Consider the following 61,140-nt stretch of genomic DNA (forward strand, 5'->3'; position numbering starts at 1 on the left):
ATCATAAGTGGGAGAGGAGGTGTTCAGCTGCAAGAAGGTGTGAATGTCCACCCATAATACCTGAAAAATGGGTAAAAAAAAAGGTGCAAATGCCCAACCATACATCATCAAAAGCAGGAGTGCATGTGTTCGGCTACAAGAAGGTGTGAACGTCCAACCAAAGTTTGTAAAAAGCAGTTAAGAAAAGGTTCGATTATCCAACCATACATAATCAAAAGCGGGAGCAGAGCTGTTCGACTGCAAGTAGGTGTGAATGTCAGATCATAATTTGCAAAAAGCTGATGAGAAAGGGTGAGAATGCCCGACTATACACCATTAAATGCGGTAGCGGAGTTGTTCGGCTGTGAGTAGGTGTGAATCTCCAACCATAATTGCTGAAAAATGTGTTAGAAAAGGTAAAAATGCCGGTCCATACATAATCAAAATCGGGAGAGGTGGTGTTCAGCTGCAAGAAGGTCTAAATGTCCATCAATAATTGCTAGAAAACATGAAAGAAAATTTTCGAAAATCAAACCACACATGATCATAAGTGGGAGAGGAGGTGTTCAGCTGCAAGAAGGTGTGAATGTCCACCCATAATACCTGAAAAATGGGTAAAAAAAAAGGTGCGAATGCCCAACCATACATCATCAAAAGCAGGAGTGCATGTGTTCGGCTACAAGAAGGTGTGAACGTCCAACCAAAGTTTGTAAAAAGCAGTTAAGAAAAGGTTCGAATATCCAACCATACATAATCAAAAGCGGGAGCAGAGCTGTTCGACTGCAAGTAGGTGTGAATGTCAGATCATAATTTGCAAAAAGCTGATGAGAAAGGGTGAGAATGCCCGACTATACACCATCAAATGCGGGAGCGGAGTTGTTCGGCTGTGAGTAGGTGTGAATCTCCGACCATAATTGCTGAAAAATGTGTTAGAAAAGGTAAGAATGCCGGTCCATACATCATCAAAAGCGAGAGAGGTTGTGTTCGGCTGCAAGTAGGTGTGAATGTCCAGCCATAATTACTCACAAACGGGTAAGAAAAGGTAGTATTGCCAGACCATATATGATCAAAACAGGGAGCGGAGGTGGTTCAGCTGCAAGAAGGTTTGAATGCCCGACTAAAGTTCAAATATATTAACAAAAGCGGGAGGAGAGGTCTTCGGATGAGAGTGGTTGAAAATTTCCAACCATAATGTATAAAATGCGGTGAAAAAAAGGTGTGATAGAACACTAAAAGGTGGAGCGGAAGTGTTCGGCTGCAAGAAGGTGTGAATGTCCGACTATATTTGGTGAAAAGCAGGTGAAGCAAGGTCTGAATGCCCAACCTTACATCATCAAAAGCGAGATCAGAGGTGTTTGGCTGCAAGAAGGCCATAGTTTGCCAAAAGCGGGTAAGGTGCGAATGTCCGACTAAATATCAACAAAATTTGGGGCGGAGGTCTTCGGATGCAAGTGGGTGTGAATGTCCGACTATATTTGGTGAAAAGCAGGTGAAGCAAGGTCTGAATGCCCAACCTTACATCATCAAAAGCGAGATCAGAGGTGTTTGGCTGCAAGAAGGCCATAGTTTGCCAAAAGCGGGTAAGGTGCGAATGTCCGACTAAATATCAACAAAATTTGGGGCGGAGGTCTTCGGATGCAAGTGGGTGTGAATGTCCGACTATATTTGGTGAAAAGCAGGTGAAGCAAGGTCTGAATGCCCAACCTTACATCATCAAAAGCGAGATCAGAGGTGTTTGGCTGCAAGAAGGCCATAGTTTGCCAAAAGCGGGTAAGGTGCGAATGACCGACTAAATATCAACAAAAGTGGGGGCGGAGGTCTTCGGATGCAGGTGGGTGTGAATATCCCACCATACAAGTATGGTGGAGAGGAAGCTGTGAATGGCCGACCATAGTAAAAGGCGGGTGAGAGAAGGTGCGAATGTCAAACCATACATAATCAAAACAGGGAGCGGAGGTGTTCTGGTGTAAGAAGGTGTGAATGTCCAACCATAGTTGGTAAAAAGCGGGTAAGAAAAGGTTAAAATACCCGACTGTACACAATCAATAGCGGGAGCGGAGTTGTTCGGCTACTAAAAGGTGTGAAAGTCCGACCATGGTTTGTAAAAAGCGGGTAAGAAAAGGTGCGAATGCCCGACAATGTATGATCAAAAGAGGGAGTGGAGGTTTTCGGCTGCAAGAAGGTCTGAATGTCCAACCATAATTTGTAAAAACCGGGGAAGAAAAGGCTCGAAAGCCCGACTATACACCATCAAAAGTGGGAGCGGAGGTGTTCAGCTGCAGGACGGTGGTCTGAATGTCCATCAATAATTGCTAGAAAACATGAAAGAAAATGTTCGAATATCAAACTGCACATGATCATAAGCGGGAGAGGAGGTGTTCAGCTGCAAGAAGGTGTGAATGTCTACCCATAATTACTGAAAAATGGGTAAGAAAAGGTGCGAATGCCTAACCATACATCATCAAAAGAGGGAGCGGAGGTGTTCGGCTACAAGAAGGTGTGAACGTCCAACCAAAGTTTGTAAAAAGCAGTTAAGAAAAGGTTCGAATATCCAACCATACATAATCAAAAGCGGGAGCAGAGCTGTTCGACTGCAAGTAGGTGTGAATGTCAGATCATAATTTGCAAAAAGCTGATGAGAAAGGGTGAGAATGCCCGACTATACACCATCAAATGCGGGAGCGGAGTTGTTCGGCTGTGAGTAGGTGTGAATCTCCGACCATAATTGCTGAAAAATGTGTTAGAAAAGGTAAGAATGCCGGTCCATACATCATCAAAAGCGAGAGAGGTTGTGTTCGGCTGCAAGTAGGTGTGAATGTCCAGCCATAATTACTCACAAACGGGTAAGAAAAGGTAGTATTGCCAGACCATATATGATCAAAACAGGGAGCGGAGGTGGTTCAGCTGCAAGAAGGTTTGAATGTCCGACTAAAGTTCAAATATATTAACAAAAGCGGGAGGAGAGGTCTTCGGATGAGAGTGGTTGAAAATTTCCAACCATAATGTATAAAATGCGGTGAAAAAAAGGTGTGATAGAACACTAAAAGGTGGAGCGGAAGTGTTCGGCTGCAAGAAGGTGTGAATGTCCGACTATATTTGGTGAAAAGCAGGTGAAGCAAGGTCTGAATGCCCAACCTTACATCATCAAAAGCGAGATCAGAGGTGTTTGGCTGCAAGAAGGCCATAGTTTGCCAAAAGCGGGTAAGGTGCGAATGTCCGACTAAATATCAACAAAATTTTGGGCGGAGGTCTTCGGATGCAAGTGGGTGTGAATGTCCGACTATATTTGGTGAAAAGCAGGTGAAGCAAGGTCTGAAAGCCCAACCTTACATCATCAAAAGCGAGATCAGAGGTGTTTGGCTGCAAGAAGGCCATAGTTTGCCAAAAGCGGGTAAGGTGCGAATGACCGACTAAATATCAACAAAAGTGGGGGCGGAGGTCTTCGGATGCAGGTGGGTGTGAATATCCCACCATACAAGTATGGTGGAGAGGAAGCTGTGAATGGCCGACCATAGTAAAAGGCGGGTGAGAGAAGGTGCGAATGTCAAACCATACATAATCAAAACAGGGAGCGGAGGTGTTCTGCTGTAAGAAGGTGTGAATGTCCAACCATAGTTGGTAAAAAGCGGGTAAGAAAAGGTTAAAATACCCGACTGTACACAATCAATAGCGGGAGCGGAGTTGTTCGGCTACTAAAAGGTGTGAAAGTCCGACCATGGTTTGTAAAAAGCTGGTAAGAAAAGGTGCAAATGCCCGACAATGTATGATCAAAAGAGGGAGTGGAGGTTTTCGGCTGCAAGAAGGTCTGAATGTCCAACCATAATTTGTAAAAACCGGGGAAGAAAAGGCTCGAAAGCCCGACTATACACCATCAAAAGTGGGAGCGGAGGTGTTCAGCTGCAAGACGGTCTGAATGTCCATCAATAATTGCTAGAAAACATGAAAGAAAATTTTCGAATATCAAACTGCACATGATCATAAGCGGGAGAGGAGGTGTTCAGCTGCAAGAAGGTGTGAATGTCTACCCATAATTACTGAAAAATGGGTAAGAAAAGGTGCGAATGCCTAACCATACATCATCAAAAGAGGGAGCGGAGGTGTTCCGCTGTAAGACGGTGTGAATGTCCGACCATAGATGGTAAAAAGCGGGTAAGAAAAGGTTAAATTACCCGACTGTACACAATCAAAAGAGGGAGCGGAGTTGTTCAGCTAAGAGAAGGTGTGAAAGTCTGACCTTGGTTTGTAAAAAGCGGGTAAGAAAAGGTTCGTATGCCCGAATATACACCATCAAAAGCGGAAGCGGAGTTGTTCGGCTGTGAGTAGGTGTGAATCTCCAACCATAATTGCTGAAAAATGTGTTAGAAAAGGTAAAAATGCCGGTCCATACATAATCAAAATCGGGAGAGGTGGTGTTCAGCTGCAAGAAGGTGTGAATGTCCACCCATACATCATCAAAAGCAGGAGTGCATGTGTTCGGCTACAAGAAGGTGTGAACGTCCAACCAAAGTTTGTAAAAAGCAGTTAAGAAAAGGTTCGAATATCCAACCATACATAATCAAAAGCGGGAGCAGAGCTGTTCGACTGCAAGTAGGTGTGAATGTCAGATCATAATTTGCAAAAAGCTGATGAGAAAGGGTGAGAATGCCCGACTATACACCATCAAATGCGGGAGCGGAGTTGTTCGGCTGTGAGTAGGTGTGAATCTCCGACCATAATTGCTGAAAAATGTGTTAGAAAAGGTAAGAATGCCGGTCCATACATCATCAAAAGCGAGAGAGGTTGTGTTCGGCTGCAAGTAGGTGTGAATGTCCAGCCATAATTACTCACAAACGGGTAAGAAAAGGTAGTATTGCCAGACCATATATGATCAAAACAGGGAGCGGAGGTGGTTCAGCTGGAAGAAGGTTTGAATGCCCGACTAAAGTTCAAATATATTAACAAAAGCGGGAGGAGAGGTCTTCGGATGAGAGTGGTTGAAAATTTCCAACCATAATGTATAAAATGCGGTGAAAAAAAGGTGTGATAGAACACTAAAAGGTGGAGCGGAAGTGTTCGGCTGCAAGAAGGTGTGAATGTCCGACTATATTTGGTGAAAAGCAGGTGAAGCAAGGTCTGAATGCCCAACCTTACATCATCAAAAGCGAGATCAGAGGTGTTTGGCTGCAAGAAGGCCATAGTTTGCCAAAAGCGGGTAAGGTGCGAATGTCCGACTAAATATCAACAAAATTTGGGGCGGAGGTCTTCGGATGCAAGTGGGTGTGAATGTCCGACTATATTTGGTGAAAAGCAGGTGAAGCAAGGTCTGAATGCCCAACCTTACATCATCAAAAGCGAGATCAGAGGTGTTTGGCTGCAAGAAGGCCATAGTTTGCCAAAAGCGGGTAAGGTGCGAATGACCGACTAAATATCAACAAAAGTGGGGGCGGAGGTCTTCGGATGCAGGTGGGTGTGAATATCCCACCATACAAGTATGGTGGAGAGGAAGCTGTGAATGGCCGACCATAGTAAAAGGCGGGTGAGAGAAGGTGCGAATGTCAAACCATACATAATCAAAACAGGGAGCGGAGGTGTTCTGGTGTAAGAAGGTGTGAATGTCCAACCATAGTTGGTAAAAAGCGGGTAAGAAAAGGTTAAAATACCCGACTGTACACAATCAATAGCGGGAGCGGAGTTGTTCGGCTACTAAAAGGTGTGAAAGTCCGACCATGGTTTGTAAAAAGCGGGTAAGAAAAGGTGCGAATGCCCGACAATGTATGATCAAAAGAGGGAGCGGAGGTTTTCGGCTGCAAGAAGGTCTGAATGTCCAACCATAATTTGTAAAAACCGGGGAAGAAAAGGCTCGAAAGCCCGACTATACACCATCAAAAGTGGGAGCGGAGGTGTTCAGCTGCAGGACGGTGGTCTGAATGTCCATCAATAATTGCTAGAAAACATGAAAGAAAATGTTCGAATATCAAACTGCACATGATCATAAGCGGGAGAGGAGGTGTTCAGCTGCAAGAAGGTGTGAATGTCTACCCATAATTACTGAAAAATGGGTAAGAAAAGGTGCGAATGCCTAACCATACATCATCAAAAGAGGGAGCGGAGGTGTTCCGCTGTAAGACGGTGTGAATGTCCGACCATAGATGGTAAAAAGCGGGTAAGAAAAGGTTAAATTACCCGACTGTACACAATCAAAAGAGGGAGCGGAGTTGTTCAGCTAAGAGAAGGTGTGAAAGTCCGACCTTGGTTTGTAAAAAGCGGGTAAGAAAAGGTTCGTATGCCCAAATATACACCATCAAAAGCGGAAGCGGAGGTGTTCGGCTGCAAGATATTGTGAACGTCCGACCAAAGTTTGTAAAAAGCAGTTAAGAAAAGGTTCGAATATCTAACCAAACATAATCAAAAGCGGGAGCAGAGCTGTTCGACTGGAAGTAGGTGTGAATGTCAGATCATAATTTGCAAAAAGCTGATGAGAAAGGGTGAGAATGCCCGACTATACACCATCAAATGCGGGAGCGGAGTTGTTCGGCTGTGAGTAGGTGTGAATCTCCAACCATAATTGCTGAAAAATGTGTTAGAAAAGGTAAAAATGCCGGTCCATACATCATCGAAATCGGGAGAGGTGGTGTTCAGCTGCAAGAAGGTCTAAATGTCCATCAATAATTGCTAGAAAACATGAAAGAAAATTTTCGAAAATCAAACCACACATGATCATAAGTGGGAGAGGAGGTGTTCAGCTGCAAGAAGGTGTGAATGTCCACCCATAATACCTGAAAAATGGGTAAAAAAAAGGTGCGAATGCCCAACCATACATCATCAAAAGCAGGAGTGCATGTGTTCGGCTACAAGAAGGTGTGAACGTCCAACCAAAGTTTGTAAAAAGCAGTTAAGAAAAGGTTCGAATATCCAACCAAACATAATCAAAAGCAGGAGCAGAGCTGTTCGACTGCAAGTAGGTGTGAATGTCAGATCATAATTTGCAAAAAGCTGATGAGAAAGGGTGAGAATGCCCGACTATACACCTTCAAATGCGGGAGCGGAGTTGTTCGGCTGTGAGTAGGTGTGAATCTCCGACCATAATTGCTGAAAAATGTGTTAGAAAAGGTAAGAATGCCGGTCCATACATCATCAAAAGCGAGAGAGGTTGTGTTCGGCTGCAAGTAGGTGTGACTGTTCGACTAAAGTTTGTAAAAAGTGGGTAAGACAAGGTGCGAATGCCTGACAATGTATGATCAAAAGCGGGAGCGGAGGTGTTCAGCTGCAAGAAGGTCTACATGTCCATCAATAATTGCTAGAAAACATGAAAGAAACTTTTCGAAAATCAAACCGCACATGATCATAAGTGGGACAGGAGGTGTTCAGCTGCAAGGTGTGAATGTCCACCCATAATTCCTAAAAAATGGGCAAAAAAAAGGTGTGAATGCCCAACCATACATCATCAAAAGCAGGAGTGGAAGTGTTCGGCAACAAGAAGGTGTGAACGTCCAACCAAAATATGTAAAACGAAGTTAAGAAAAGGTTCGAATATCCAACCAAACATAATCAAAAGCGGGAGCAGAGCTGTTCGACTGGAAGTAGGTGTGAATGTCAGATCATAATTTGCAAAAAGCTGATGAGAAAGGGTGAGAATGCCCGACTATACACCTTCAAATGCGGGAGCGGAGTTGTTCGGCTGTGAGTAGGTGTGAATCTCCGACCATAATTGCTGAGAAATGTGTTAGAAAAGGTAAGAATGCCGGTCCATACATCATCAAAAGCGAGAGAGGTTGTGTTCTGCTGCAAGTAGGTGTGACTGTTCGACTAAAGTTTGTAAAAAGTGGGTAAGACAAGGTGCGAATGCCTGACAATGTATGATCAAAAGCAGGAGCGGAGGTGTTCAGCTGCAAGAAGGTCTACATGTCCATCAATAATTGCTAGAAAACATGAAAGAAACTTTTCGAAAATCAAACCGCACATGATCATAAGTGGGATAGGAGGTGTTCAGCTGCAAGGTGTGAATGTCCACCCATAATTCCTAAAAAATGGGCAAAAAAAAGGTGTGAATGCCCAACCATACATCATCAAAAGCAGGAGTGGAAGTGTTCGGCTACAAGAAGGTGTGAACGTCCAACCAAAATATGTAAAAAGAAGTTAAGAAAAGGTTCGAATATCCAACCAAACATAATCAAAAAATGTGTTAGAAAAGGTAAAAATGCCGGTCCATACATCATCAAAAGCGAGAGGGGTTGTGTTCGGCGGCAAGTAGGTGTGAATGTCCGACTATATTTGGTGAAAAGCAGGTGAAGCAAGGTCTGAATGCCAAACCTTACATCATCAAATGCGAGATCAGAGGTGTTTGGCTGCAAGAAGGCCATAGTTTGCCAAAAGCGGGTAAGGTGCGAATGTCCGACTAAATATCAAAAAAATTTGGGGCAGAGGTCTTCGGATGCAAGTGGGTGTGAATATCCAACCATACAAGTATGGTGGAGAGGAAGCTGTGAATAGCCGACCATAGTTTGGAAAAAGCGGGTAAGAAAAGGTTTGAATACCCGAACATACACCATCAAAAGAGGGAGCGGAGGTGTTCCGCTGTACGAAGGTGTGAATGTCCGACCATAGTTGGTAAAAAGCGGGTAAGAAAAGGTTAAAATACCCGACTGTACACAATCAATAGCGGGAGCGGATGTGTTCGGCTACAAGAAGGTGTGAAAGTCCGACCATGGTTTGTAAAAAGCGGGTGAGAAAAGGTGCGAATGTCCGACAATGTATGATCAAAAGAGAGAGCGGAGGTTTTCGGATACAAGAAGGTTTGAATGTCCCACCATAGTTTGTAAAAAGCGGGTAAGAAAAGGTTCGAATGCCCGACTATACACCATCAAAAGCGGGAGCAGAGGTGTTCCGCTGTAAGACGGTGTGAATGTCCGACCATAGTTGGTAAAAAGCGGGTAAGAAAAGGTTAAAATACCCCACTGTACACAATCAATAGCAGGAGCGGAGTTGTTCGGCTACAAGAAGGTGTGAAAGTCCGACCATGGTTTGTAAAAACCGGGAAGAAAAGGCTCGAAAGCCCGACTATACACCATCAAAAAGAAGGTTTGAATGTCCATCAATAATTGCTTTAAAACAAGAAAGTAAATTTTCGAATATCAAACCGTACATGATCATAAGCGGGAGAGGAGGTGTTCCGCTGTAAGACGGTGTGAATGTCCGACCATAGTTGGTAAAAAGCGGGTAAGAAAAGGTTAAAATACCCGACTGTACACAATCAATAGCGGGAGCGGAGTTGTTCGGCTACTAAAAGGTGTTAAAGTCCGACCCTGGTTTGTAAAAAGCGGGTAAGAAAAGGTTCGAATGCCCAAACATACACCATCAAAAGAGGGAGCGGAGGTGTTCCGCTGTAAGACGGTGTGAATGTCCGATCATAGTTGGTAAAAAGCAGGTAAGAAAAGGTTAAAATACCCGACTGTACACAATCAAAAGAGGGAGCGGAGTTGTTCAGCTAAGAGAAGGTGTGAAAGTCCGACCATGGTTTTTAAAAAGCGGGTAAGAAAAGGTTCGTATGCCCTAATATACACTATCAAAACCGGAAGTGTAGGTGTTCGGCTGCAAGAAGGTGTGAACGTCCGACCAAAGTTTGTAAAAAAGCAGTTAAGAAAATGTTCGAATATCTAACCAAACATAATCAAAAGCGGGAGCAGAGCTGTTCGACTGCAAGAAGGTCTGAATGTCCACCCATAATTACTGAAAAATGGGTAAGAAAAGGTGCGAAAGCCCAACCGCACATGATCATAAGTGGATGAGAAGGTGTTCGACTGCAAGTAGGTGTGAATGTAATCAATGTCTAGATAGATTTCAACAAAAAACAACGTTGTACTTTGCAGTAAAAGAAAGTGCAAATCAAAAGTTTTAGGAATCCGAGAATAAGCTTATTTTCATGAGTTCTGCACGATTTCGGATTTTATGTATAAAATGAATTTCTTCACGCAAACTAAGTTAACACTGCTTTGTCCTTCATATGTACCCATTTCTACATATATTTCAAGCATAAACTTCCTCATATTACCCTGAATGAGAAAGAGCCACACTTGTGATTAAGCCATACCTCCCTTTTGAGGAGTTCTGCATGATTTGGGATTTTATCTATAAAATTAATTCCTTCACTCAAACTATGTTAAAACGGCTTTTACCTTCATATATATCAATGTCTCGATAGATTTAAACAAAAAAACAACGTTGTACTTTGCAATAAAAGAAAGAGCAAATCAAAAGTTTTAGGAATCCGACAATAAGCTTATTTTCATGAGTTCTGCACGATTTCGGATTTTATGTATAAAATGAATTCATTCACTCAAACCAAGTTAAAACTGCTTTTTCCTTCATATTTATCAATGTCTAGATCGACTTCAACAAAGAACAACATTGTATTTTGCAGTAGAAGAAAGAGCAAAACTGAAGGATCAGGAATCCGAGAATAAGCTTCTTTTCATACGTTCTGCATGATTTGGGATTTTATGTATAAAATGAATTCCTTCACTCAAACTAAGTTAACACTGCTTTGTCCTTCATATGTACCCATTTCTACATATATTTCAAGCATAAACTTCCTCATACTACCCCGAATGAGAAAGAACCACACTTGTGATTAAGCCATACGCCCCTTTTGAGGAGTTCTGCATGATTTGGGATTTTATCTATAAAATCAATTCCTTCACTCAAACTATGTTAAAACGGCTTTTACCTTCATATATATCAATGTCTCGATAGATTTAAACAAAAAAAAAACAACGTTGTACTTTGCAATAAAAGAAAGAGCAAATCAAAAGTTTTAGGAATCCGACAATAAGCTTATTTTCATGAGTTCTGCACGATTTCGGATTTTATGTATAAAATGAATTCATTCACTCAAACCAAGTTAAAACTGCTTTTTCCTTCATATTTATCAATGTCTAGATCGACTTCAACAAAGAACAACATTGTATTTTGCAGTAGAAGAAAGAGCAAAACTGAAGGATCAGGAATCCGAGAATAAGCTTCTTTTCATACGTTCTGCATGATTTGGGATTTTATGTATAAAATGAATTCCTTCACTCAAACTAAGTTAACACTGCTTTGTCCTTCATATGTACCCATTTCTACATATATTTCAAGCATAAACTTCCTCATACTACCCCGAATGAGAAAGAACCACAATTGTGATTAAGCCATACCTCCCTTTTGAGGAGTTCTGCATGATTTGGGATTTTATCTATAAAATCAAATCCTTCACTCAAACTATGTTAAAACGGCTTTTACCTTCATATTTATCAATGTCTCGATATATTTAAACAAAAAAAACAACGTTGTACTTTGCAGTAAAAGAAAGAGCCAATCAAAAGTTTTAGGAATCCGAGAATAAGCTTATTTTCATGAGTTCTGCACGATTTCGGATTTTATGTATAAAATGAATTCATTCACTCAAACCAAGTTAAAACTGCTTTTTCCTTCATATTTATCAATGTCTAGATCGACTTCAACAAAGAACAACATTGTATTTTGCAGTAGAAGAAAGAGCAACACTGAAGGATCAGGAATCCGAGAATAAGCTTATTTTCTTATGGGCAAGTGGGAACTGCTTTGTCCTTCATATTTATCAATGTGTAGATGGATTTCAACTTCTTCTACTGCAAAGTCCAATGTTTTTCTTTGTTGAAGTCGATCTAGACATTGATGAATATGGAAGGACAAAGCAGTTTTAACTTGGTTTGAGCAAAGCAATTCATTTTATAGCAATAAATATGATCGGGCATTTGAACCTTTTTTTACCCGCTTTTTACAAACCATTGTCGGACTTTCACACCTTCTTGCAGCCGAACACCACCTCTCCCGCTTTTGATGATGTATGGTCCAGTATTCTTACCTTTTCTAACACATTTTTCAGCAATTATGGTAGGACATTCACACCTACTCACAGCCGGACACCTCCGCTCCCGCTTTTGATCATACAATGTCGGGACATCGCTCCTTGTCTTACCAGCTTTTTACAAACTTTAGTCGAACATTCACACCTTCTTGCAGCTGAACACCTCCGCTCCCGCTTTTGATGATGTATAGTCGGGCTTTCGAGCCTTTTCTTACCCGGTTTTTACAAATTATGGTTGGACATTCAGACCTTGCAGCCGAACACCTCCGCTCTCTCTTTTGATCATACATTGTTGGGCATTCGCACCTTGTCTTACCCGCTTTTTACAAACTATAGTCAGACATTAACACCTTGCAGCTGAACCTCCGCTCCCTGTTTTGATCATGTATGGTCTGGCAATACTACCTTTTCTTCCCCCGTTTGTGAGTAATTGTGGCTGGACATTCACACCTACTTGCAGTCGAACAGCTCTGCTCCCGCTTTTGATTATGTTTGGTTGGATATTCGAGCCTTTTCTTAACTGCTTTTTACAAACCATGGTTGGACTTTCACACCTTCTTGTAGCCGAACAACTCCGCTCCCGCTATTGATTGTGTACAGTCGGGTATTTTAACCTTTTCTTACCCGCTTTTTACCAACTATGGTCGGACATTCACACCGTCTTACAGCGGAACACCTCCGCTCCCGCTTTTTATGGTGTATAGTCGGGCATTCGAACCTTTTCTTACCCGCTTTTTACAAACTATGGTAGGACATTCAAACCTTCGTGTATCCGAAAACCTCCGCTCTCTCTTTTGATCATACATTGTCGGACATTCGCACCTTTTCTTACCCGCTTTTTACAAACCATGGTCGGACTGTCACACCTTCTTGTAGCCGAACACATCCGCTCCCGCTATTGATTGTGTACAGTCGGGTATTTTAACCTTTTCTTACGTGCTTTTTACCAAGTATGGTCGGACATTCACACCTTCGTACAGCGGAACACCTCCGCTCCCTCTTTTGATGGTGTATGTTCGGGCATTCAAACCTTTTCTTACACGCTTTTTCCAAACTATGGTCGGCTATTCACAGCATCCTCTCCACCATACTTGTATGGTGGGATATTCACAACCACTTGCATCCGAAAACCTCCGCCCCAAATTTTGTTGATATTTAGTCGGACATTCGCACCTTACCCGCTTTTGGCAAACTTTGGCCTTCTTGCAGCCTAACAACTCTGATCTTGCTTTTGATGATGTAAGGTTGGGCATTCAGACCTTGCTTCACCTGCTTTTCACCAAATATAGTCGGACATTCACACCTTCTTGCAGCCGAACACTTCCGCTCCACCTTTTAGTGTTCTATCACACCTTTTTTTCACCGCATTTTATACATTATGGTTGGAAATTTTCAACCACTCTCATCCGAAGACCTCTCCTCCCGCTTTTGTTAATATATTTGAACTTTAGTCGGGCATTCAAACCTTCTTACAGCTGAACCACCTCCGCTCCCTGTTTTGATCATATATGGTCTGGCAATACTACCTTTTCTTACCCGTTTGTGAGTAATTATGGCTGGACATTCACACCTACTCACAGCCGAACAACTCCGCTCCCGCATTTGATGATGTATAGTCGGGCATTCTCACCCTTTCTCATCAGCTTTTTGCAAATTATGATCTGACATTCACACCTACTTGCAGTCGAACAGCTCTAGTCCCGCTTTTGATTATGTTTGGTTGGATATTCGAACCTTTTCTTAACTTCTTTTTACATATTTTGGTTGGACGTTCACACCTTCTTGTAGCCAAACACTTCCACTCCTGCTTTTGATGATGTATGGTTGGGCATTCACACCTTTTTTTTGCCCATTTTTCAGGAATTATGGGTGGACATTCACACCTTGCAGCTGAACACCTCCTATCCCACTTATGATCATGTGCGGTTTGATTTTCGAAAAGTTTCTTTCATGTTTTCTAGCAATTATTGATGGACATGTAGACCTTCTTGCAGCTGAACACCTCCGCTCCCGCTTTTGATCATACATTGTCAGGCATTCGCACCTTGTCTTACCCACTTTTTACAAATTATGGTCGAACATTCACACCTACTTGCAGCCGAACACCTCCGCTCCCGCTTTTGATGGTGTATAGTCGGGCTTTCGAGCCTTTTCTTCCCCGGTTTTTCCAAATTATGGTTGTACATTCAGACCTTGCAGCCGAAAACCTCCGCTCCCTCATTTGATCATACATTGTCAGGCATTCGCACCTTGTCTTACCCGCTTTTTATAAACTTTAGTCAGACATTCACACCTTGCAGCTGAACCACCTCCGCTCCCTGTTTTGATAATGTATGGTCTGGCAATACTACCTTTTCTTACCGGTTTGTGAGTAATTATGGCTGGACATTCACACCTACTTGCAGCCGAACACCACTTTTCCCGCTTTTGATGATGTATGGTCCGGCATTCTAGTCTTTTCTAACACATTTTTCAGCAATTATGGTTTGACATTCACACCTACTCACAGCCGAACACTTCCGCTCCCGCTTTTGATTATGTTTGGTTGGATATTCGAAACTTTTCTTCACTGCTTTTTACAAACTTTGGTCGGACATTCACACCTTCTTGCAGCCGAACACCTCCGCTTCCGCTTTTGATGGTATATATTCGGGCATTCGAACCTTTTCTTACCCGCTTTTTACAAACCATGGTCGGACTTTCACACCTTCTTGCAGCCGAACACCTCCGCTTCCGCTTTTGATTGTGTACAGTCGGGTATTTTAACCTTTTCTTACCCGCTTTATACCAACTATTGTTGGACATTCACACCGTCTTACAGCGGAACACCTCCGCTCCCTCTTTTGATGGTGTATGTTCGGGCATTCGAACCTTTTCTTACCCGCATTTTACGAACTATGGTCGGACATTCAAACCTTCTTTTAGCCGAACACATCCACTCCTGCTTTTGATGATGTATGGTTGAGCATTCGCACCTTTTCTTACCCATTTTTTACAAACTATGGTCGGACATTCACACCTTCTTGCAGCTGAACACCTCCTCTCCCGCTTATGATGATGTGTGGTTTGATATTCGAAAATTTTCTTTCATTTTTTCTAGCAATTATTGATGGACATTCAGACCTTCTTGCAGCTGAACACCTCCGCTCCCGCTTTTGATGATGTATAGTCGGGCTTTCGAGCCTTTTCTTCCCCGGTTTTTACAAAATTATTGTTGGACATTCAGACCTTCTTGCAGCCGAAAACCTCCGCTCCCTCTTTTGATCATACATTGTCGGGCATTCGCACCTTCTCTTACCCGCTTTTTACAAACCAGGGTCGGACTTTCACACCTTTTAGTAGCCGAACAACTCCGCTCCCGCTATTGATTGTGTACAGTCGGGTATTTTCACCTTTTCTTACCCGCTTTTTACCAACTATGGTCAGACATTCACACCTTCTTACAGTGGAACACCTCCGCTCCCTCTTTTGATGGTGTATGTTCGGGCATTCGAACCTTTTCTTACCCGTTTTTTACAAACTATGGTCGGACATTAAAACCTTCTTGTAGCCGAACACATCCACTCCTGCTTTTGATGATGTATGGTTGGGCATCCGTACCTTTTCTTACCCATTTTGCAGTAATTATGGGTGGACATTCACACCTTTTTGCATTTTAACACCTCCTCTCCCGCTTATGATCATGTGCGGTTTGATATTCGAAAATTCTCTTCCATGTTTTCTAGCAATTATTGATGGACATTCAGACCTTCTTGCAGCTGAACACCTCCGCTCCAGCTGTTGATGGTGTATAGTCGGGCTTTCGAGCCTTTTCTTCCCCGATTTTTACAAATTATGGATGGACATTCAGACCTTCTTTCAGCCGAAAACCTCCGCTCCCTTTTTTGATCATACATTGTCGGGCATTCGCACCTTTTCTTACCCGCTTTTTACAATTCATGGTCGGACTTTCACACCTTTTAGTAGCGGAACAACTCTGCTCCCGCTATTGATTGTGTTCAATAGGGTATTTTAACCTTTTCTTACCTGCTTTTTGCCAATTATGGTTGGACATTCACACCTTCTTACAGCGGAACACCTCCGCTCCCTCCTTTGATGGTGTATGTTCGGGCATTCGAACCTTTTCTGACCCGCTTTTTACAAACTATGGTCAGACATTCAAACCTTCTTGTAGCCGAACACATCCACTCCTGCTTTTGATGATGGGTATTCAAACCTACTTGTTGCCCGCTTTTCATTAATTATGGGTGTACATACACACCTTGTCGCAGCCAAACACCTCCGCTCCCTGTTAGGATCATGTATGGTTATGCATTCGTACCTTTTCTTACCCATTTTGCAGTAATTATGGGTGGACTTTCACACCTTCTTGCATTTGAACACCTCCTCTCCCGCTTATGATCATGTGCGGTTTGATATTCGAAAATTCTCTTCCATGTTTTCTAGCAATTATTGATGGACATTCAGACCTTCTTGCAGCTGAACACCTCCGCTCCAGCTGTTGATGGTGTATAGTCGGGCTTTTGAGCCTTTTCTTCCCAGATTTTTACAAAATATGGATGGACATTCAGACCTTGTTTCAGCCGAAAACCTCCTCTCCCTCTTTTGATCATACATTGTCGGGCATTCACACCTTTTCTTACCCGCTTTTTACAAACCATGGTCGGACTTTCACACCTTTTAGTAGCGGAACAACTCTGCTCCCGCTATTGATTGTGTACAATCGGGTATTTTAACCTTTTCTTACCTGCTTTTTGCCAACTATGGTCGGACATTCACACCTTCTTACAGCGGAACACCTCCGCTCCCTCCTTTGATGGTGTATGTTCGGGCATTCGAATCTTTTCTTACCCGCTTTTTACAAACTATGGTCAGACATTCACACCTTCTTGCAGCCGAACACTTCCGCTCTACCTTTTAGTGTTCTATGGGGTATTCACACCTTTTTTTTCACCACATTTTATAGATTATGGTTGTAAATTCTCACCCACTCGTATCCGAAGACCTCTCCTCCTGCTTTGGTTAATATATAGTCGGGCATTCGAACCTTTTCTTACCCGCTTTTTACAAATTATGGTCGAACATTCACACCTACTTGCAGCCGAACACCTCCGCTCCCGCTTTTGATGGTGTATAGTCGGGCTTTCGAGCCTTTTCTTCCCCGGTTTTTACAAATTATGGTTGGACATTCAGACCTTGCAGCCGAAAACCTCCGCTCCCTCTTTTGATCATACATTGTCAGGCATTCGCACCTACTTGCAGCCGAATACTTCCGCTCCACCTTTTAGTGATGTATGGTTGGCATTTGCACCTTTTCTTACCCTTTCTTACCCTACTGATTGCTTAAGATGAAGTTGTTTTTTCTCAAACTACAACATTTTTTTAATTGTTGAAACTTGATTTGAAGTGGATAAATAAGGAGGACAAACAGTTTTAAGTCAGGCTGATAGAAGGAATTAATTTTATAGCAAAATCTGTATTTCGTCATATGTCGAGAGATGCTTATTGCTGAAGAAGTTCTTTCTCATTCTACAAAGTTTGTTGTTTATTGTTGAAACTTCATCAGAAGTGAAGAAATAAATGAATGCCTATCAACAAATGTGGGATCTAAACTCTAGTGCTTCCTCTAAAATAATTTCCTTTCTCAATTCAGAAATGTGTGTGTGTAAGTCACAACACCCGTGACACCAAAACGGCTTTCTTTTCTCTCTTTTCTCTACACTCTGCACTGTGAGCACACACACCAAATCAGAAAGGCTTTTTTCTCTCTTTTCTACATTATGGACTGTGGGGACACAAAACCGCTCTCTCTTTTTTTTTTGATTGTGTGCCAGGGCGTTGTCTCACGTATTAGATTATGCTTACGATACGAATGGGTTTATCAGTCACATCAGAATCCATACATACTGATCCTCCCGTAATAAAATGGTCGGATCTTATCAAACACACTTTGTTTCTTGTGACAATCAAGTCAGCGAAACAGCGTATACACGTCAAGACACTGAATCAAGTTTGCCACAAGAACTCATAAGTTTGGCAGTATTGCTCTGCCGTCAGCAATCATACACCCATTTTATTTTCGTGAGACATGTGCAGGCACCTGTTCATCTACTGTTCTATCACTATGAATTAGTTTATCTATTATCAATAAGGATACTTCTACAACTACTATCAAAGTATGTCCAGACTTCTTATGTTGTCAGTTGCTATATATGAATAAGTGGGTAGCTACTGACAAGCATTAAGCATGTCACACAGCCCAAACATATAACATTTCAGGACACACCACACAGTTAACAACCACAGTGAAGTGTCAAAGCCCAAACATGTAACATTCAACAGGACACTTACACAACACATTCAAATCAAACAGTCAGACAACATACAAGAACATATACCCCAGCCGGCATTGCTCCCTGCCTATTTTCCTACAGCTCACTATGTGTGCGCACACCTTTATTCACAAACTCTTCAACTTATACTCTTTTACCAAAGCTGCTACAGCTCGATTGGCCGAATACCCTTAGATCCTATTTCGGTGAATTTGACATCTGCCTTACATGTAACAGATTAGCGGTTTAGCAGTTTTAATTTAGTTTGAGTGAAGGAATTCATTTTATAGCAAAATCCGAAATCGTGAAGAACTCATGAAAGTAAGCTTATTCTCGGATTCCTGAAACTTTAGATTTGCTCTTTCTTTTTCTGCAAAGTACAACATTGTTTTTTTTTTGTTTAAATCTTTCTAGACATGGTAAATATGAAGGACAAAGCAGTTTTAACATAGTTTGAGTGAAGGAATTCATTTTATAGATAAAATCCCAAGAGTCTGCTGAGAAAAGAGAGTGAATGCGAAGTAGACTTTAACACGGCTCTGGGAGCGAGCCGAGTGTGGGCTAACCGGGAGAATTGCTTGAAAGAAACGCGACACCGAATGAGAGGTCAGAACAAAGCCTCAATACGGTGTTCCCGTGGTGTTTTTGTTGCTGCCTTGTCGATTGCACAGGGTCAAGCGTTTCAACCAAGCAACGCTCACCATGGGGAAGGTGGCTATGGCAACTAGCCTGATGCCCTGCTCCCGCAGTGACGGATAATCGTACTCTGGTTTCTCTTCATAACATACAAGTCTTTCGCCTTTTACTAAAGACTTTCGTGGAGAGCAGCACTAATGAGTTGTTTCTATTTTTGGCAGGCTTTACCTTTGCGGGTGAAGCCCTTTCTGTCTGTGCAAAAGAAATCTTGTTACTGTGCAGAGTGACTTCTCTGAGTAGAGTCGCCTTACTTGTTGCGATTGTGCCGATGTTCGAAGCTGGAGTGCAAAGTTGTTGCTTGAATGGTGCTTGCTGGAGCATGCGGGAGTGCAAAGTTATACCATTTAAAAGGGCTGAAGAGTGCTCAGTGCAGCGGGTGGGCGGAGGTGCAACGTGACACTCTGGCCACCTATGGCCATAAAAAGAACACTGCTACAAGTGCGCATTGTGCCAGCAAGGGCCCTCGGACCTGAAACAGTGGACAGTTATCGCTTCTCGGCCTTTTGGCTAAGATCAAGTGTAGTATCTGTTCTTATCAGTTTAATATGTCCTCTATACGAGGACTACATATTAAATGGATTTTTAAGAATAGGAGTTGAAAAAGAAGCTTGCTCCGTTCACTCCAAGCATTGACCCAGTACTGCAGTGCCGCTGGGAACGGTGCGCTCTTCTCTGCTCTTGTGAAAAAGCAAACAGCGGTGCAGGATGCAAGTTTCAGGGAGCCCAAGATGAAACTTTCTTTTAATCTGCTGAGAAAAGAGAGTGAATGCGAAGTAGACTTTAACACAGCTCTGGGAGCGAGCCGAGTGCGGGCTAACCGGGAGAATTGCTTGAAAGAAACGCCATACCAAATGAGCGGTCAGAACAAAGCCTCAATACGGTGTTCCCGTTGTGTTTTTGTTGCTGCCGCTGTTTTTTTTTTCACAAGAGCGCACCTGTTGAGGGGGGGCCTGGGGGGGCCTGGGTGATGGTGGGTCTCAGGCCCGGGCTGCTGCGACTGGTGTGACCGGGTGGTTTGTTTGTTGGTTTTTTGTTGTTGTTTGTTTGTTTTTTGTAGAGGTCCTCCGGAGTGGGGTTGGGTTGAGTGGGGTGGGGCGGGATGGGTACCTTCTGGGGGTACAGTAGCTCCCAGAATATGGTCGCTGCAGGCCCCTGGCCTGGTGGACATCAGGCCCTCCTGTCCTGTGTTGGCTCCCTGGTAGCGGGGATGCCTATTGCAGCCAGTCCCTGGCTGCCCCCAGTGTATATCCCCATACCCCTCTCCCTTCTGGCTCCTGTACACAGCACACACTCACACATGAAGGGTTTTGGGGGCGTGTGTGTTCGGTGGGGTGTAGTGGACTCTGCAGTAGTTGCCCTCTGCAGTTCCCACCCCTGTTTTAATTACACCTTAGACATTACTACTTATCAAACACACTCACACACACACATTAGGTCTTGGGGGGTGGTTACACTGAGTGGCATCTGGTGGGTGGGGCTCTTTGGGTATGTAGGCTGCCCAGAGGGCCACGCTCCCAGTTCTACAAATTTGGCTGCCCCTCAATTTTAATTGCTCACTATTAGAAAATATTGAAGAGCCAGAAGGGTGAGGGGAGGGGTCTTCTTCGCACACCCCTGCTTCCTGGTTGCTGCTCGGGGCGGGAGGGGCCAGGAGGATTAATTAATTGTTCTGCTGGTTTGGGGTCTGTGGTGGCTGGGGGGCTGCTGGCCCCCTGGTGTGCCCGCTGCACTACACCCCAGCGGAGTCGAGGGAGGGAGGACGTGTAGATGTATGGGACATGAAAGTGTGTGTGGTAATGATTGGGCCTGGATCTTGGACTTGCTGTCGCCTGGCCTGCCTGTGCTTCTCCCGATGGGGGGGGCGGCGTGGCCTCTCTCCGCTGCTCGCGACTTCACCCACCTGTGGGCACGTCTTGACTCCCAGGGCACTTGGCCAGGGGTGCTGGGGCAGGCACTGACCCACTGTGTGGCTGTCTGGGGCGCTTGGCCCTCCTGGGTATTGGGTGGGGCCTCTGCCGGGGGGTTTGGGGGCGCTCGGGCTCCTGGGGCCCGGATCCAGTGCACGGCCCATGTCTGGGCGGCTGGGGCCTGGCGACGTCGGTGGGCTGTTGCCCCTGGCTCCCGGAGGGCCTCTGCCCTATGCTTATGGGGGCTCTTTCCGGGGGCTTCCTCTGCAGTCTTCTGGGTGGATGCGTGGTTGCCCCTGTGGTGGGCTTCCTGGGTTCTGTGCTCTGTGGGGGAACCTTTTCTTAACTGCTTTTTTACAAACTTTGGTCGGACGTTCACACCTTCTTGCAGCCGAACACCTACACTTCCGGTTTTGATAGTGTATATTCGGGCATACGAACCTTTTCTTACCCGCTTTTTACAAACCATGGTCGGACTTTCACACCTTCTCTTAGCTGAACAACTCCGCTCCCTCTTTTGATTGTGTACAGTCGGGTATTTTAACCTTTTCTTACCCGCTTTTTACCAACTATGATCGGACATTCACACCGTCTTACAGCGGAACACCTCCGCTCCCTCTTTTGATGGTGTATGTTCGGGCATTCGAACCTTTTCTTACCCGCTTTTTACAAACCAGGGTCGGACTTTCACACCTTTTAGTAGCCGAACAACTCCGCTCCCGCTATTGATTGTGTACAGTCGGGTATTTTAACCTTTTCTTACCCGCTTTTTACCAACTATGGTCGGACATTCACACCGTCTTACAGCGGAACACCTCCTCTTCCGCTTATGATCATGTATGGTTTGATATTCGAAAATTTACTTTCTTGTTTTAAAGAAATTATTGATGGACATTCAAACCTTCTTTTTGATGGTGTATAGTCGGGCTTTCGAGCCTTTTCTTCCCGGTTTTTACAAACCATGGTCGGACTTTCACACCTTCTTGTAGCCGAACAACTCCACTCCTGCTATTGATTGTGTACAGTCGGGTATTTTAACCTTTTCTTACCCGCTTTTTACCAACTATGGTCGGACATTCACACCGTCTTACAGCGGAACACCTCCGCTCCCGCTTTTGATGGTGTATAGTCGGGCATTCGAACCTTTTCTTACCCGCTTTTTACAAACTATGGTGGGACATTCAAACCTTCTTGTATCCGAAAACCTCCGCTCTCTCTTTTGATCATACATTAACGGACATTCGCACCTTTTCTTACCCGCTTTTTACAAACCATGGTCGGACTTTCACACCTTCTTGTAGCCGAACACATCCGCTCCCGCTATTGATTGTGTACAGTCGGGTATTTTAACCTTTTCTTACCCGCCTTTTACCAACTATGGTCGGACATTCACACCTTCGTACAGCGGAACACCTCCGCTCCCTCTTTTGATGGTGTATGTTCGGGTATTCAAACCTTTTCTTACCCGCTTTTTCCAAACTATGGTCGGCTATTCACAGCTTCCTCTCCACCATACTTGTATGGTTGGATATTCACACCCACTTGCATCCGAAGACCTCTAATCCAAATTTTTTTGATAATTAGTCGGACATTCGCACCTTACCCGATTTTGGCAAACTATGGCCTTCTTGCAGCCAAACACCTCTGATCTCGCATTTGATGATGTAAGGTTTGGCATTCAGACCTTGCTTCACCTGCTTTTCACCAAATATAGTCGGACATTCACACCTTCTTGCAGCCGAACACTTCCGCTCCACCTTTTAGTGTTCTATCACACCTTTTTTTCACCGCATTTTATACATTATGGTCGGAAATTTTCAACCACTCTCATCCGAAGACCTCTCCTCCCGCTTTTGTTAATATATTTGAACTTTAGTTCCGCTCCCTGTTTTGATCATATATGGTCTGGCAATACTACCTTTTCTTACCCGTTTGTGAGTAATTATGGCTGGACATTCACACCTACTTGCAGCCGAACACAACCCCTCTCGCTTTTGATGATGTATGGACCGGCATTTTTACCTTTTCTAACACATTTTTCAGCAATTATGGTCGGAGATTCACACCTACTCACAGCCGAACAACTCCGCTCCCGCATTTGATGATGTATAGTCGGGCATTCTCACCCTTTCTCATCAGCTTTTTGCAAATTATGATCTGACATTCACACCTACTTGCAGTCGAAAAGCTCTGCTCCCGCTTTTGATTATGTTTGGTTGGATATTCGAACCTTTTCTTAACTGCTTTTTACATATTTTGGTTGGACGTTCACACCTTCTTGTAGCCGAACACTTCCACTCCTGCTTTTGATAATGTATGGTTGGGCATTCACACCTTTTTTTTGCCCATTTTTCAGGAATTATGGGTGGACATTCACACCTTGCAGCTGAACACCTCCTATCCCACTTATGATCATGTGCGGTTTGATTTTCGAAAAGTTTCTTTCATGTTTTCTAGCAATTATTGATGGACATTTAGACCTTCTTGCAGCTGAACACCACCTCTCCCGATTTTGATTATGTATGGACCGGCATTTTTACCTTTTCTAACACATTTCTAAATTGAGAAAGGAAATTATTTTAGAGGAAGCACTAGAGTTTAGATCCCACATTTGTTGATAGGCATTCATTTATTTCTTCACTTCTGATAAAAATGATAAGACTGACCTAAAGAATTGGAGGCCCATCACACTTTTAAACTTTGACTGTAAACTTTTTAGCAAGGTTTTAACGACACGGATGTCCTCTGTTTTAGAGGAGGTAATTCACCCAGACCAGGCTTGTGCCATCTCAGAGAGACAACTCACCGACAGCCTCGTACTGATTCGAGACATCATTGATTACGCTAGAGACAGAAACACCCGGCTTGTCATCTTAAATTTAGACTTTGAAAAAGCTTTTGATCGGGTCTCGCATCAATATCTCTTTCAGGTGTTGCAGCCATCGAATAGGGCCCGATTGTTCCTACTTGGTGAGATTTGCTTGGTTGAGACGCTTGCTCCCCCCCCTTGCTCCTCGGCTGACCAAGTAGGAACAATCGGGCCCTATTCGATGGCTGCCTTGTCTTTTACTCTGTGCAAAAGACAAGGCAGCCACAAACACCACGGGAACACCGTATTGAGGCTTTGTTCTGACCACTCATTCGGTGTCGCGTTTCTTTCAAGCAATTCTCCCGGTTAGCCCACACTCGGCTCGCTCCCAGAGCTGTGTTAAAGTCTACTTCGCATTCACTCTCTTTTCTCAGCAGATTAAAAGAAAGTTTCATCTTGGGCTCCCTGAAACTTCCATCCTGCACCGCTGTTTGCTTTTTCACAAGAGCAGAGAAGAGCGCACCGTTCCCAGCGGCACTGCAGTACTGGGTCGATGCTTGGAGTGAACGGAGCAAAGCTTCTTTTTCAACTCCTATTCTTAAAAATCCATTTAATATGTAGTCCTCGTATAGAGGACATATTAAACTGATAAGAACAGATACTACACTTGATCTTAGCCAAAAGGCCGAGAAGCGATAACTGTCCACTGTTTCAGGTCCGAGGGCCCTTGCTGGCACAATGCGCACTTGTAGCAGTGTTCTTTTTATGGCCATAGGTGGCCAGAGTGTCACGTTGCACCTCCGCCCACCCGCTGCACTGAGCACTCTTCAGCCCTTTTAAATGGTATAACTTTGCACTCCCGCATGCTCCAGCAAGCACCATTCAAGCAACAACTTTGCACTCCAGCTTCGAACATCGGCACAATCGCAACAAGTAAGGCGACTCTACTCAGAGAAGTCACTCTGCACAGTAACAAGATTTCTTTTGCACAGACAGAAAGGGCTTCACCCGCAAAGGTAAAGCCTGCCAAAAATAGAAACAACTCATTAGTGCTGCTCTCCACGAAAGTCTTTAGTAAAAGGCGAAAGACTTGTATGTTATGAAGAGAAACCAGAGTACGATTATCCGTCACTGCGGGAGCAGGGCATCAGGCTAGTTGCCATAGCCACCTTCCCGATGGTGAGCGTTGCTTGGTTGAAACGCTTGCCCCTGTGCAATCGACAAGGCAGCAACAAAAACACCACGGGAACACCGTATTGAGGCTTTGTTCTGACCGCTCATTCGGGTGTCGCATTTCTTTCAAGCAATTCTCCCGGTTAGCCCACACTCGGCTCGCTCCCAGAGCCGTGTTAAAGTCTACTTCGCATTCACTCTCTTTTCTCAGCAGACTCTTGGGATTTTATCTATAAAATGAATTCCTTCACTCAAACTATGTTAAAACTGCTTTGTCCTTCATATTTACCATGTCCAGAAAGATTTAAACAAAAAAAAACAACGTTGTACTTTGCAGTAAAAGAAAGAGCAAATCTAAAGTTTCAGGAATCCGAGAATAAGCTTACTTTCATGAGTTCTTCACGATTTCGGATTTTGCTATAAAATGAATTCCTTCACTCAAACTAAATTAAAACTGCTAAACCGCTAATCTGTTACATGTAAGGCAGATGTCAAATTCACCGAAATAGGATCTAAGGGTATTCGGCCAATCGAGCTGTAGCAGCTTTGGTAAAAGAGTATAAGTTGAAGAGTTTGTGAATAAAGGTGTGCGCACACATAGTGAGCTGTAGGAAAATAGGCAGGGAGCAATGCCGGCTGGGGTATATGTTCTTGTATGTTGTCTGACTGTTTGATTTGAATGTGTTGTGTAAGTGTCCTGTTGAATGTTACATGTTTGGGCTTTGACACTTCACTGTGGTTGTTAACTGTGTGGTGTGTCCTGAAATGTTATATGTTTGGGCTGTGTGACATGCTTAATGCTTGTCAGTAGCTACCCACTTATTCATATATAGCAACTGACAACATAAGAAGTCTGGACATACTTTGATAGTAGTTGTAGAAGTATCCTTATTGATAATAGATAAACTAATTCATAGTGATAGAACAGTAGATGAACAGGTGCCTGCACATGTCTCACGAAAATAAAATGGGTGTATGATTGCTGACGGCAGAGCAATACTGCCAAACTTATGAGTTCTTGTGGCAAACTTGATTCAGTGTCTTGACGTGTATACGCTGTTTCGCTGACTTGATTGTCACAAGAAACAAAGTGTGTTTGATAAGATCCGACCATTTTATTACGGGAGTATCAGTATGTATGGATTCTGATGTGACTGATAAACCCATTCGTATCGTAAGCATAATCTAATACGTGAGACAACGCCCTGGCACACAATCAAAAAAAAAAAGAGAGAGCGGTTTTGTGTCCCCACAGTCCATAATGTAGAAAAGAGAGAAAAAAGCCTTTCTGATTTGGTGTGTGTGCTCACAGTGCAGAGTGTAGAGAAAAGAGAGAAAAGAAAGCCGTTTTGGTGTCACGGGTGTTGTGACTTACACACACACATTTCTGAATTGAGAAAGGAAATTATTTTAGAGGAAGCACTAGAGTTTAGATCCCACATTTGTTGATAGGCATTCATTTATTTCTTCACTTCTGATGAAGTTTCAACAATAAACAACAAACTTTGTATTATGAGAAAGAACCAGACTCATTCTTCAGGAATCCGAAAATAAGCTCTATTTTACGAGTTATGCACGAATTCGGATTCTCCTATAAAACGAATTCCTTAACTCTAACCAAGTTAAGACTGCTTTGTCCTTCATATTTATTCATGTCTAATCAAGTTTCAACGATAAACAACGTTGTACTTTGTAGAATGAGAAAGAACTTCTTCAGCAATAAGCATCTCTCGACATATGACGAAATACAGATTTTGCTATAAAATTAATTCCTTCTATCAGCCTGACTTAAAACTGTTTGTCCTCCTTATTTATCCACTTCAAATCAAGTTTCAACAATTAAAAAAATGTTGTAGTTTGAGAAAAAACAACTTAATCTTAAGCAATCAGTAGGGTAAGAAAGGGTAAGAAAAGGTGCAAATGCCAACCATACATCACTAAAAGGTGGAGCGGAAGTATTCGGCTGCAAGTAGGTGCGAATGCCTGACAATGTATGATCAAAAGAGGGAGCGGAGGTTTTCGGCTGCAAGGTCTGAATGTCCAACCATAATTTGTAAAAACCGGGGAAGAAAAGGCTCGAAAGCCCGACTATACACCATCAAAAGCGGGAGCGGAGGTGTTCGGCTGCAAGAAGGTGTGAATGTCTGACCATAGTTTGTAAAAAGCGGGTAAGAAAAGGTTCGAATGCCCGAACATACACCATCAAAGGAGGGAGCGGAGTTGTTCCGCTGTAAGAAGGTGTGAATGTCCGACCATAGTTGGCAAAAAGCAGGTAAGAAAAGGTTAAAATACCCGATTGTACACAATCAATAGCGGGAGCAGAGTTGTTCCACTACTAAAAGGTGTGAAAGTCCGACCATGGTTTGTAAAAAGCGGGTAAGAAAAGGTGCGAATGCCCGACAATGTATGATCAAAAGAGGGAGCGGAGGTTTTCGGCTGAAACAACGTCTGAATGTCCATCCATATTTTGTAAAAATCTGGGAAGAAAAGGCTCGAAAGCCCAACTATACACCATCAACAGCTGGAGCGGAGGTGTTCAGCTGCAAGAAGGTCTGAATGTCTATCAATAATTGCTAGAAAACATGGAAGAGAATTTTCGAATATCAAACCGCACATGATCATAAGCGGGAGAGGAGGTGTTCAAATGCAAGAAGGTGTGAATGTCCACCCATAATTACTGCAAAATGGGTAAGAAAAGGTACGAATGCCCAACCATACATGATCCTCACAGGGAGCGGAGGTGTTTGGCTGCGACAAGGTGTGTATGTCCACCCATAATTAATGAAAAGCGGGCAACAAGTAGGTTTGAATACCCATCATCAAAAGCAGGAGTGGATGTGTTCGGCTACAAGAAGGTTTGAATGTCTGACCATAGTTTGTAAAAAGCGGGTAGGAAAAGGTTCGAATGCCCGAACATACACCATCAAAGGAGGGAGCGGAGGTGTTCCGCTGTAAGAAGGTGTGAATGTCCAACCATAATTGGCAAAAAGCAGGTAAGAAAAGGTTAAAATACCCTATTGTACACAATCAATAGCGGGAGCAGAGTTGTTCCGCTACTAAAAGGTGTGAAAGTCCGACCATGAATTGTAAAAAGCGGGTAAGAAAAGGTGCGAATGCCCGACAATGTATGATCAAAAGAGGGAGTGGAGGTTTTCGGCTGAAAGAAGGTCTGAATGTCCATCCATAATTTGTAAAAATCGGGGAAGAAAAGGCTCGAAAGCCCGACTATACACCATCAACAGCTGGAGCGGAGGTGTTCAGCTGCAAGAAGGTCTGAATGTCCATCAATAATTGCTAGAAAACATGGAAGAGAATTTTCGAATATCAAACCGCACATGATCATAAGCGGGAGAGGAGGTGTTAAAATGCAAAAAGGTGTGAATTTCCACCCATAATTACTGCAAAATGGGTAAGAAAAGGTACGAATGCCCAACCATACATCATCAAAAGCAGGAGTGGATGTGTTCGGCTACAAGAAGGTTTTAATGTCCGACCATAGTTTGTAAAAAGCGGGTTAGAAAAGGTTCGAATGCCCGAACATACACCATCAAAAGAGGGAGCGGAGGTGTTCCACTGTAAGAAGGTGTGAATGTCTGACCATAGTTGGTAAAAAGCGGGTAAGAAAAGGTGAAAATACCCGACTGTACACAATCAATAGCGGGAGCGGAGTTGTTCGGCTACTAAAAGGTGTGAAAGTCCGACCCTGGTTTGTAAAAAGCGGGTAAGAGAAGGTGCGAATGCCCGACAATGTATGATCAAAAGAGGGAGCGGAGGTTTTCGGCTGCAAGAAGGTCTGAATGTCCAACAATAATTTTGTAAAAACCGGGGAAGAAAAGGCTCGAAAGCCCGACTATACATCATCAAAAGCGGGAGCGGAGGTGTTCAGCTGCAAGAAGGTCTGAATGTCCATCAATAATTGCTAGAAAACATGAAAGAAAATTTTCGAATATCAAACCACACATCATCATAAGCGGGAGAGGAGGTGTTCAGCTGCAAGAAGGTGTGAATGTCCGACCATAGTTTGTAAAAAATGGGTAAGAAAAGGTTCGAATGCTCAACCATACATCATCAAAAGCAGGAGTGGATGTGTTCGGCTAAAAGAAGGTTTGAATGTCCGACCATAGTTCGTAAAATGCGGGTAAGAAAAGGTTTGAATGCCCGAACATACACCCTCAAAAGAGGGAGCGGAGTTGTTCGGCTACAAGAAGGTGTGAAAGTCCGACCATGGTTTGTAAAAAGCGGGTAAGAAAAGGTTCGAATGCCCGAATATATACCATCAAAAGCGGAAGCGGAGGTGTTCGGCTGCAAGAAGGTGTGAACGTCCGACCAAAGTTTGTAAAAAGCAGTGAAGAAAAGTTTCGAATATCCAACCAAACATAATCAAAAGCGGGAGCAGAGCTGTTCGACTGCAAGTAGGTGTGAATGTCAGATCATAATTTGCAAAAAGCTGATGAGAAAGGGTGAGAATGCCCGACTATACACCATCAAATGCGGGAGCGGAAGTGTTCGGCTGTGAGTAGGTGTGAATATCAAACCATAATTGCTGAAGAATGTGTTAGAAAAGACTAGAATCCTTGACCATACATCATCAAAAGTGGGAAAAGTGGTGTTCGGCTGCAAGTAGGAGTGAATGTCCAGCCATAATTACTCACAAACCGGTAAGAAAAGGTAGTATTGCCAGACCATACATTATCAAAACAGGGAGCGGAGGTGGTTCAGCTGCAAGGTGTGAATGTCTGACTAAAGTTTATAAAAAGCGGGTAAGACAAGGTGCGAATGCCTGACAATGTATGATCAAATGAGGGAGCGGAGGTTTTCGGCTGCAAGGTCTGAATGTACAACCATAATTTGTAAAAACCGGGGAAGAAAAGGCTCGAAAGCCCGACTATACACCATCAAAAGCGGGAGCGGAGGTGTTCGGCTGCAAGTAGGTGTGAATGTTCGACCATAATTTGTAAAAAGCGGGTAAGAAAAGGTTTGAAACCCGACTATATATTAACAAAAGCAGGAGGAGAGGTCTTCGGATAAGAGTGGGTGAGAATTTCCAACCATAATCAATAAAATAAGGTGAAAAAAAAGGTGTGAATACCCCATAGAACACTAAAAGGTGGAGCAGAAGTGTTCGGCTGCAAGAAGGTGTGACTGTTCGACTATATTTGGTGAAAAGCAGGTGAAGCAAGGTCTGAATGCCCAACCTTACATCATCAAAAACGAGATCAGAGGTGTTTGGCTGAAAGAAGGCCATAGTTTGCCAAAAGCGGGTAAGCTGCGAATGACCGACTAAATATCAACAAAAGTGGGGGCGGAGGTCTTCGGATGCAAGTGGGTGTGAATATCCCACCATACAAGTATGGTGGAGAGGAAGCTGTGAATGGCCGACCATAGTAAAAAGCGGGTGAGAAAAGGTGCGAATGTCCAATCATACATGATCAAAACAGGAAGCGGAGGTGTTTGGCTGCGACAAGGTGTGTATGTCCACCCATAATTAATGAAAAGCGGGCAACAAGTAGGTTTGAATACCCATCATCAAAAGCAGGAGTGGATGTGTTCGGCTACAAGAAGGTTTGAATGTCTGACCATAGTTTGTAAAAAGCGGGTAAGAAAAGGTTCGAGTGCCCGAACATACACCATCAAAAGAGGGAGCGGAGGTGTTCCGCTGTACGAAGGTGTGAATGTCCGACCATACTTGGTAAAAAGCGGGTAAGAAAAGGTTAAAATACCCGACTGTACACAATCAATAGCGGGAGCGGATGTGTTCGGCTACAAGAAGGTGTGACAGTCCGACCATGGTTTGTAAAAAGCGGGTAAGAAAAGGTGCGAATGTCCGACAATGTATGATCAAAAGAGAGAGCGGAGGTTTTCGGATACACGAAGGTTTGAATGTCCTACCATAGTTTGTAAATAGCGGGTAAGAAAAGGTTCGAATGCCCGACTATACACCATAAAAAGCAGGAGCGGAGGTGTTCCGCTGTAAGACGGTGTGAATGTCCGACCATAGTTGGTAAAAAGCGGGTAAGAAAAGGTTAAAATACCCGACTGTACACAATCAATAGCGGGAGCGGAGGTGTTCCATTACAAGAAGGTGTGAAAGTCCGACCATGGTTTTTAACCAAGTTAAAACTGCTTTGTCCTTCCATATTCATCAATGTCTAGATCGACTTCTACAAAGAAAAACATTGGACTTTGCAGTAGAAGAAGTTGAAATCCATCTACACATTGATAAATATGAAGGACAAAGCAGTTCCCACTTGCCCATAAGAAAATAAGCTTATTCTCGGATTCCTGATCCTTCAGTGTTGCTCTTTCTTCTACTGCAAAATACAATGTTGTTCTTTGTTGAAGTCGATCTAGACATTGATAAATATGAAGGAAAAGGCAGTTTTAACTTGGTTTGAGTGAATGAATTCATTTTATACATAAAATCCGAAATCGTGCAGAACTCATGAAAATAAGCTTATTCTCGGATTCCTAAAACTTTTGATTGGCTCTTTCTTTTACTGCAAAGTACAACGTTGTTTTTTTGTTTAAATCTATCGAGACATTGATAAATATGAAGGTAAAAGCCGTTTTAACATAGTTTGAGTGAAGGAATTGATTTTATAGATAAAATCCCAAATCATGCAGAACTCCTCAAAAGGGGCGTATGGCTTAATCACAAGTGTGGTTCTTTCTCATTCAGGGTAGTATGAGGAAGTTTATGCTTGAAATATATGTAGAAATGGGTACATATGAAGGACAAAGCAGTGTTAACTTAGTTTGAGTGAAGGAATTCATTTTATACATAAAATCCCAAATCATGCAGAACGTATGAAAAGAAGCTTATTCTCGGATTCCTGATCCTTCAGTTTTGCTCTTTCTTCTACTGCAAAATACAATGTTGTTCTTTGTTGAAGTCGATCTAGACATTGATAAATATGAAGGAAAAAGCAGTTTTAACATGGTTTGAGTGAATGAATTCATTTTATACATAAAATCCGAAATCGTGCAGAACTCATGAAAATAAGCTTATTCTCGGATTCCTAAAACTTTTGATTTGCTCTTTCTTTTATTGCAAAGTACAACGTTGTTTTTTGTTTAAATCTATCGAGACATTGATAAATATGAAGGTAAAAGCCGTTTTAACATAGTTTGAGTGAAGGAATTAATTTTATAGATAAAATCCCAAATCATGCAGAACTCCTCAAAAGGGAGGTATGGCTTAATCACAAGTGTGGCTCTTTCTCATTCAGGGTAATATGAGGAAGTTTATGCTTGAAATATATGTAGAAATGGGTACATATGAAGGACAAAGCAGTGTTAACTTAGTTTGCGTGAAGAAATTCATTTTATACATAAAATCCAAAATCGTGCAGAACTCATGAAAATAAGCTTATTCTCGGATTCCTAAAACTTTTGATTTGCACTTTCTTTTACTGCAAAGTACAACGTTGTTTTTTGTTGAAATCTATCTAGACATTGATAAATACCAGCCGAAACTCTGCTGCCGCTTTTGATAATTTATGGTTGGGCATTCTTACCTTTTCTTACCCGCTTTTTACAAATTATGATCTTACATTCACACCTACTTGGAGTCGAACACCTTCTCATCCACTTATGATCATGTGCGGTTGGGCTTTCGCACCTTTTCTTAACCATTTTTCAGTAATTATGGGTGGACATTCAGACCTTCTTGCAGCCGAAAACCTCCGCTCCTCTTTTGATCATACATTGTCGGGCATTCACACCTTGTCTTACCCGCTTTTTACAAACTTTAGTCGGACATTCAAACCTTCTTGCAGCTGAACCACCTCCGCTCCCTGTTTTGATCATATATGGTCTGGCAATAGTACCTTTTCTTACCCGTTTGTGAGTAATTATGGCTGGACATTCACACCTTCTTGCAGCCGAACACAACCTCTCCCGCTTTTGATGATATATGGTCCGGCATTCTTACCTTTTCTAACACATTTTTCAGCAATTATGGTCGGACATTCACACCTACTCACAGACGAACACCTCCGCTCCCACATTTGACAGTGTATAGTCGGGCATTCTCACCCTTTCTCATCAGCTTTTTGCAAATTATGATCTGATATTCACACCTACTTGCAGTCGAACAGCACTGCTCCCGCTTTTGATTATGTTCGGTTGGATATTCGAACCTTTTCTTAATGCTTTTTACAAACTTTGGTTGGACGTTCACACCGTCTTGCAGCCGAACACCTCCGCTTCCGCTTTTGATGGTGTATAGTTGGGCATTCGAGCCTTTTCTTACCCACCTATTACTTACTATGGTTGGACATTCAAACCTTCTTGTAGCCGAACACATCCGCTCCTGCTTTTGATGATGTATGATTTGGCATTCGCACCTTTTCTTACCCATTTTTCAGTAATTATTGGTCGGACATTCAGACCTTCTTGCACCTGAACACCTCTGCTCCCGCTTTTGATGGTGTATAGTCTGGCTTTCGAGCCTTTTCTTCCCCGATTTTTACAAATTATGGTTGGACATTCAGACCTTGCAGCCGAAAACCTCCGCTCCCTCTTTTGATCATACATTGTCGGGCATTCGCCCCTTGTCTTACACGGTTTTTACAAACTTTAGTCAGACATTCACACCTTGCAGCTGAACCACCTCCATTCCCTGTTTTGATCATGTGTGGTCTGGAAATACTACCTTTTCTTCCCCCGTTTGTGAGTAATTATGGCTGGACATTCACACCTACTTGCAGCCGAAAAACCACCTCTCCCGCTTTTGATGATGTATTGCCCGGCATTCTAGTCTTTTCTATCACATTTTTCAGCAATTATGATCTGACATTCACACCTACTTGCAGTCGAACAACTCTGCTCCCGCTTTTGATTATGTTCGGTTGGATATTCAAACCTTTTCTTAACTGCTTTTTACAAACTATGGTCGGACGTTCACACGTTCTTGCAGCCGAACACCCCGGCTTCCGCTTTTGATGGTATATATTCGGGTATTCGAACCTTCTCTTACCCGCTTTTTACAAACCATGGTTGGACTTTCATACCTTCTTGTAGCCGAACAACTCCACTCCTGCTTTTGATGATTTATGGTTGGACATTCGCATCTTTTCCTACCCATTTTTCAGTAATTATGGGTGGATATTCACATCTTCTTGCAGCTGAACACCTCCTCTCCCGCTAATGATCATGTAAGGTTTGATATTCGAAAATTTTCTTTCATGTTTTAAAGCAATTATTAATGGACATTCACACCTACTTGCAGCCGAACACCACCTCTCCCGCTTTTGATGATGTATGGACCGGCATTCTTACCTTTTCTAACACATTTTTCAGCAATTATGGTTGGAGAATCACACCTACTCACAGCCGAACAACTCCGCTCCCGCATTTGATGGTGTATAGTCGGGATTTCTCACCCTTTCTCATCAGCTTTTTGCAAATTATTCTCTGACATTCACACCTACTTGCAGTCGAACAGCTCTGCTCCCGCTTTTGATTATGTTTGGTTAGATATTCGAACCTTTTCTTAACTGCTTTTTTACAAACTTTGGTCGGACGTTCACACCTTCTTGCAGCCGAACACCTACGCTTCCGGTTTTGATAGTGTATTTTCGGGCATACGAACCTTTTCTTACCCGCTTTTTACAAACCATGGTCGGACTTTCACACCTTCTCTTAGCTGAACAACTCCGCTCCCTCTTTTGATTGTGTACAGTCGGGTATTTTACCCTTTTCTTACCTGCTTTTTACCAACTATGATCGGACATTCACACCGTCTTACAGCGGAACACCTCCGCTCCCTCTTTGATGGTGTATGTTCGGGTATTCAAACCTTTTCTTACCCGCTTTTTCCAAACTATGGTCGGCTATTCACAGCTTCCTCTCCACCATACTTGTATGGTTGGATATTCACACCCACTTGCATCCGAAGACCTCTGCCCCAAATTTTGTTGATATTTAGTCGGACATTCGCACCTTACCCGCTTTTGGCAAACTATGGCCTTCTTGCAGCCAAACACCTCTGATCTCGCTTTTGATGATGTAAGGTTGGGCATTCAGACCTTGCTTCACCTGCTTTTCACCAAATATAGTCGGACATTCACACCTTCTTGCAGCCGAACACTTCCGCTTTTAGTGTTCTATGAGGCATTCACATATTTTTTTTCACCGTATTTTATAGATTATGGTTGGAAATTCTCACCCACTCTCATCCGAAGACCTCTCCTCCCGCTTTTGTTAATATATAGTCGGGCATTCGAACCTTTTCTTACCCGCTTTTTACAAATTATGGTCGAACATTCACACCTACTTGCAGCTGAATACTTCCGCTCCACCTTTTAGGTATGTATGGTTGGCATTTGCACCTCTTTTTATACTGATTGCTGAAGATTAAGTTGTTCTTTCTCAAACTACAAATTTTTTTTAATTGTTGTAACTTGATTTGAAGTGGATAAATAAGGAGGACAAACAGTTTTAAGTCAGGCTGATAGAAGGAATTAATTTATAGCAAAATCTGTATTTCGTCATATGTCGAGAGATGCTTATTGCTGAAGAAGTTCTTTCTCATAATACAAAGTTTGTTGTTTATTGTTGAAACTTCATCAGAAGTGAAGAAATAAATGAATGCCTATCAACAAATGTGGGATCTAAACTCTAGTGCTTCCTCTAAAATAATTTCCTTTCTCAATTTAGAAATGTGTGTGTGTAAGTCACAACACCCGTGACACCAAAACGGCTTTCTTTTCTCTACACTCTGCACTATGAGCACACACACCAAATCAGAAAGGCTTTTTTCTCTCTTTTCTACATTATGGACAGTGGGGACACAAAACCGCTCTCTCTCTTTTTTTTTTTTTATCGTGTGCCAGGGCGTTGTCTCACGTATTAGATTATAAAATGGTCGGATCTTATCAAACACACTTTGTTTCTTGTGACAATCAAGTCAGCGAAACAGCGTATACACGTCAAGACACTGAATCAAGTTTGCCACAAGAACTCATAAGTTTGGCAGTATTGCTCTGCCGTCAGCAATCATACACCCATTTTATTTTCGTGAGACATGTGCAAGCACCTGTTCATCTACTGTTCTATCACTATGAATTAGTGATCTATTATCAATAAGGATACTTCTACAACTACTATCAAAGTATGTCCGGACTTCTTATGTTGTCAGTTGCTATATATGAATAAGTGGGTAGCTACTGACAAGCATTAAGCATGTCACACAGCACAAACATATAACATTTCAGGACACACCACACAGTTAACAACCACAGTGAAGCGTGTCAAAGCCCAAACATGTAACATTCAACAGGACACTTACACAACACATTCAAATCAAACAGTCAGACAACATACAAGAACATATACCCCAGCCGGCATTGCTCCCTGCCTATTTTCGTACAGCACACTATGTGTGCGCACACCTTTATTCACAAACTCTTCAACTTATACTCTTTTACCGAAGCTGCTACAGCTCGATTGGCCGAATACCCTTAGATCCTATTTCGGTGAATTTGACATCTGCCTTACATGTAACAGATTAGCGGTTTAGCAGTTTTAATTTAGTTTGAGTGAAGGAATTCATTTTATAGCAAAATCCGAAATCTTGAAGAACTCATGAAAGTAAGCTTATTCTCGGATTCCTGAAACTTTAGATTTGCTCTTTCTTTTACTGCAAAGTACAACGTTGTTGTTTTTTTGTTTAAATCTTTCTAGACATGGTAAATATGAAGGACAAAGCAGTTTTAACATAGTTTGAGTGAAGGAATTCATTTTATAGATAAAATCCCAAGAGTCTGCTGAGAAAAGAGAGTGAATGCGAAGTAGACTTTAACACGGCTCTGGGAGCGAGCCGAGTGTGGGCTAACCGGGAGAATTGCTTGAAAGAAACGCGACACCGAATGAGCGGTCAGAACAAAGCCTCAATACGGTGTTCCCGTGGTGTTTTTGTTGCTGCCTTGTCGATTGCACAGGGGCAAGCGTTTCAACCAAGCAACGCTCACCATGGGGAAGGTGGCTATGGCAACTAGCCTGATGCCCTGCTCCCGCAGTGACGGATAATCGTACTCTGGTTTCTCTTCATAACATACAAGTCTTTCGCCTTTTACTAAAGACTTCTGTGGAGAGCAGCACTAATGAGTTGTTTCTATTTTTGGCAGGCTTTACCTTTGCAGGTGAAGCCCTTTCTGTCTGTGCAAAAGAAATCTTGTTACTGTGCAGAGTGACTTCTCTGAGTAGAGTCGCCTTACTTGTTGCGATTGTGCCGATGTTCGAAGCTGGAGTGCAAAGTTGTTGCTTGAATGGTGCTTGCTGGAGCATGCGGGAGTGCAAAGTTATACCATTTAAAAGGGCTGAAGAGTGCTCAGTGCAGCGGGTGGGCGGAGGTGCAACGTGACACTCTGGCCACCTATGGCCATAAAAAGAACACTGCTACAAGTGCGCATTGTGCCAGCAAGGGCCCTCGGACCTGAAACAGTGGACAGTTATCGCTTCTCGGCCTTTTGGCTAAGATCAAGTGTAGTATCTGTTCTTATCAGTTTAATATGTCCTCTATACGAGGACTACATATTAAATGGATTTTTAAGAATAGGAGTTGAAAAAGAAGCTTGCTCCGTTCACTCCAAGCATTGACCCAGTACTGCAGTGCCGCTGGGAACGGTGCGCTCTTCTCTGCTCTTGTGAAAAAGCAAACAGCGGTGCAGGATGGAAGTTTCAGGGAGCCCAAGATGAAACTTTCTTTTAATCTGCTGAGAAAAGAGAGTGAATGCGAAGTAGACTTTAACACAGCTCTGGGAGCGAGCCGAGTGTGGGCTAACCGGGAGAATTGCTTGAAAGAAACGCGACACCGAATGAGTGGTCAGAACAAAGCCTCAATACGGTTTTCCCGTGGTGTTTGTGGCTGCCTTGTCTTTTGCACAGAGTAAAAGACAAGGCAGCCATCGAATAGGGCCCAATTGTTCCTACTTGGTCAGCCGAGGAGCAAGGGGGGGGAGCAAGCGTCTCAACCAAGCAAATCTCACCAAGTAGGAACAATCGGGCCCTATTCGATGGCTGCAACACCTGAAAGAGATATTGATGCGAGACCCGATCAAAAGCTTTTTCAAAGTCTAAATTTAAGATGACAAGCCGGGTGTTTCTGTCTCTAGCGTAATCAATGATGTCTCGAATCAGTACGAGGCTGTCGGTGAGTTGTCTCTCTGAGATGGCACAAGCCTGGTCTGGGTGAATTACCTCCTCTAAAACAGAGGACATCCGTGTCGTTAAAACCTTGCTAAAAAGTTTACAGTCAAAGTTTAAAAATGTGATGGGCCTCCAATTCTTTAGGTCAGTCTTATCATTTTTATCAGAAGTGAAGAAATAAATGAATGCCTATCAACAAATGTGGGATCTAAACTCTAGTGCTTCCTCTAAAATAATTTCCTTTCTCAATTTAGAAATGTGTGTGTGTAAGTCACAACACCCGTGACACCAAAACGGCTTTCTTTTCTCTACACTCTGCACTATGAGCACACACACCAAATCAGAAAGGGTTTTTTCTCTCTTTCCTACATTATGGACTGTGGGGACACAAAACCGCTCTCTCTTTTTTTTTTTATCGTGTGCCAGGGCGTTGTCTGACGTATTAGATTGTGCTTAAGATACGAATGGGTTTATCAGTCACATCAGAATCCATACATACTGATCCTCCCGTAATAAAATGGTCGGATCTTATCAAACACACTTTGTTTCTTGTGACAATCAAGTCAGCGAAACAGCGTATACACGTCAAGACACTGAATCAAGTTTGCCACAAGAACTCATAAGTTTGGCAGTATTGCTCTGCCGTCAGCAATCATACATCCATTTTATTTTCGTGAGACATGTGCAGGCACCTGTTCATCTACTGTTCTATCACTATGAATTAGTTTATCTATTATCAATAAGGATACTTCTACAACTACTCTATCAAAGTATGTCCGGACTTCTTACCTTGTCAGTTGCTATATATGAATAAGTGGGTAGCTACTGACAAGCATTAAGCATGTCACACAGCCCAAACATATAACATTTCAGGACACACCACACAGTTAACAACCACAGTGAAGCGTGTCAAAGCCCAAACATGTAACATTCAACAGGACACTTACACAACACATTCAAATCAAACAGTCAGACAACATACAAGAACATATACCCCAGCCGGCATTGCTCCCTGCCTATTTTCCTACAGCTCACTATGTGTGCGCACACCTTTATTCACAAACTCTTCAACTTATACTCTTTTACCGAAGCTGCTACAGCTCGATTGGCCGAATACCGAATAATCCTAATTCGGTGAATTTGACATCTGCCTTACATGTAACAGATTAGCGGTTTAGCAGTTTTAATTTAGTTTGAGTGAAGGAATTCATTTTATAGCAAAATCCGAAATCGTGAAGAACTCATGAAAGTAAGCTTATTCTCGGATTCCTGAAACTTTAGATTTGCTATTTCTTTTACTGCAAAGTACAACGTTGGTTTTTTTGTTTAAATCTTTCTAGACATGGTAAATATGAAGGACAAAGCAGTTTTAACATAGTTTGAGTGAAGGAATTCATTTTATTGATAAAATCCCAAGAGTCTGCTGAGAAAAGAGAGTGAATGCGAAGTAGACTTTAACACGGCTCTGGGAGCGTCTCAACCAAGCAAAGCTCACCATGGGGAAGGTGGCTATGCCAACTAGCCTGATGCCCTGCTCCCGCAGTGACGGATAATCGTACTCTGGTTTCTCTTCATAACGTACAAGTCTTTCGCCTTTTACTAAAGACTTCTGTGGAGAGCAGCACTAATGAGTTGTTTCTATTTTTGGCAGGCTTTACCTTTGCGGGTGAAGCCCTTTCTGTCTGTGCAAAAGAAATCTTGTTACTGTGCAGAGTGACTTCTCTGAGTAGAGTCGCCTTACTTGTTGCGACTGTGCCGATGTTCGAAGCTGGAGTGCAAAGTTGTTGCTTGAATGGTGCTTGCTGGAGCGTGCGGGAGTGCAAAGTTATACCATTTAAAAGGGCTGAAGAGTGCTAAGTGCAGCAGGTGGGCGGAGGTGCAAAGTGACACTCTGGCCACCTATGGCCATAAAAAGAACAGGGGTGTTAGCGGATAAGTGCGCATTGTGCCAGGAAGGGCCCTCGGACGTGAACCAGTGGACAGTTGTCGCTTCTCGGCCTTTTGGCTAAGATCAAGTGTAGTATCTGTTCTTATCAGTTTAATATCTGATATGTCCTCTATACGAGGACTACATATTAAATGGATTTTTAGCAATAGGAGTTGAAAAATTAGCTTGCTCCGTTCACTCCAAGCATTGACCCCGTACTGCAGTGCCGCTGGGAACGGTGCACTCTTCTCTACTCTTGTGAAAAAGCAAACAGCGGTGCAGGGTGCAAGTTTCAGGGAGCCCAAGATGAAACTTTCTTTTAGTCTGCTGAGAAAAGAGAGTGAATGCGAAGTAGACTTTAACACGGCTCTGGGAGCGAGCCGAGTGCGGGCTAACCGGGAGAATTGCTTGAAAGAAACGCCATACCAAATGAGCGGTCAGAACAAAGCCTCAATACGGTGTTCCCGTTGTGTTTTTGTTGCTGCCGCTGTTTGCTTTTTCACAAGAGCGCACCTGTTGAGGGGGGGCCTGGGGGGGCCTGGGTGATGGTGGGTCTCAGGCCCGGGCTGCTGCGACTGGTGTGACCGGGTGGTTTGTTTGTTTGTTTTTTGTTGTTGTTTGTTTGTTTTTTGTAGAGGTCCTCCGGAGTGGGGTTGGGTTGAGTGGGGTGGGGCGGGATGGGTACCTTCTGGGGGTACAGTAGCTCCCAGAATATGGTCGCTGCAGGCCCCGAGCCTGGTGGACATCAGGCCCTCCTGTCCTGTGTTGGCTCCCTGGTAGCGGGGATGCCTATTGCAGCCAGTCCCTGGCTGCCCCCAGTGTATATCCCCATACCCCTCTCCCTTCTGGCTCCTGTACACAGCACACACTCACACATGAAGGGTTTTGGGGGCGTGTGTGTTCGGTGGGGTGTAGTGGACTCTGCAGTAGTTGCCCTCTGCAGTTCCCACCCCTGTTTTAATTACTACTTATCAAACACACTCACACACACACATTAGGTCTTGGGGGGTGGTTACACTGAGTGGCATCTGGTGGGCGGGGCTCTTTGGGTATGTAGGCTGCCCAGAGGGCCACGCTCCCAGTTCTACAAGTTTGGCTGCCCCTCAATTTTAATTGCTCACTATTAGAAAATATTGAAGAGCCAGAAGGGTGAGGGGAGGGGTCTTCTTCGCACACCCCTGCTTCCTGGTTGCTGCTCGGGGCGGGAGGGGCCAGGAGGATTAATTAATTGTTCTGCTGGTTTGGGGTCTGTGGTGGCTGGGGGGCTGCTGGCCCCCTGGTGTGCCCGCTGCACTACACCCCAGCGGAGTCGAGGGAGGGAGGACGTGTGGATGTATGGGACATGAAAGTGTGTGTGGTAATGATTGGGCCTGGATCTTGGACTTGCTGTCGCCTGGCCTGCCTGTGCTTCTCCCGATGGGGGGGGCGGCGTGGCCTCTCTCCGCTGCTCGCGACTTCACCCACCTGTGGGCACGTCTTGACTCCCAGGGCACTTGGCCAGGGGTGCTGGGGCAGGCACTGACCCACTGTGTGGCTGTCTGGGGCGCTTGGCCCTCCTGGGTATTGGGTGGGGCCTCTGCCGGGGGGTTTGGGGGCGCTCGGGCTCCTGGGGCCCGGATCCAGTGCACGGCCCATGTCTGGGCGGCTGGGGCCTGGCGACGTCGGTGGGCTGTTGCCCCTGGCTCCCGGAAGGCCTCTGCCCTATGCTTATGGGGGCTCTTTCCGGGGGCTTCCTCTGTAGTCTTCTGGGTGGATGCGTGGTTGCCCCTGCGGTGGGCTTCCTGGGTTCTGTGCTCTGTGGGGGCTGCTGGTGGCCTGGGTCTTGTGGCCCTCTCTGCCTGCTTCTGATTGCTTGGGGGGGCTGTGGATTGTGGCCCTGTACGCTTATACACTCATAACTAAGCACGGTTATCATGTAGGTCCTGTGCCATGGGTGTTGCATGTTCTCACACACACACAACCACATTCATTAGTCCAGTAGCATGGTCGCTAAGCAGTTGATGTATTATCATGTCGTCTCAGGTCATCTATATCCACAGCTGTGTTGTATGCGATGTATGTTCTGTTTTTCTCTTCTTTCCTCTTCTTCTTCTTCTTCTTTCCTTGTCCCCCGGTCCGGTTCAGTTCTATTACATGTCATATATTGTAAACAGAAATAAATATATTTATTATATATATAAAAATCATATTTACCATGTCTTGAAAGATTTAAACAAAAAAACCAACGTTGTACTTTGCAGTAAAAGAAATAGCAAATCTAAAGTTTCAGGAATCCAAGAATAAGCTTACTTTCATGAGTTCTTCACGATTTCGGATTTTGCTATAAAATGAATTCCTTCACTCAAACTAAATTAAAACTGCTAAACCGCTAATCTGTTACATGTAAGGCAGATGTCAAATTCACCGAAATAGGATCTAAGGGTATTCGGCCAATCGAGCTGTAGCAGCTTTGGTAAAAGAGTATAAGTTGAAGAGTTTGTGAATAAAGGTGTGCGCACACATAGTGAGCTGTAGGAAAATAGGCAGGGAGCAATGCCGGCTGGGGTATATGTTCTTGTATGTTGTCTGACTGTTTGACTTGAATGTGTTGTGTAAGTGTCCTGTTGAATGTTACATGTTTGGGCTTTGACACTTCACTGTGGTTGTTAACTGTGTGGTGTGTCCTGAAATGTTATATGTTTGGGCTGTGTGACATGCTTAATGCTTGTCAGTAGCTACCCACTTATTCATATATAGCAACTGACAACATAAGAAGTCTGGACATACTTTGATAGTAGTTGTAGAAGTATCCTTATTGATAATAGATAAACTAATTCATAGTGATAGAACAGTAGATGAACAGGTGCCTGCACATGTCTCACGAAAATAAAATGGGTGTATGATTGCTGACGGCAGAGCAATACTGCCAAACTTATGAGTTCTTGTGGCAAACTTGATTCAGTGTCTTGACGTGTATACGCTGTTTCGCTGACTTGATTGTCACAAGAAATAAAGTGTGTTTGATAAGATCCGACCATTTTATTACGGGAGGATCAGTATGTATGGATTCTGATGTGACTGATAAACCCATTCGTATCTTAAGCATAATCTAATACGTGAGACAACGCCCTGGCACACAATCAAAAAAAAAAAGAGAGAGCGGTTTTGTGTCCCCACAGTCCATAATGTAGAAAAGAGAGAAAAAAGCCTTTCTGATTTGGTGTGTGTGCTCACAGTGCAGAGTGTAGAGAAAAGAGAGAAAAGAAAGCCGTTTTGGTGTCACGGGTGTTGTGACTTACACACACACATTTCTGAATTGAGAAAGAAAATTATTTTAGAGGAAGCACTAGAGTTTAGATCCCACATTTGTTGATAGGCATTCATTTATTTCTTCACTTCTGATGAAGTTTCAACAATAAACAACAAACTTTGTATTATGAGAAAGAACCAGACTCATTCTTCAGGAATCCGAAAATAAGCTCTATTTTACGAGTTATGCACGAATTCGGATTCTCCTATAAAACGAATTCCTTAACTCTAACCAAGTTAAGACTGCTTTGTCCTTCATATTTATTCATGTCTAATCAAGTTTCAACGATATACAACGTTGTACTTTGTAGAATGAGAAAGAACTTCTTCAGCAATAAGCATCTCTCGACATATGACGAAATACAGATTTTGCTATAAAATTAATTCCTTCTATCAGCCTGACTTAAAACTGTTTGTCCTCCTTATTTATCCACTTCAAATCAAGTTTCAACAATTAAAAAAATGTTGTAGTTTGAGAAAAAACAACTTCATCTTAAGCAATCAGTAGGGTAAGAAAGGGTAAGAAAAGGTGCAAATGCCAACCATACATCACTAAAAGGTGGAGCGGAAGTATTCGGCTGCAAGTAGGTGCGAATGCCTGACAATGTATGATCAAAAGAGGGAGCGGAGGTTTTCGGCTGCCAGGTCTGAATGTCCAACCATAATTTGTAAAAACCGGGGAAGAAAAGGCTCGAAAGCCCGACTATACACCATCAAAAGCGGGAGCGGAGGTGTTCGGCTGCAAGTAGGTGTGAATGTTCGACCATAATTTGTAAAAAGCGGGTAAGAAAAGGTTCGAATGCCCGACTATATATTAACCAAAGCAGGAGGAGAGGTCTTCGGATACGAGTGGGTGAGAATTTACAACCATAATCTATAAAATGCGGTGAAAAAAAAGGTGTGAATACCCCATAGAACACTAAAAGGTAGAGCGGAAGTGTTCGGCTGCAAGAAGGTGTGAATGTCTGACCATAGTTTGTAAAAAGCGGGTAAGAAAAGGTTCGAATGCCCGAACATACACCATCAAAGGAGGGAGCGGAGGTGTTCCGCTGTAAGAAGGTGTGAATGTCCGACCATAGTTGGCAAAAAGCAGGTAAGAAAAGGTTAAAATACCCGATTGTACACAATCAATAGCGGGAGCAGAGTTGTTCCACTACTAAAAGGTGTGAAAGTCCGACCATGGTTTGTAAAAAGCGGGTAAGAAAAGGTGTGAATGCCCGACAATGTATGATCAAAAGAGGGAGAGGAGGTTTTCGGCTGAAACAAGGTCTGAATGTCCATCCATATTTTGTAAAAATCTGGGAAGAAAAGGCTCGAAAGCCCGACTATACACCATCAACAGCTGGAGCGGAGGTGTTCAGCTGCAAGAAGGTCTGAATGTCCATCAATAATTGCTAGAAAACATGGAAGAGAATTTTCGAATATCAAACCGCACATGATCATAAGCGGGAGAGGAGGTGTTCAAATGCAAGAAGGTGTGAATGTCCACCCATAATTACTGCAAAATGGGTAAGAAAAGGTACGAATGCCCAACCATACATGATCCTAACAGGGAGCGGAGGTGTTTGGCTGCGACAAGGTGTGTATGTACACCCATAATTAATGAAAAGCGGGCAACAAGTAGGTTTGAATACCCATCATCAAAAGCAGGAGTGGATGTGTTCGGCTACAAGAAGGTTTGAATGTCTGACCATAGTTTGTAAAAAGCTGGTAAGAAAAGGTTCGAATGCCCGAACATACACCATCAAAGGAGGGAGCTGAGGTGTTCCGCTGTAAGAAGGTGTGAATGTCCAACCATAATTGGCAAAAAGCAGGTAAGAAAAGGTTAAAATACCCTATTGTACACAATCAATAGCGGGAGCAGAGTTGTTCCGCTACTAAAAGGAGGTTTTCGGCTGAAAGAAGGTCTGAATGTCCATCCATAATTTGTAAAAATCGGGGAAGAAAAGGCTCGAAAGCCCGACTATACACCATCAACAGCTGGAGCGGAGGTGTTCAGCTGCAAGACGGTCTGAATGTCCATCAATAATTGCTAGAAAACATGGAAGAGAATTTTCGAATATCAAACCGCACATAATCATAAGCGGGAGAGGAGGTGTTAAAATGCAAAAAGGTGTGAATGTCCACCCATAATTACTGCAAAATGGGTAAGAAAAGGTACGAATGCCAAACCATACATCATCAAAAGCAGGAGTGGATGTGTTCGGCTACAAGAAGGTTTTAATGTCTGACCATAGTTTGTAAAAAACGGGTAAGAAAAGGTTCGAATGCCCGAACATACACCATCAAAAGAGGGAGCGGAGGTGTTCCACTGTAAGAAGGTGTGAATGTCTGACCATAGTTGGTAAAAAGCGGGTAAGAAAAGGTGAAAATACCCGACTGTACACAATCAATAGCGGGAGCGGAGTTGTTCGGCTACTAAAAGGTGTGAAAGTCCGACCCTGGTTTGTAAAAAGCGGGTAAGAGAAGGTGCGAATGCCCGACAATGTATGATCAAAAGAGGGAGCGGAGGTTTTCGGCTGCAAGAAGGTCTGAATGTCCAACAATAATTTTGTAAAAACCGGGGAAGAAAAGGCTCGAAAGCCCGACTATACATCATCAAAAGCGGGAGCGGAGGTGTTCACCTGCAAGAAGGTCTGAATGTCCATCAATAATTGCTAGAAAACATGAAAGAAAATTTTCGAATATCAAACCACACATCATCATAAGCGGGAGAGGAGGTGTTCAGCTGCAAGAAGGTGTGAATGTCCGACCATAGTTTGTAAAAAATGGGTAAGAAAAGGTGCGAATGCTCAACCATACATCATCAAAAGCAGGAGTGGATGTGTTCGGCTAAATGAAGGTTTGAATGTCCGACCATAGTTCGTAAAATGCGGGTAAGAAAAGGTTCGAATGCCCAAACATACACCATCAAAAGAGGGAGCGGAGGTGTTCCGCTGTAAGACGGTGTGAATGTCCAACAATAGTTGGTATAAAGTGGGTAAGAAAAGGTTAAAATACCCGACTGTACACAATCAATAGCGGGAGCGGAGTTGTTCGGCTACAAGAAGGTGTGAAAGTCCGACCATGGTTTGTAAAAAGCGGGTAAGAAAAGGTTCGAATGCCCGAATATATACCATCAAAAGCGGAAGCGGAGGTGTTCGTCTGCAAGAAGGTGTGAATGTCCGACCAAAGTTTGTAAAAAGCAGTGAAGAAAAGTTTCGAATATCCAACCAAACATAATCAAAAGCGGGAGCGGAAGTGTTCGGCTGTGAGTAGGTGTGAATGTCAAACCATAATTGCTGAAAAATGTGTTAGAAAAGACTAGAATGCCGGACCATACATCATCAAAAGCGGGAAAAGTGGTGTTCGACTGCAAGTAGGTGTGAATGTCCAGCCATAATTACTCACAAACCGGTAAGAAAAGGTAGTATTGCCAGACCATACATTATCAAAACAGGGAGCGGAGGTGGTTCAGCTGCAAGGTGTGAATGTCTGACTAAAGTTTATAAAAAGCGGGTAAGACAAGGTGCGAATGCCTGACAATGTATGATCAAATGAGGGAGCGGAGGTTTTCGGCTGCAAGGTCTGAATGTACAACCATAATTTGTAAAAACCGGGGAAGAAAAGGCTCGAAAGCCCGACTATACACCATCAAAAGCGGGAGCGGAGGTGTTCGGCTGCAAGTAGGTGTGAATGTTCGACCATAATTTGTAAAAAGCGGGTAAGAAAAGGTTTGAATGCCCGACTATATATTAACAAAAGCAGGAGGAGAGGTCTTCGGATAAGAGTGGGTGAGAATTTCCAACCATAATCAATAAAATGCGGTGAAAAAAAAGGTGTGAATACCCCATAGAACACTAAAAGGTGGAGCAGAAGTGTTCGGCTGCAAGAAGGTGTGACTGTTCGACTATATTTAGTGAAAAGCAGGTGAAGCAAGGTCTGAATGCCCAACCTTACATCATCAAAAACGAGATCAGAGGTGTTTGGCTGCAAGAAGGCCATAGTTTGCCAAAAGCGGGTAAGCTGCGAATGACCGACTAAATATCAACAAAAGTGGGGGCGGAGGTCTTCGGATGCAAGTGGGTGTGAATATCCCACCATACAAGTATGGTGGAGAGGAAGCTGTGAATGGCCGACCATAGTAAAAAGCGGGTGAGAAAAGGTGCGAATGTCCAATCATACATGATCAAAACAGGGAGCGGAGGTGTTTGGCTGCGACAAGGTGTGTATGTCCACCCATAATTAATGAAAAGCGGGCAACAAGTAGGTTTGAATACCCATCATCAAAAGCAGGAGTGGATGTGTTCGGCTACAAGAAGGTTTGAATGTCTGACCATAGTTTGTAAAAAGCGAGTAAGAAAAGGTTCGAGTGCCCGAACATACACCATCAAAAGAGGGAGCGGAGGTGTTCCGCTGTAAGACGGTGTGAATGTCCAACAATAGTTGGTAAAAAGCGGGTAAGAAAAGGTTAAAATACCCGACTGCACACAATCAATAGCGGGAGCGGAGTTGTTCGGCTACAAGAAGGTGTGAAAGTCCGACCATGGTTTGTAAAAAGCGGGTAAGAAAAGGTGCGAATGCCCGACAATGTATGATCAAAAGAGGGAGTGGAGGTTTTCGGCTGCAAGAAGGTCTGAATGTCCAACCATAATTTGTAAAAACCGGGGAAGAAAAGGCTCGAAAGCCCGACTATACACCATCAAAAGCGAGATAGGTTGTGTTCAGCTTCAAGACGGTGTTCAGCTTCAAGACGGTCTGAATGTCCATCAATAATTGCTAGAAAACATGAAAGAAAATTTTCAAATATCAAACTGCACATGATCATAAGCAGGAGAGGAGGTGTTCAGCTGCAAGAAGGTGTGAATGTCTACCCATAATTACTGAAAAATGGGTAAGAAAAAGTGCGAATGCCTAACCATACATCATCAAAAGAGGGAGCGGAGGTGTTCCGCTGTAAGACGGTGTGAATGTCCGACCATAGATGGTAAAAAGCGGGTAAGAAAAGGTTAAATTACCCGACTGTACACAATCAAAAGAGGGAGCGGAGTTGTTCAGCTAAGAGAAGGTGTGAAAGTCCGACCTTGGTTTGTAAAAAGCGGGTAAGAAAAGATTCGTATGCCCGAATATACACCATCAAAAGCGGAAGCGGAGGTGTTCGGCTGCAAGATATTGTGAACGTCCGACCAAAGTTTGTAAAAAGCAGTTAAGAAAAGGTTTGAATATCCAACCATACATAATCAAAAGCGGGAGCAGAGCTGTTCGACTGCAAGTAGGTGTGAATGTCCAACCATAATTGCTGAAGAATGTGTTAGAAAAGGTAAGAATGCTGGACTATACATCATCAAAAGCGGTAGAGGTGGTGTTCGGCTGCAAAAAGGTGTGACTGTTCGACTAAAGTTTGTAAAAAGTGGGTAAGACAAGGTGCGAATGCCTGACAATGTATGATCAAAAGCGGGAGCGGAGGTGTTCAGCTGCAAGAAGGTCTACATGTCCATCAATAATTGCTAGAAAACATGAAAGAAACTTTTCGAAAATCAAACCGCACATGATCATAAGTGGGAGAGGAGGTGTTCAGCTGCAAGGTGTGAATGTCCACCCATAATTCCTGAAAAATGGGCAAAAAAAAGGTGTGAATGCCCAACCATACATCATCAAAAGCAGGAGTGGAAGTGTTCGGCTACAAGAAGGTGTGAACGTCCAACCAAAATATGTAAAAAGAAGTTAAGAAAAGGTTCGAATATCCAACCAAACATAATCAAAAGCGGGAGCAGAGCTGTTCAACTGCAAGTAGGTGTGAATGTCAGATCATAATTTGCAAAAAGCTGATGAGAAAGGGTGAGAATGCCCGACTATACATCATCAAATGCGGGAGCGGAGTTGTTCGGCTGTGAGTAGGTGTGAATCTCCGACCATAATTGCTGAAAAATGTGTTAGAAAAGGTAAAAATGCCGGTCCATACATTATCAAAAGCGAGATAGGTTGTGTTCGGCTGCAAGTAGGTGTGAATGTCCAGCCATAATTACTCACAAACGGGTAAGAAAAGGTAGTATTGCCAGACCATATATGATCAAAACAGGGAGCGGAGGTGTTTCAGCTGCAAGAAGGTTTGAATGTCAAACTAAAGTTCAAATATATTAACAAAAGCGGGAGGAGAGGTCTTCGGATGAAAGTGGTTGAAAATTTCCAACCATAATGTATAAAATGCGGTGAAAAAAAAGGTGTGATAGAACACTAAAAGGTGGAGCGGAAGTGTTCGGCTGCAAGAAGGTGTGAATGTCCGACTATATTTGGTGAAAAGCAGGTGAAGCAAGGTCTGAATGCCCAACCTTACATCATCAAAAGCAAGATCAGAGTTGTTAGGCTGCAAGAAGGCCATAGTTTGCCAAAAGCGGGTAAGGTGCGAATGTCCGACTAAATATCAACAAAATTTGGGGCGGAGGTTTTCGGATGCAAGTGGGTGTGAATATCCCACCATACAAGTATGGTGGAGAGGAAGCTGTGAATAGCCGACCATAGTTTGGAAAAAGCGGGTAAGAAAAGGTTTGAATGCCCGAACATACACCATCAAAAGAGGGAGCGGAGGTGTTCCGCTGTACGAAGGTGTGAATGTCCGACCATACTTGGTAAAAAGCGGGTAAGAAAAGGTTAAAATACCCGACTGTACACAATCAATTGCGGGAGCGGATGTGTTCGGCTACAAGAAGGTGTGACAGTCCGACCATGGTTTGTAAAAAGCGGGTAAGAAAAGGTGCGAATGTCCGACAATGTATGATCAAAAGAGAGAGCGGAGGTTTTCGGATACACGAAGGTTTGAATGTCCTACCATAGTTTGTAAAAAGCGGGTAAGAAAAGGTTCGAATGCCCGACTATACACCATAAAAAGCGGGAGCGGAGGTGTTCCGCTGTAAGACGGTGTGAATGTCCGACGATAGTTGGTAAAAAGCGGGTAAGAAAAGGTTAAAATACCCGACTGTACACAATCAATAGCGGGAGCGGAGTTGTTCAGCTAAGAGAAGGTGTGAAAGTCCGACCATGGTTTGTAAAAAGCAGTTAAGAAAAGGTTCGAATATCCAACCAAACATAATCAAAAGCGGGAGCAGAGCTGTTCGACTGCAAGTAGGTGTGAATGTCCAGCCATAATTACTCACAAACGGGGGAAGAAAAGGTAGTATTGCCAGACCATACATGATCAAAACAGGTAGCGGAGGTTTGCTGCAAGGTGTTAATGTCTGACTATAGTTTGTAAAAAGCGGGTAAGACAAGGTGCGAATGCCCAACAATGTATGATCAAAAGAGAGAGCGGAGGTGTTCGGCTGCAAGGTCTGAATGTCCAACCATAATTTGTAAAAACCGGGTAAGAAAAGGCTCGAAAGCCCGACTATACATCATCAAAAGCGGGAGCGGAGGTGTTCAGCTGCAAGAAGGTGTGAATGTTCGACTAAAGTTTGTAAAAAGCTGGTAAGACAAGGAGCGATGTCCCGACATTGTATGATCAAAAGCGGGAGCGGAGGTGTCCGGCTGTGAGTAGGTGTGAATGTCCGACCATAATTGCTGAAAAATGTGTTAGAAAAGGTAAGAATACTGGACCATACATCATCAAAAGCGGGAGAGGTGGTGTTCGGCTGCAAGAAGGTGTGAAAGTCCGACAATGGTTTGTAAAAAGCGGGTAAAAAAAGGTTCAAATGCCCGAATATACATCATCAAAAGCGGAAGCGGAGGTGTTCGGATGCAAGAAGGTGTGAACGTCCGACCAAAGTTTGTAAAAAGCAGTGAAAAGCGAGAAAAAGCATTTCGTGAGTTCTGCATGATTTGGGATTTTGCTTATAAAATGCATTACTTCACTCAAACTATGTTAAAACTGATTTGTCCTTCATATTTACCATGTCTAGAAATATTTAAACAAAAAAACAACGTTGTACTTTGCAGTAAAAGAAAGAGCAAATCTAAAGTTTCAGGAATCCGAGTATAAGCCTGCTTTCATGAGTTCTGCACGATTTCGGATTTTGCTATAAAATGAATTGCTTTGCTCAAACCAAGTTAAAACTGCTTTGTCCTTCCATATTCATCAATGTCTAGATCGACTTCAACAAAGAAAAACATTGGACTTTGCAGTAGAAGAAGTTGAAATCCATCTACACATTGATAAATATGAAGGACAAAGCAGTTCCCACTTGCCCATAAGAAAATAAGCTTATTCTCGGATTCCTGATCCTTCAGTGTTGCTCTTTCTTCTACTGCAAAATACAATGTTGTTCTTTGTTGAAGTCGATCTAGACATTGATAAATATGAAGGAAAAAGCAGTTTTAACTTGGTTTGAGTGAATTAATTCATTTTATACATAAAATCCGAAATCGTGCAGAACTCATGAAAATAAGCTTATTCTCGGATTCCTAAAACTTTTGATTGGCTCTTTCTTTTACTGCAAAGTACAACGTTGTTTTTTTTGTTTAAATATATCGAGACATTGATAAATATGAAGGTAAAAGCCGTTTTAACATAGTTTGAGTGAAGGAATTGATTTTATAGATAAAATCCCAAATCATGCAGAACTCCTCAAAAGGGGCGTATGGCTTAATCACAAGTGTGGTTCTTTCTCATTCAGGGTAGTATGAGGAAGTTTATGCTTGAAATATATGTAGAAATGGGTACATATGAAGGACAAAGCAGTGTTAACTTAGTTTGAGTGAAGGAATTCATTTTATACATAAAATCCCAAATCATGCAGAACGTATGAAAAGAAGCTTATTCTCGGATTCCTGATCCTTCAGTTTTGCTCTTTCTTCTACTGCAAAATACAATGTTGTTCTTTGTTGAAGTCGATCTAGACATTGATAAATATGAAGGAAAAAGCAGTTTTAACTTGGTTTGAGTGAATGAATTCATTTTATACATAAAATCCGAAATCGTGCAGAACTCATGAAAATAAGCTTATTCTCGGATTCCGAAAACTTTTGTTTCGCACTTTCTTTTACTGCAAAGTACAACGTTGTTTTTTGTTGAAATCTATCTAGACATTGATTACATTCACACCTACTTGCAGTCGAACACCTTCTCATCCACTTATGATCATGTGCGGTTGGGCTTTCGCACCTTTTCTTACCCATTTTTCAGTAATTATGGGTGGACATTCAGACCTTCTTGCAGCCGAAAACCTCCGCTCCTCTTTTGATCATACATTGTCGGGCATTCACACCTTGTCTTACCCGCTTTTTACAAACTTTAGTCGGACATTCAAACCTTCTTGCAGCTTAACCACCTCCGCTCCCTGTTTTGATCATATATGGTCTGGCAATAGTACCTTTTCTTACCCGTTTGTGAGTAATTATGGCTGGACATTCACACCTTCTTGCAGCTGAACACAACCTCTCCTGCTTTTGATGATATATGGTCCGGCCTTCTTACCTTTTCTAACACATTTTTCAGCAATTATGGTCGGACATTCACACCTACTCACAGACGAACACCTCCGCTCCCACATTTGATAGTGTATAGTCGGACATTCTCACCCTTTCTCATCAGCTTTTTGCAAATTATGATCTGATATTCACACCTACTTGAAGTCGAACAGCTCTGCTCCCGCTTTTGATTAAGTTTGGTTGGATATTCGAACCTTTTCTTAATGCTTTTTACAAACTTTGGTCGGACGTTCACACCGTCTTGCAGCCGAACACCTCCGCTTCCGCTTTTGATGGTGTATAGTCGGGCATTCGAGCCTTTTCTTACCCACCTATTACTTACTATGGTTGTACATTCAAACCTTCTTGTAGCCGAACACATCCGCTCCTGCTTTTGATGATGTATGATTTGGCATTCGCACCTTTTCTTACCCATTTTTCAGTAATTATTGGTCGGACATTCAGACCTTCTTGCACCTGAACACCTCTGCTCCCGCTTTTGATGGTGTCTAGTCGGGCTTTCGAGCCTTTTCTTCCCCGATTTTTACAAATTATGGTTGGACATTCAGACCTTGCAGCCGAAAACCTCCGCTCCCTCTTTTGATCATACATTGTCGGGCATTCGCCCCTTGTCTTACACGGTTTTTACAAACTTTAGTCAGACATTCACACCTTGCAGCTGAACCACCTCCATTTCCTGTTTTGATCATGTGTGGTCTGGAAATACTACCTTTTCTTCCCCCGTTTGTGAGTAATTATGGCTGGACATTCACACCTACTTGCAGCCGAAAAACCACCTCTCCCGCTTTTGATGATGTATTGTCCGGCATTCTAGTCTTTTCTATCACATTTTTCAACAATTATGATCTGACATTCACACCTACTTGCAGTCGAACAGCTCTGCTCCCGCTTTTGATTATGTTCGGTTGGATATTCAAACCTTTTCTTAACTGCTTTTTACAAACTTTGGTCGGACGTTCACACCTTCTTGCAGCCGAACACCCCCGCTTCCGCTTTTGATGGTATATATTCGGGTATTCGAACCTTCTCTTACCCGCTTTTTACAAACCATGGTTGGACTTTCATACCTTCTTGTAGCTGAACAACTCCACTCCTGCTTTTGATGATTTATGGTTGGACATTCGAATCTTTTCCTACCCATTTTTCAGTAATTATAGGTGGATATTCACATCTTCTTGCAGCTGAACACCTCCTCTCCCGCTAATGATCATGTAAGGTTTGATATTCGAAAATTTTCTTTCATGTTTTAAAGCAATTATTAATGGACATTCACACCTACTTGTAGCCGAACACCACCTCTCCCGCTTTTGATGATGTATGGACCGGCATTCTTACCTTTTCTAACACATTTTTCAGCAATTATGGTTGGAGAATCACACCTACTCACAGCCGAACAACTCCGCTACCGCATTTGATGGTGTATAGTCGGGATTTCTCACCCTTTTTCATCAGCTTTTTCTTTTCTTTTCTTTTCTTTTCTTTTCTTTTCTTTACCTTTTCTTAACTGCTTTTTTACAAACTTTGGTCGGACGTTCACACCTTCTTGCAGCCGAACACTTACACTTCCGGTTTTGATAGTGTATATTCGGGCATACGAACCTTTTCTTACCCGCTTTTTACAAACCATGGTCGGACTTTCACACCTTCTCTTAGCTGAACAACTCCGCTCCCTCTTTTGATTGTGTACAGTCGGGTATTTTAACCTTTTCTTACCCGCTTTTTACCAACTATGATCGGACATTCACACCGTCTTACAGCGGAACACCTCCGCTCCCTCTTTTGATGGTGTATGTTCGGGCATTCGAACCTTTTCTTACCCGCTTTTTACAAACCAGGGTTGGACTTTCACACCGTCTTACAGCGGAACACCTCCTCTCCCGCTTATGATCATGTACGGTTTGATATTCGAAAATTTACTTTCTTGTTTTAAAGCAATTATTGATGGACATTCAAACCTTCTTTTTGATGGTGTATAGTCGGGCTTTCGAGCCTTTTCTTCCCGGTTTTTACAAACCATGGTCGGACTTTCACACCTTCTTGTAGCCGAACAACTCCGCTCCTGCTATTGATTGTGTACAGTCGGGTATTTTAACCTTTTCTTACCCGCTTTTTACCAACTATGGTCGGACATTCACACCGTCTTACAGCGGAACACCTCTGCTCCCGCTTTTGATGGTGTATAGTCGGGCATTCGAACCTTTTCTTACCCGCTTTTTACAAACTATGGTTGGACTTTCACACCTTCTTGTAGCCGAACACATCCGCTCCCGCTATTGATTGTGTACAGTCGGGTATTCAAACCTTTTCTTACCCGCTTTTTCCAAACTATGGTCGGCTATTCACAGCTTCCTCTCCACCATACTTGTATGGTTGGATATTCACACCCACTTGCATCCGAAGACCTCTGCCCCAAATTTTTTTGATATTTAGTCGGACATTCGCACCTTACCCGCTTTTGGCAAACTATGGCCTTCTTGCAGCCAAACACCTCTGATCTCGCATTTGATGATGTAAGGTTTGGCATTCAGACCTTGCTTCACCTGCTTTTCACCAAATATAGTCGGACATTCACACCTTCTTGCAGCCGAACACTTCCGCTCCACCTTTTAGTGTTCTATCACACCTTTTTACACCGCATTTTATACATTATGGTCGGAAATTTTGACATCTGCCTTACATGTAACAGATTAGCGGTTAAGCAGTTTTAATTTAGTTTGAGTGAAGGAATTCATTTTATAGCAAAATCCGAAATCGTGAAGAACTCATGAAAGTAAGCTTATTCTCGGATTCCTGAAACTTTAGATTTGCTATTTCTTTTACTGCAAAGTACAACGTTGGTTTTTTTGTTTAAATCTTTCAAGACATGGTAAATATGAAGGACAAAGCAGTTTTAACATAGTTTGAGTGAAGGAATTCATTTTATTGATAAAATCCCAAGAGTCTGCTGAGAAAAGAGAGTGAATGCGAAGTAGACTTTAACACGGCTCTGGGAGCGAGCCGAGTGCGGGCTAACCGGGAGAATTGCTTGAAAGAAACGCGACACCGAATGAGCGGTCAGAACAAAGCCTCAATACGGTTTTCCCGTGGTGTTTTTGTTGCTGCCTTGTCTTTTGCACAGAGTAAAAGACAAGGCAGCCATCGAATAGGGCCCGATTGTTCCTACTTGGTCAGCCGAGGAGCAGGGGGGGGGGGGGGGGGGGGGGTTGGGCAAGCGTCTCAACCAAGCAAAGCTCACCATGGGGAAGGTTGCTATGCCAACTAGCCTGATGCCCTGCTCCCGCAGTGACGGATAATCGTACTCTGGTTTCTCTTCATAACGTACAAGTCTTTCGCCTTTTACTAAAGACTTCTGTGGAGAGCAGCACTAATGAGTTGTTTCTATTTTTGGCAGGCTTTACCTTTGCGGGTGAAGCCCTTTCTGTCTGTGCAAAAGAAATCTTGTTACTGTGCAGAGTGACTTCTCTGAGTAGAGTCGCCTTACTTGTTGCGACTGTGCCGATGTTGCTTGAATGGTGCTTGCTGGAGCATGCGGGAGTGCAAAGTTATACCATTTAAAAGGGCTGAAGAGTGCTCAGTGCAGCGGGTGGGCGGAGGTGCAACGTGACACTCTGGCCACCTATGGCCATAAAAAGAACACTGCTACAAGTGCGCATTGTGCCAGCAAGGGCCCTCGGACCTGAAACAGTGGACAGTTATCGCTTCTCGGCCTTTTGGCTAAGATCAAGTGTAGTATCTGTTCTTATCAGTTTAATATGTCCTCTATACGAGGACAACATATTAAATGGATTTTTAAGAATAGGAGTTGAAAAAGAAGCTTGCTCCGTTCACTCCAAGCCTCGACCCGGTACTGCAGTGCCGCTGGGAACGGTGCGCTCTCCTCTGCTCTTGTGAAAAAGCAAACAGCGGTGCAGGATGGAAGTTTCAGGGAGCCCAAGATGAAACTTTCTTTTAATCTGCTGAGAAAAGAGAGTGAATGTGAAGTGGACTTTAACACGGCTCTGGGAGCGAGCCGAGTGCGGGTTAACCGGGAGAATTGCTTGAAAGAAACGCAACACCGAATGAGTGGTCAGAACAAAGCCTCAATACGGTGTTCCCGTGGTGTTTGTGGCTGCCTTGTCTTTTGCACAGAGTAAAAGACAAGGCAGCCATCGAATAGATTGTTTCTACTTGGTCAGCCGAGGAGCGGGGGGGGGGGGGGGGGGCAAGCGTCTCAACCAAGCAAAGCTCACCAAGTAGGAACAATCGGGCCCTTTTCGATGGCTGCAACACCTGAAAGAGATATTGATGCGAGACCCGATCAAATGCTTTTTCAAAGTCTAAATTTAAGATGACAAGCCGGGTGTTTCTGTCTCTAGCGTAATCAATGATGTCTCGAATCAGTACGAGGCTGTCGGTGAGTTGTCTCCCTGAGATGGCACAAGCTTGGTCTGGGTGAATTACCTCCTCTAAAACAGAGGACATCCGTGTCGCTAAAACCTTGCAAAAAAGTTTACAGTCAAAGTTTAAAAGTGTGATGGGCCTCCAATTCTTTAGGTCAGTCTTATCATTTTTTTATAAAGTAGAGTCACTATTCCCACTCTAAAACTGTCAGGCAGTCGGTCGAGTTTTTCAAAATCTTTAAAAACATCTAAAATGTCTGATGATAAAAGGTCCCAATAGGTCAGATAGAATTCTGCAGGAAGCCCGTCTAAACCCGGAGCTCGACTTCTCTTAAAACCTGTTAGGCATTTTTTTAACTCTAAAGCAGTAAAATTCTGTGTCAAGTGTGCATTCTCTTTTACGGTTTTGTCAACGAATTTTAAGATTTCTGCCGATGTTTCCAAGTGCACTGGTTTCTCTTTGTACATGTTACTATAAAAGGTATGTACAGTTTCAATCATCTCTTGTGTGGATTTTGTTAAAAACCCATCTTCTCTTTTTAGATTTTGAATACACTCCTTTTTATTTTCTTAACTTTCTTTCTTTTTCACCTTCCTCAATTTCCTGCTCCCTGCTTCTTACAAAAATTCCTTTACTCTTTATTTCTGCTAAAACTGACATTTCCTTTTTGACATCTTTGATTTCTTCTTTAAAGTCTATGCCACACTGATTTAGTTTAAAGTAGCGCTGTAAGCGTTTATGTAGTCCCATCATACATCTATTCTCTTTCCTTTTTTTACGTTTACCTTGCTGTTTAAAAAAAGTCTGGGTCGTTTCCTTCACCATTTCCCACCATTGTGCATGTGTTTCGTAGAGGTCTTGAAGGGTCTGCCACTCTTTATAACATTCCCTGTACTGACTGACTATGATTTCATCCTCCAACAGGGAACAGTTGAGTTTCCACAGACCACTTCCTACCGTCACACCAGAAGGGGGTGAAAGGGTGCAGGAGAGCATAAGGTGGTCTGAAAAGAAAACAGGGGTTAATCTAACATCAGTGGGTGGGCAATCTCTAGTAAAGAAATAATCAATGCGAGAGGCTCTGGTGCCATCATGACTAAACCAGGTGAAGCCCTCCTCTCTGGGATGCATGGTTTTAAAACAGTCAGTAAGCTTAAAATCCCTGCATATGCCCTGAAGTAAAATCGAAGTCTTATCCACTTTAAAATCTACCCCTGCTCTTTTTCTATCTTTCCTGCTCAAGATACAGTTAAAATCCCCTACTACAACTAAAGGTACTTGCCCTAGCATGTAAAGCTGTATATCTTCTAAAAGGTCATACCTTTCATTTTTTCCATTGAAACCATAAATATTTAAGAGGTTAAAGTCTTGCCCCATAAAATTCAAGTGTGCTAAAAGTGCCCGTCCGTCTCTCACCACTGTGCTACCTTTCACCAGAACATGCGGATTTTTAATTAGAATGGCCACACCATCATTTTTATTTTGATTTGAGCCACTCCATATCGATAAATGGGGCCACATTTCCTCCCATTGTCTATGGTTTTTTTAAAAAGGTAGTCCACATTCTTGTATTAAAAACACATCTGATTTTATGGAGTCTAAGAAGGATAAAATACTCTGGGCTCTTGTCTTTGATTTCACACTTCTCACATTTAGTGTTGAGAAGGTGAGAACCATTAAAAGCATAAAGGAAAGTAGGTATGTCATTTTCGTTTTTCTAAGTTATCAAAACAAATTACACACAGGTTATTTCTTGGGAAACTAGCTCTTCCTTCATTTCTTTAGGTGAAAAGTGAGTAGGGTGATCTATATTTCCTTTTCGGACTCTCGGTGTTGGCCTCTGACGCAATGTTGCATTTAACTTTGAGTCCCTGGGGGTTGATTGCAGAGCTGAAGTTAAAAAGGAGACCTCATTTGGTGAGTCGGAGGGGAAGACTCTAGGTTCTTCCACTGAAGAACTGTCTGAAAGGGACCTAACCCTTCCCCTCTTCTCTGATACCACTGGGGAATCAGAGGCTCAGATGCCGTCCTCTTCGGCTGTTGACCTTCGGGGAGGTGAGTATCTTCACTAGACTCACCTGTCTGCTCTTCCTCCTCATTTAGCGTAGCTCCACCCTCTGCCTGTGAATTCTCACAGACTTCAACACTGAGTGGTAAGGCCTCTACAGGCCCCTCCCCTTTTTGCTCCTCACTTCCAATCCAAGCTTTTGGCGGGAAGTTTGAATTTATTGGGTCAACCTCTTCACTTTGTTCACCAACTGCCACCTTTGGTCCTTCTCTTTGTTGGCTTGACTGTGGCTTTACCGTCTTTAATTTGTTGGCAAAATATTTAGGGCAATCTCTGAAGAGGTGATTTAATTCTCCACAGAGATTACATTTCCTGCCATTTGGACACTCTCCAAAAGTTTGCCCAATTTCTCTGCTCTTCCCACATAACACCTTGGTACAAGCCTCAATCAGGTGCCCATGCTCACCACACTTGCGGCAGAACTTGGGCTGCCCCTGGTAGTGGATGTAACCTCGGTTTTCAAGGTGGCCAGAGTGTCGCCCACCCGCTGCACTGAGCACTCTTCAGCCCTTTTAAATGGTATAACTTTGCACTCCCGCACGCTCCAGCAAGCACCATTCAAGCAACAACTTTGCACTCCAGCTTCGAACATCGGCACAGTCGCAACAAGTAAGGCGACTCTACTCAGAGAAGTCACTCTGCACAGTAAGAAGATTTCTTTTGCACAGACAGAAAGGGCTTCACCCGCAAAGGTAAAGCCTGCCAAAAATAGAAACAACTCATTAGTGCTGCTCTCCACAGAAATCTTTAGTAAAAGGCGAAAGACTTGTACGTTATGAAGAGAAACCAGAGTACGATTATCCGTCACTGCGGGAGCAGGGCATCAGGCTAGTTGGCATAGCCACCTTCCCCATGGTGAGCTTTGCTTGGTTGAGACGCTTGCTCCCCCCCCCCCCCCTTGCTCCTCGGCTGACCAACTAGGAACAATCCGGCCCTATTCGATGGCTGCCTTGTCTTTTACTCTGTGCAAAAGACAAGGCAGCAACAAAAACACCACGAGAATCCCGTATTGAGGCTTTGTTCTGATCGCTCATTCGGTGTCGCGTTTCTTTCAAGCAATTCTCCCGGTTAGCCCACACTCGGCTCGCTCCCATAGCCGTGTTAAAGTCTACTTCGCATTCACTCTCTTTTCTCAGCAGACTCTTGGGATTTTATCTATAAAATGAATTCCTTCACTCAAACTATGTTAAAACTGCTTCGTCCTTAATATTTACCATGTCTAGAAAGATTTAAACAAAAAAAACAACGTTGTACTTTGCAGTAAAAGAAAGAGCAAATCTAAAGTTTCAGGAATCCGAGAATAAGCTTACTTTCATGAGTTCTTCACGATTTCGGATTTTGCTATAAAATGAATTCCTTCACTCATACTAAATTAAAACTGCTAAACCGCTAATCTGTTATATGTAAGGCAGATGTCAAATTCACCGAAATAGGATCAAAGGGTATTCGGCCAATCGAGCTGTAGCAGCTTCGGTAAAAGAGTATAAGTTGAAGAGTTTGTGAATAAAGGTGTGCGCACACATAGTGTGCTGTACGAAAATAGGCAGGGAGCAATGCCGGCTGGGGTATATGTTCTTGTATGTTGTCTGACTGTTTGATTTGAATGTGTTGTGTAAGTGTCCTGTTGAATGTTACATGTTTGGGCTTTGACACGCTTCACTGTGGTTGTTAACTGTGTGGTGTGTCCTGAAATGTTATATGTTTGGGCTGTGTGACATGCTTAATGCTTGTCAGTAGCTACCCACTTATTCATATATAGCAACTGACAACATAAGAAGTCCGGACATACTTTGATAGTAGTTGTAGAAGTATCCTTATTGATAATAGATCACTAATTCATAGTGATAGAACAGTAGATGAACAGGTGCTTGCACATGTCTCACGAAAATAAAATGGGTGTATGATTGCTGACGGCAGAGCAATACTGCCAAACTTATGAGTTCTTGTGGCAAACTTGATTCAGTGTCTTGACGTGTATACGCTGTTTCGCTGACTTGATTGTCACAAGAAACAAAGTGTGTTTGATAAGATCCGACCATTTTATTACGGGAGGATCAGTATGTATGGATTCTGATGTGACTGATAAACCCATTCGTATCTTAAGCATAATCTAATACGTGAGACAACGCCCTGGCACACGATAAAAAAAAAAAAAGAGAGAGAGCGG

The 61,140-nt window shown here is 43.1% G+C and overlaps 11 non-coding genes across 11 annotated transcripts; 8 read left to right on the forward strand and 3 right to left on the reverse strand.

Moving 5' to 3' along the window:
* Positions 1-18,935: 18,935 nt before the first annotated feature.
* LOC140285862 (U5 spliceosomal RNA) lies at positions 18,936-19,049 on the forward strand. The gene has a single exon (XR_011910804.1). It is a non-coding gene; the product is annotated as a U5 spliceosomal RNA (small nuclear RNA).
* A 308-nt stretch (positions 19,050-19,357) lies between these two features.
* LOC140285832 (U2 spliceosomal RNA) lies at positions 19,358-19,541 on the forward strand. Its single transcript, XR_011910779.1, has one exon. It is a non-coding gene; the product is annotated as a U2 spliceosomal RNA (small nuclear RNA).
* A 4,557-nt stretch (positions 19,542-24,098) lies between these two features.
* LOC140285836 (U2 spliceosomal RNA) lies at positions 24,099-24,283 on the reverse strand. The gene has a single exon (XR_011910782.1). It is a non-coding gene; the product is annotated as a U2 spliceosomal RNA (small nuclear RNA).
* Positions 24,284-24,591: 308 nt separating this feature from the next.
* Positions 24,592-24,705, reverse strand: LOC140285863 (U5 spliceosomal RNA). The gene has a single exon (XR_011910805.1). It is a non-coding gene; the product is annotated as a U5 spliceosomal RNA (small nuclear RNA).
* A 12,089-nt stretch (positions 24,706-36,794) lies between these two features.
* Positions 36,795-36,908, forward strand: LOC140285852 (U5 spliceosomal RNA). Its single transcript, XR_011910796.1, has one exon. It is a non-coding gene; the product is annotated as a U5 spliceosomal RNA (small nuclear RNA).
* A 308-nt stretch (positions 36,909-37,216) lies between these two features.
* On the forward strand, positions 37,217-37,400 carry LOC140285834 (U2 spliceosomal RNA). The gene has a single exon (XR_011910780.1). It is a non-coding gene; the product is annotated as a U2 spliceosomal RNA (small nuclear RNA).
* Positions 37,401-39,466: 2,066 nt separating this feature from the next.
* LOC140285847 (U5 spliceosomal RNA) lies at positions 39,467-39,580 on the forward strand. The gene has a single exon (XR_011910791.1). It is a non-coding gene; the product is annotated as a U5 spliceosomal RNA (small nuclear RNA).
* A 316-nt stretch (positions 39,581-39,896) lies between these two features.
* On the forward strand, positions 39,897-40,087 carry LOC140285871 (U2 spliceosomal RNA). The gene has a single exon (XR_011910812.1). It is a non-coding gene; the product is annotated as a U2 spliceosomal RNA (small nuclear RNA).
* Positions 40,088-55,820: 15,733 nt separating this feature from the next.
* On the forward strand, positions 55,821-55,934 carry LOC140285848 (U5 spliceosomal RNA). The gene has a single exon (XR_011910792.1). It is a non-coding gene; the product is annotated as a U5 spliceosomal RNA (small nuclear RNA).
* A 285-nt stretch (positions 55,935-56,219) lies between these two features.
* LOC140285837 (U2 spliceosomal RNA) lies at positions 56,220-56,403 on the forward strand. The gene has a single exon (XR_011910783.1). It is a non-coding gene; the product is annotated as a U2 spliceosomal RNA (small nuclear RNA).
* Positions 56,404-59,654: 3,251 nt separating this feature from the next.
* On the reverse strand, positions 59,655-59,768 carry LOC140285858 (U5 spliceosomal RNA). The gene has a single exon (XR_011910800.1). It is a non-coding gene; the product is annotated as a U5 spliceosomal RNA (small nuclear RNA).
* Between the last annotated feature and the right edge of the window lie 1,372 nt (positions 59,769-61,140).

Source organism: Leuresthes tenuis, unplaced genomic scaffold, assembly GCF_036924035.1.
Source record: "Leuresthes tenuis unplaced genomic scaffold, fLeuTen1.0.hap1 SCAF_61, whole genome shotgun sequence".
Classification (NCBI taxonomy): domain Eukaryota; kingdom Metazoa; phylum Chordata; class Actinopteri; order Atheriniformes; family Atherinopsidae; genus Leuresthes; species Leuresthes tenuis.